General features: G+C 38.6%; 5 protein-coding genes and 1 long non-coding RNA gene across 6 annotated transcripts; 4 read left to right on the top strand and 2 right to left on the bottom strand.

Annotated features, from left to right (window-relative positions):
* Positions 1-29,615: 29,615 nt before the first annotated feature.
* Positions 29,616-38,248, top strand: LOC149389443 (uncharacterized). The gene is made up of 4 exons (XM_089622629.1): positions 29,616-29,728; positions 36,212-36,372; positions 36,457-37,369; positions 37,552-38,248. Exons 1-4 carry the CDS (start codon positions 29,616-29,618, stop codon positions 38,246-38,248), a joined length of 1,884 nt encoding a protein of 627 aa, XP_089478755.1.
* Positions 38,249-42,892: 4,644 nt separating this feature from the next.
* On the bottom strand, positions 42,893-44,402 carry LOC149389442 (uncharacterized). The gene is made up of 3 exons (XM_089622628.1): positions 43,630-44,402; positions 43,086-43,546; positions 42,893-43,034 (listed from the first exon to the last, which is right to left on the bottom strand). Exons 1-3 carry the CDS (start codon positions 44,389-44,391, stop codon positions 42,893-42,895), a joined length of 1,365 nt encoding a protein of 454 aa, XP_089478754.1. The 5' UTR covers positions 44,392-44,402.
* A 114-nt stretch (positions 44,403-44,516) lies between these two features.
* Positions 44,517-47,114, bottom strand: LOC149389441 (uncharacterized). Its single transcript, XR_016300933.1, has 3 exons — positions 46,761-47,114; positions 45,019-45,124; positions 44,517-44,935 (listed from the first exon to the last, which is right to left on the bottom strand). It is a non-coding gene; the product is annotated as an uncharacterized LOC149389441 (long non-coding RNA).
* Positions 47,115-47,122: 8 nt separating this feature from the next.
* On the top strand, positions 47,123-49,641 carry LOC149389440 (uncharacterized). Its single transcript, XM_089622627.1, has 7 exons — positions 47,123-47,142; positions 47,234-47,315; positions 47,395-47,475; positions 47,581-47,709; positions 47,858-47,923; positions 47,996-48,123; positions 49,308-49,641. Exons 1-7 carry the CDS (start codon positions 47,123-47,125, stop codon positions 49,435-49,437), a joined length of 636 nt encoding a protein of 211 aa, XP_089478753.1. The 3' UTR covers positions 49,438-49,641.
* A 6,471-nt stretch (positions 49,642-56,112) lies between these two features.
* LOC149389439 (uncharacterized) lies at positions 56,113-57,846 on the top strand. Its single transcript, XM_089623866.1, has 6 exons — positions 56,113-56,281; positions 56,372-56,452; positions 56,588-56,716; positions 56,805-56,867; positions 56,956-57,083; positions 57,539-57,846. Exons 1-6 carry the CDS (start codon positions 56,186-56,188, stop codon positions 57,723-57,725), a joined length of 684 nt encoding a protein of 227 aa, XP_089479992.1. The 5' UTR covers positions 56,113-56,185; the 3' UTR covers positions 57,726-57,846.
* Positions 57,847-67,002: 9,156 nt separating this feature from the next.
* Positions 67,003-68,984, top strand: LOC149389438 (uncharacterized). Its single transcript, XM_089622625.1, has 6 exons — positions 67,003-67,288; positions 67,367-67,727; positions 67,800-68,359; positions 68,445-68,572; positions 68,647-68,722; positions 68,797-68,984. The coding sequence occupies exons 1-6, from the start codon at positions 67,003-67,005 to the stop codon at positions 68,982-68,984; spliced, it is 1,599 nt and encodes a 532-aa protein (XP_089478751.1).
* Positions 68,985-71,850: the final 2,866 nt, after the last annotated feature.

The raw sequence follows: 71,850 nt of genomic DNA, 5'->3' as shown, positions 1-71,850 counted from the left end.
TTTAATTACTAAATTAACTTATTTAAATTATTAAGAATGCATAACTAAATAAAGTTTGTTTTGAATTTCAGATGGCTACGGCTACAGGAGCTGGAGGCAGCGGAGGCGGGGATGACTACTTATCCCGTCTCCCGAATTATTGCGAGTCGGCGCCCGTACGCGATGGCGTCGAAGAAGAAGACGAGGATATCGAACCGGCCGTGCGTGGGCCGACGCTCGGGATTCGATCTGAGCGTGCACGGCGCCCCGGGGTGAAGGAAGTCGTTATTTATAACGATGAGTTTCAGTCATTCTTGCAGCCAGAGCGAGAGATGGATCCGGATCTCGCGAAGTTCGCGAACACGCTCGGGTTGGTCTTCCGAGACAAGATCTCGCCTACGTTCCCAAGGTGGACGAATGCAAACGTGGGGCCGGCGAAGGAGGCCGAGATCCGATCAGCGATTCGAGACGAGTACGACATTCGAGTCGATGGTGACGCAATCGGGAAGAAGAAGGCGATTATCGATGCGGCAATCATTCGAGATGCGAAGACTCATCTTCGTGATTGGAGGCATACCTTGCGGTCATGGTTCGACATCAACTGCAAGAGCAGCGTACAGGTGGCGCGTTCGCTGAAACTGAGGACCGTTAAGCTCGACACCGAATGGAAGACGCTGATACAATGATATACGAGCGATGAGTTTAAGGTAATCAAATCATTTACGTTAAATATGTGTTTACTCTTTTATTATACAATTTATTATTTACGTGTACGTTTATTTAAATTACAGGCAATACAAGCGAAGAACAAGGCGAATCGCGCGAAAAAGAAGACGAAGACTCGACATGGGACGATTGGGTTCTCGACCTAGCGCATGAAAAATGTAAGTTTTATGTTTATATGATACATCAAATCATTAAAACTATCTAACACTTGAAATTTTGTTTACATGCAGACGAGCGCCGAGACAAGCGCTTTCGAGAGCTTGTTTGCGAACTATAAGCGCCAACATCAGTCCGATGCGTCCAAATGGCTGACTGCTGAAGCCTCTGCTCGTTACATAAGTTTACATTTATTTTGTCTTATTTTTCGATTAATATATACTAACTAGTTAATTATATCAGGATCGACTGGTCGATAGGTTCAACACGTTGCGAGCGGAGGCTGAGCAACAAGGAGCGGACGTTGATATTTCCGTCCTAGAGCAGCAGGCGATCCGCGATATTATGGGTTCGCGGAGTGATCACTTGACCGGCGTCGGACGTTTGGTGCCACAGGGAGCACAGATGGCGGCTGAAATCGCCGAAGTCTACGGTTCGGAGGCTGGGACGTTGCAACCAGGATATATCTCGCAAGAGGTATTCACGTCGACCCTCGCCTCGTTCGCCGAGGCAATACAGAGTCAGGTGTCTGGGCTCAACTTGAGCTCGTTTATGCCCCAATTTCCGCAGAGTTCGCAGCAAGGCTCCGTCGACCCACAGCCAACAGACTCCGACGCCCGACGTCCACACTCCGACGCCCGGCGTCCACACTCCGACGGGCGGCCAGCAGAGGACTCCCGACGCTAGCCAGCAGACGACGCCCGGCGGTCCAAGTCAGTCTGCTGATGAGCACATTGTTCCGCCGCAGCTTGCAGAGTTTCAGCTCCAACAAAATAGCGTTTCACGTCGAGGAGGGGGAAAACGAGCGGCGGGACGATAAAGCAAAGGTCGCGACTAGTGTTTTATTAGATATTTTGTGTATAGTAGATTATTATTGACATATTTCACGATAATCGAAATCGTAATCTGATTTTATATATAAGTTGATTTCGATAATATAATTTTGTTTTTATTTGATTTTTCATTTTAGAATTTCATAAAAGAAAAAAAAAACAAAAAATTAATAATTAACGACGAAAAAAATTAATAATTTCAAAAACGAAAAAATAAAAAATAAAAAATTATTAATTAGCGACGACAAAGTCGTCGCTAATTATTAAAAAAGTGAAGTTATTAGCGACGATTTTATCGTCGCTAATTCGCGTGCGAAATTTTTCCGCGCGAATTAGCGACGATAAAATCGTCTCTAAATATATTTCACAAAATTAAAAAAACTCTTCGTTTAAACATTTAGGGACGACATTTGTTCTCAATGGTGCCCAAAAGAAGAGTTGTAATCTTTATATTGTACATTTGATGTAATAAAGTCTCATGAAGACTCTTAATTGTAATTGCTTATTCATTAATAAAAAGTTGAAACGTTCATTCATTCTTCCTTGTCTGTTTGAAGCTTTATGATAAAACATTAGTCTTTAGTCCATAAACAAACTAAACAACTTACGAAGAGACAAATGTAGATTTGCATGAACAAACTCTTCGTAGTTTGCTTAAAACGATATATTCGCAATCTAAGGGTCAAAGGACTATTGACCTCAGTACGATTGTTAGGAAAATGTATGGTGTCTGGTTATGGGGCATTGAGATTTGGAGACTCTATAGTTCTTCTAGGTATCTTCCGAAGGTACTGAATTGACCGGTGCACTTCTAGAGACAATACAAGAACAAACCATTTAACCTCTTATGTCTCGAAGTCACTACGTATGAATTGCATCGTGCTTACCTTAATCCTGAAAAGAGACATGCCATTTCACAGCTTACGTATTCTCATTTGAGAAAGTCAGAGTTCGGACTCACTATGTGATTCCGAACAGCGCCTATTGGTTAAGTACTAAGTTGTGAGAATGACATGAGTAACTTTGTGAAGTTCTCATATATATGGAATTCATGTACAAGATTGCTGAAATGCAATGTATATCACCTCATGCTTTATTCCTTGGAGAGTGAATAAATGAACAGGCCAGTGTCCAAATTGAATCCTGACTCTTTTGGATGAAACAATGTGACTTGTTAGCTCCTCGTCAATACATTGTTTCTAACTTATTCACAAGCGACAAATGAGTTGAGGAAATAACAGCTAGAAGGGTAAAATGGTAATTTTGTAAATCCCAACTAGCTGATGATATTCATAAAGGGTAAACACTGATAATATTCTGTGGATCCACTCATTACAATTAGGTTGAATTCTTGAGTAGAAAATAAATTCATTTGAACCGAGAGATTTTCAGTGTCAGCTCTTTAGTGGAGTCAGTTGGCATTAAGCTAAACTTGGAAAATGTTTTGTGAACTTTTGAGTCCAAGTGTTTAGCTCAAGCTTTGTTCATTTGGATCCATGAGGTCACTGTCACGAATCACATCGAGTAGGAATAGTTAAACTGAAAGCTAAGTCAAAACAAGAACGAAAATTGTCAAAAGGGTATTTTTGTCTTTTGAGACATAGGATGAAATGAATGTCAATAAATTTTTTGACATGGTCATTTGATGACAACTCGGCCAAAATTAGATTTATTGGGCCTTGTGGATTAATTTCATTTCATAAGAATTTTATTGAAAATTCTCAATGAGCCTTTTTCATGTTGTCATGAACAAATGAATAAGCTTCTAGAAGCTCCTTCTAGAGTGAAATAGGCGCCCAACATACCCAAAGAAAGAGAGAATATTTTGTGCATGAATGTATCAAGATACTTGCCAAAAGAAAAAGAGGAAACAAATTTCCTCTAAGAGGAACAAAGAGAATCGGCCAAGAGGAGTCAAGGGAGAAGCAAACAAAAGAGGAAACAAATCCAAGGACTTACTTGGTAAGTCTTGGCCGTGCACCTCATGAAGGAAAAAGGGAAATTGGCTCATGAATATGTGATATTCTATAGAAGAGGAAACTACCTTATTGAAGGTGAGACCTCTCCTATAAATAGGAGCCTCATTCCACACATTTCATTCATCCAAAGTTTTAGAGATTGAGAACTTCTCTCTCTAGACTTGGCCGCCCCTCTTCTGTCTCTCTCTATTCAATTTTGGTTTTTTGTTTTGGCACCTAGGTCCTCATTTGACCTAGTGTTTAGCTCTGCGACTTCAAGACTCGTTCTTAAGTCGTAGTGTTTAAAAGTGCCCACACACTAATTCATTTTTATCTTGAGTGATTTAGTAATAGAAACTTTCGTGGTTGCTCGAGTTAACGAGGAACGGAAGAGAGACGTGCTGCGAGGGAGACGAACGTTGCAACCTTTTCCAAAAGCTTCTCAACGTTTAAGCTTCTAAAAAGGTTAGTAATCTTCTATGCTCATATTAGTTTTTATTTACATGTGCTTGCTCTTTGTCTATGTTAGTAAAAACTGTTTTACTTGAAAAAGAAATTTTTTAAAATTCCGCCGCTAACCGAAGCGTTAAACTTTTTCTTAAACCCTAGATCAATTCCAACAACATTATCGTCGCTAATCTCGTCGGTAAATATTTAGCGACGACTATTTCGTCGGTAAATATACTTAGGCACGGACATTTAGCAACGATAATTATCGTCGCTATATAGATTTAGCGACGATTATGGGGTTATTACCGACGAAAAAGATCGTCGGTAATGGTTCTATTTGTTGTAGTGACAGTCGAGGCCCGTTGGACGGTTTCCTTGAAGTTTTTTATCGCCCTCCCAAAGATGCTGGAATACTTGAGCGGAAGTGAACTTTGCAATAAAAAGAAAGCCCGAGACCGAGACAATTCCCGAAGCTCGAGCCCGCCCCGCCCCGATCCGGACCGGCTCGGCTCGGCGGCGGCGCGCGCGTGTGCGCGCGCGTGAGGAGTTAAGGGTTAACCCACACATACTCTCCTCTCTTGCACTTGGATATCCACTAATTAAAGAGGATAGTATTTAAACATTACAACAACACACATCATCACCCAATGTGGGACTCTTGGTATTCAACTTCCACAACACAACATAAATGTGTTTCTTTAGCCTACTTTGAGCATCAATTTCTCATTCATCCTAGGTCCGATTTTGGCAAACAAATATTCAATTTTATACCCCTCGTTATGCGGAATCCATATCACTTGGAATTATTCAAATACGATGAGTGGACCTCGCTCAAATTGTTGCCACAAATCAGCCATACACATGTAAATAAATACCATTTATTTACTTATTTCCAACAATTAGTTTCTGTTTTGGCTGTGGAATGGTATTTTGGTTACCAAAGAAGATTATGTTGGTTTTGGTGTAGTTGTGTTTATTCCTCAAAAAAAAAATATGGGAGTGGATTAGCTTTTTGTTAGTCTGGTGATAGGTTTGGTGTCTCTCGTGTTATCGAGAGTGTCTTAGAATTTGAGCTCATACCGGTATCGATAGTGATTCTTGCTCGTATTTGGGAATGGCAAAAAATCTCTGTTGAAGAGACTCAAAGGAGTTCTTGACGGATTTTTTATTCGGCCGAATAGATCATTGTCTTCTTTGTATTTATCTACTTGTTTACTGTGCCCCATGTTGTTACGTTATTTGTTGGCTTTATTTTTTAGTGCAAGTTGTGTGGAAAGATGGCGGTCGTTATGTTTTCACTTCTGGTATGATATCTTTCCTCTTGTGTGCAGACTCTTTTTCTGGCAAGTTTCCAGTTTTTGACAGATTGCTTCGCTGGTGACTTTTTGCTGAGTTATTGCTTCGATGTTGTCTTCATTACGAGATATCTGCCTCGCTGGTGTCTTCATTGCAAGATATCTCTTGCTACTATCTTCATTTCACGATATTCGCCTTGATGGAGTCTTTACTATGTGATATTCGCTTGAGGCCGGGTAAGGAAACCCGGGATAACTTCCAGGATTGTAAAGCTGCTATAAAAGCCATGCGCTCCCCCTTAGCAGCCTCGACACTTTCGATCAAACACTCAGAGCTCTTAGACGTGCAAGACCGGCGGACTGGGAGGTTGTGTGTTTTGGTCATAAGTGGTGTATTCTCTCAAACACTTTTCCACAAAGATTGAGTGTATGTGAGAGTTGGGTTTTGTGGTCTCGTTATTGAAGGTTCACGTATAGCTGAAGACTAAAGGTCATCCGAGCCAGGAGGTTGCTCGAAGGGTGGAATTGAGACGGAGCTCAAATTCAGGGGGAGTCCCTGTCTAGGTGATCACTGGTAGTAATAGTCTCTAGGTTTTATTGATTTGTTGATTGTAATCAGATATAAACCTTGTGTGTACTATTGACTACAAGATAGTGAAAATCCTTTCCACTGGCAGCGTGCCCCCAGATGTAGGTGTGTTTCACCGAACTGGGTAACCATATCGGGTGTACTTTGTTTACTGCACTGTTTTTGTTGTTTATCCATATCTGTGTTCAAGCAAGTTGTCGGACACATTGTCAACACATTGTGTGCGACATCTTGTCTTTCCGACTAATCAGAATTTCATTTGGTATCAGAGCAGGCACCTTGTTCTTTTAGGTGGTTTCCTGTATTTTTTTCTGATTGCCTATTATGGATAGTTCCCGAGAAGGAGGTTCTGTCAATCGCCATCCAGTACTCTACGGAACCAACTATGGTTATTGGAAGGCACGCATGACCGCTTTCTTGAAGTCCCTTGATAGCCGAACATGGAAAGCTGTGATACACGAGTGGGAAGCTCCTATGACGACTGATGACAAAGGAGCTCGACTGGCACAAAACCCAAAAAGGACTGGACCCCCACTGAAGATAAGGCGGCTTTGGTAACTCCCGTGCTCTTAATGCTATATTTAACGGAGTCGATAAAGATGTTTTCAGGTTGATAAATACATGCACTACTGCCAAAGATGCCTGGGAAATCCTCGCTGTTGCCTATGAGGGAACTACAAAGGTCCGTGAGCAGAAGCTTCAATATCTCACAACCAATTTTGAAGCCCTCACGATGCTCGAGGATGAATCAGTTGCTGAGTTCAACGTTCGCATTCGTGATCTTGCCAATGAATCATATTCTCTCAGGAAACCAATGACAGATGAAGATCTTGTTCGAAAAACCCTGAGAGCCTTGAGCTCTAGGTTCAAAATGAAAATCACGGCCATTGAGGAAGTTCATGACCTAAAGACGTTGAAGTTCGACGAGCTCATGGGATCCCTCATGACTTTTGAGCTCTCCCTTCCTAAGTTGGAAAAGAAACACAGAGGGATGGCCCTCAAAAGCTCTGTTCATGAACAAAGGGAACATGTATACTCAGACTCTGACAATGATATTGACGATACTATAGCTATGCTTGCAAAGAACTATGGCAGGGTCATGAAAAGACTCAACCAGATGAATGGAAAAAATTTCCCACAATATGTCAAGGACAATTTCCAACAACGATTCCAGAAAAATACTAATCCTCACAGGAATAGTAAAAGTGGTGAACGATCTGGCAAAGGCAAAGGCATTCAGTGCCACGAATGTGAAGGTTTTGGACATATTCAAAAGGAGTGTCCCAACTTCCTCAAGAAATAGAAAAAGGGATACAACGCTACTCTTTTGGATGAAGAAGATGAAGATAGCGATTCAGATCAGATAAGTAACTTTGTAGCCTTTACTGCCTCTATCCATACTCATGAGTCTACTAATGAATTTGGTGAATGTTCTCAGAAATATGTTCTTGATGAAGAACTATCTGACGATGCTATGAATGAAGCATACAATACCTTGCACACCAAATGGGTTGAGGAGTCCCAGATTCTAGACAAACAGAGTGCTCTTATTATTACCTTGACTGAAGATAAGGCAAGGCTTCTTGAGACGATTGTGGATCTGAAGAAGGAAGTCAGTCGGCTGAATGGAGAACTTGATCAAATGACTAAATCAGTCAGAATGTTGAACTCTGGGACTGACAGCCTTGACAAAATCCTCACCATTGGCAAACCTGCGAAGAACATGAAGGGGCTTGGATATACCCATGGAGCTTCATCATCCCAGACTATGTTCGTTCCCCAAAAGCTGACTAGCCAGATGTCACGAAACATGCCTCAACCATCTGGTAATAACAATTCTCAAAATCTTTATCGGCATCATCTCTCTGGACCAACCAGGTCTCTAGTCAACAGACCTCGTTGGGTATGCCATTATTGTGGTAGAAAGGGACATATTCGACCCTTTTGCTATCGGTTATACGGGAGAAACGTTCTTCAGCAAAAGTCCATTCACAAGAATGTCCTTTCTTGTCAACAACCTTCTACTCGGCTGGAATGAAGAGTAAAAAATACGAACTATCATGCCATTATTGCCTACACATCTCTGAGTGCATCCACCGGAAGTGACTGGTATTTCAATAGTGGCTGCTCTCGTCATATGACAGGTGATCACACATTCCTGACCAACGTGAAACCTTACTCCAACTGCCATGTTACTTTTGGAGATGGAGTAAAAGCCAAAATTGTGGGTAAAGGTCAGTTAAACTATCCTGGTATGTCTTGCTTGACTGAGGCTTTGTTGGTAGAAGGACTTACTGCTAATCTTATCAGTATTAGTCAGCTTTGTGATCTGAACTTACTTGTCAACTTTACTCGTGATAAGTGTGTGGTGATTAATGAGGAACAGGATGAACTTATGCGAGGAACCAGATCACGTGACAACTGCTACATGTGGTCACCCGTATCAAACAAAAATTGCCTCTTGACCAAGGTTGACGTAACCAAGCTGTGGCACCAAAAGTTTGGTCACCTTAATCTCAGAAGCATGCAGAAAATTGTCTCTGAGAAAGCCATCATCGGTGTCCCAAATCTGAAGATAGTTGACGGAAAAATCTGTGGTGAATGCCAGATTGGGAAACAGGTCAAGAAGTCTCACAAGATGGTGCAACATCTTACCACATCTCGTGTTCTGGAACTTCTTCACATGGACCTGATGGGACCGATGCAGGTCGAGAGTCTTGGAGGGAAGAGATACGTGTTCGTGTGTGTGGATGACTATTCCAGGTACACTTGGGTTGATTTTATTCGTGAGAAATCTGACACTTTTGCTGTTTTTGAAGCTCTATGTAAGAAGGTTCAGAGAGAAAAAGGAGAGAGCATCGGCAAAGTGATCAGAATCCGGAGTGATCATGGGAGGGAATTTGAGAACATGAGTTTTGCTAAGTTTTGTACTGAAGAAGGGATAGCCCATGAACTCTCTGCTCCAATCACACCACAACAAAATGGAATTGTTGAAAGAAAAAATCGAACCCTCCAAGAGATGGCTAGAGTGATGATGTTGGCCAAAAATATTCCACCACATTTCTGGGCTGAAGCTCTCAATACTGCCTGCCATATTCACAATAGAGTTACTATTCGTCCAGGTACTTCCAACACTCATTATGAAATATGGAGGGGGAGAAAGCCGAATGTGAAATACTTTCATGTCTTTGGTTCTGTTTGTTATATACTTGCTGACAGAGATCCTCGGCGTAAATTTGACCCAAAAAGTGATGAAGGTATATTTCTTGGATATTCTAGAAATAGTCGTGCCTATCGTGTTTTTAACAAACGCACTAAGACTATGATGGAATCCATAAATATGGTGGTAAAAGATGATCATAATGTTACTAACAGTACTAATGATGAGGACGAAGTTTTTCCTAGTAACACAGATGTCAGGACAGACGCTGAAAACTCTTTGGACGACATCTCTTCTGGAAACCCAAATGTCAGGACTGATGCTGATGACAAAGTTAGCAACATCATTACGGATGAAGAATCTCCTACTGAGACTGAACAAAGAAATCCTTCCAGAAGAATTCAGAAAAACCATCCTGTTCATTAGGTGATTGGGGAAATCAGCGAAGCAATAAAGACTCGACCAAAACCTCCTGTCAACTATCGGGAGATGATTGGTAATCTCTGCTTTGTTTCCAAGATTGAACCTAAGAATGTTAATGAGGCTATTGATGATGAATACTGGGTTAATGCTATGCAAGAGGAACTTGTTCAGTTTGAAAGAAATGAAGTCTGGGAGCTAGTTCCTAAACCTGACAATGTGAATGTCATTGGAACTAAGTGGATTTTTAAGAATAAATCAGATGAACATGGTAATATAACTCGGAACAAAGCTAGACTTGTGGCGCAGGGCTATTCACTGGTGGAAGGCGTAGATTTTGATGAAACCTTTGCCCCTGTGGCGAGACTTGAAGCCATCAGACTCCTTCTTGGAATCTCTTGTCACCTACAATTCAAGCTTTACCAGATGGATGTTAAGAGTACTTTCCTCAATGGGTACCTGAATGAGGAAGTCTATGTAGCTCAACCAAAAGGGTTTACAGATCCTAGCTCACCACAACATGTCTACAAACTCAGAAAAGCTCTCTACGGCCTTAAGCAGGCTCCTCGTGCATGGTATGAAAGACTTACCCAGTTCCTTGTGCAGAATGGTTATATCCGAGATGGAGTTGACAAGACCTTGTTCGTGAAAAAGGAGAATGGCAATCTCATGATAGCTCAGATCTATGTCGACGATATCGTCTTTGGAGGAATGTCAAACAAGATGGTGGATCTTTTTGTTCGACAAATGCAGTCAGAATTTGAGATGAGTATGGTCGGTGAGTTAAACTACTTTCTAGGCTTTCAGATCAAACAAATGAGTGATGGTATCTTCATCTCCCAAAGTAAGTATGCCAAAAACTTGGTGAAGAAGTTTGGCTTGGAAAAATCCTCTCACAAGCGGACCCCTGCCGCTACTCACATCAAACTCACTAAGGATGAGCATCGAGAATCTGTTGATCAAAGCCTCTACATGAGTATTATTGGCAGCCTTCTTTACCTCACTACCAGCCGACCAGACATAGCCTACTCGGTAGGAGTGTGTGCACGATATCAAGCCAATCCCAAAGCTAGCTATCTGGCTCAAGCTAAGCGAATCATAAGAAAAAGTACTTCTGGTGGATGTTTCTATCTTGGAAACAATCTCATCTCTTGGTTCAGGAGAAAGTCACCATGAAGAGGAAAAAATGTCGCGACAAGAAAGCCTGGCGCTGAAAGCAACATGCACGGAGTTAGGGTTTGAGGTCTACGACCAGTGTACGCGCCGATGGTCAGGCCGGAGGTGCGATCGCTGGGTCATCGATTCCTCCTAAGAATCCGTCCTTTTCCGCCGCCAGAAGCGTAATCCTCAAGAAAGCTGCTCTGTCTATCGCCGACATCACAGGAGATGTAAGTTCCAGCAGTTCGTCTGAGGAAGATAGAAAAGATGACGATGCTCCAGAAGAAGAAACCATCACCAGTGGATCCCCCATCGAAAGCCCTCACAAGGTTGTGCTAGGTAATCATGTTGCCTCTGTCTCTCCTATTGTCAATCCTAGGGATAGGGATTCGCTGCCCCATACTCAAGAGCCTACTCCTGAGGATGCCATTGGAGGCATGTTGGGCTTGAGTCAAGATGTCGCGAAAGATGTGCCTACATCCTCTCTGGGGCAAGAAAAGAAGATTGACCATGTCCAGGATGCTGGAGAGGACATTCTTGCTTCTCTGAAGCAGAAGGTTCAGAAAGATGACGACGTATGCCTAGCCACTCTTCTGTCAGAGAAGAGAAAGAAGAAAAGAAAGTTGGTGGAAGAAAGTGTTGTTCCTACTCCCATCCCTGCTAAAAAGAAGATGAAGAAACCGGTGAAGATGGGTCTGAACAAGAAGAAGCTGAAGGGAAAAACTATTGAGGAGCCAATTCCAGATGTTCTGAAGGATATTGAGGAGGAAGAGGAAGATACCCGTCCTGAGTTCGTGTCTCACATCTCCAGGAAGTCTGTTGGAGGTCAAAAGCTTCCCAAGGATGTTCCCGCTGCCCCTCTGGATAATGTCTCCTTTCATGAGGAAGACCGCGTCAGAAAGTGGAGGTATGGCTATCACAGATCTATTTTTCCAGAAAAAGAACTGTCTAAGGATGCCCTGAAGATTGATGTGATCATGGAACTTTTATCCGATGCTCAACTCGGGAAAACTGTCTCTGGTATCGGGCCCTATTACCCTAAACTGGTAAAAGAGTGCATAGTCAATTTGTCCTCTGAAGTTGATCAGCCTCATCACCCTGAGTTTGGGAAAGTCTACGTGCGAGGCCACTTCTTTGATATCTCATCCACTGCCATCAACGAGTTTCTGGGAAGAGGAAAAATTGTCACTGCTGATCGGCTTCCCCCCTTGGATGTGATTGCTAAAGAGCTCACTAACGATGAGAAGAAGACCTGGCGTACTAAGGGTTCTCTGCCTTCCTCAGATCTCTCGGCAAAGTATTCTGTTCTGTACAGAATTGGGATTGCAAATTGGGCCCCTTCCTCTCACGGCTCAAGCATCAAGTCAGACATGGCATGCCTCATTTATCAGATTGGTACTCGAGCGTCCTTCGACTTTGGGGAGTTTGTTTTCAGCCACCTGACAAAACATGCTAAGTCCTATGCGGTGAAGCTTCCTATTGGCTTCCCCTCTCTCCTGTCAAGCATGTTGGTGGCTCAGAAGAGGGATCTGCTCAAGGCTGACGACATTACAGGTAAACCTCCCAGTGAACTCTCCTTCAGTCATAAGTTGTTTGAAGGGAAACATGCCAGGGATCTTGTCATGCCCTCTGTCGCTACATATGTCTCCCTTGGTCGTACCATCAAAGTGGCTCCCTTGTCAGAAAGTACTAAGAGTGATATTCTCAAAGGCTTGTTGGAAGAAGTTGCTGCTCTTAAGGAAGTCATTGATATCTCTACTCGAAGAAAGACAGCTTGTGAGCGTCTTATCTCTGTCATGACTCCCTCCTCTACCACTGATGGTGCTTCTACTTCTCAGCCGAGTCCTTCTGTGTGTCCTGATGAAGAAGAGACAGAAGATGATGACAGCAGCGACTCTCAGAGTTCTCTTGCCAACGATGTTTCTAATCCCTCTGGTTGATGTTTATTTGTTCTGGTCTGTAACATCTAACCTTTTTTTAGACATCTTTTTGTTGGTTTTCTTCGCTACTGTTGCTTGTGTTTCAGACTGATGTGTTCTTCTGGGTGGTTTGTAAGACAGCTTTCTCATACTTTTGTTGGTTTATGATATGTTGTGTATTCAAGTTCTCATCTGTTCAGGTTGTTTGTTCCTCCCTCTGTGTTGGTCTATCCTTGCCTTTGGATTTTTTTTAGGCAATCAGGGGGAGAGGCGTCATGAGGTCATTTATTTTGACTCTCTTCTTTGGTCATGACGCTTGTATGAGAACTGGTCCTGGAAGTGTTTGCCTAAAAAATAGCCAAAGGGGGATATTGTTGTTACGTTATTTGTTGGCTTTATTTTTTAGTGCAAGTTGTGTGGAAAGATGTCGGTCGTTATGTTTTCACTTCTGGTATGACATCTTTCCTCCTGTGTGCAGACTCTTTTTCTGGCAAGTTTCCAGTTTTTGACAGATTGCTTCGCTGGTGACTTTTTGCTGAGTTATTGTTTCGCTGCTGTCTTCATTACGAGATATCTGCCTCGCTGGTGTCTTCATTGCAAGATATCTCTCGCTACTATCTTCATTGCACGATATTCGCCTTGATGGAGTCTTTACTATGTGATATTCGCTTGAGGCCGGGTAAGGAAACCCGAGATAACTTCCAGGATTGTAAAGCTGCTATAAAAGCCATGCGCTCCCCCTTAGCAGCCTCGACACTTTCGATCAAACACTCAGAGCTCTTAGACGTGCAAGACCGGCGGACTGGGAGGTTGTGTGTTTTGGTTATAAGTGGTGTATTCTCTCAAACACTTTTCCACAAAGATTGATTGTATGTGAGAGTTGGGTTTTGTGGTCTCGTGATTGAAGGTTCACGTACAGCTGAAGACTAAAGGTCATCCGAGCCAGGAGGTTGCTCGAAGGGTGGAATTGAGACGGATCTCAAATTCAGGGGGAGTCCCTGTCTAGGTGATCACTGGTAGTAATAGTCTCTAGGTTTTATTGATTTGTTGATTGTAATCAGATATAAATCTTGTGTGTAATATTGACTACAAGATAGTGAAAATCCTTTCCACTGGCAGCGTGCCCCCAGATGTAGGTGTGTTTCACCGAACTGGGTAACCATATCGGGTGTACTTTGTTTACTGCACTGTTTTTGTTGTTTATCCATATATGTGTTCAAGCAAGTTGTCGGACACATTGTCAACACATTGTGTGCGACATCTTGTCTTTGCGACTAATCAGAATTTCACCCCATTTTCATTTCGAGACATTCTTATTGTTTGAATGAGGTATCCGGGATATTTGTACCTGAAAGTCAGTTCTATTTTGGTAATGAGAAAATTTCCTATAAAAAAAAGTAAAAAGTAAATAAAAAAAACGTCATTATAACAACATATATATAAATGGCGTTCTACACTACTTATATTTTTACTCTTAAATTATTTTATATATCCTACTGTTACTCTTCTTTTCACTTACAAAAGCTCAATAATCACATTTAAAATTCATTTTCTTACTATTTTTTCTTCATACTTTCGGATACTTTGTAACATTAAGAAGAACACAGAAATTTTGAAATATCATAGGGTAGCATCGAATTTCATCTGCAAGCAAAACAAGGCAATTATTGCAACCTAGTTAAGTTCTTTTGCGGACCAGCGCACACGAAACCCAGTCCACAAAAGCTTATCCCAATATCTGCTCTTCAAAAACCGACATCGTACTCTTCGTCGTTTCATATATAATGGGGGACGAATTGAGGGGTCCTTTTCACTACTACAAAAATAGGATTCTACAACGCTTAAAAAACGTTGTAGAATGATTCTACAACGCTTCTTAAGCGTTGTAGAAGCTTCTACAACGCTTAAAAATCCGTTGTAGAATCCAACAGCTTTCTACAACGCTTAATTATCCGTTGTAGAAACTAAGCTTCTACAACGGATTCTTAAGCGTTGTAGAAGCTTCTACAACAGTCTAAATCCATTGTGTAATTTTTAAATATTTTCACACATGTCGCCGCGGCGAAGTATATTTTTCGCCGCGGCGACGAGCTTCTACAACGGATTGATTTTCCGTTGTAGAAGCACGTCGCCGCGGCGAGAAATATACGTCGCCACGGCGAGTTATTTGCCGCGGCGAGGTACGTTCCGAGCCGCGGCGAGAACATTCTACAACGGATTTTGAATCCGTTGTAGAAGCATGTCGCCGCGGCGAGAAATATACTTCGCCACGGCGAGAAATTCGCCGCGGCGACGTCAAATCTTAGCCGCGGCGAGATGATTCTACAACGGATATTATGCGTTGTAGGAAGGCGATGAATTTTTTTTTAAAAACTCGCCGCGGCGAAGAAAAAATCTCGCCGCGGCGAGACTAAGATTTCTAATTTGCTTGCTCTCGGTATCTTGCCTCGCCGCGGCGACAAGTATAGTTCGCCGCGGCAAGAATCATTTATTTTCAATCCACAATTTGTTTTTTACACGATACTAGCACCTGAAAATAATCTTCAATACAAAAAATATCTAATATATACATTCATCTCAAATATCCTCATCTTTAAAACATTCAAAATCTAATATATACATCTTCAAAAAAACTAGCTAATCATCACAGTTAATAAATGTTTGTACATAAGTTACCCATTCTTCCCTAACTCTCTCTAAATCCTCTTTTGTATAGGATTTCTTATTTTCTAATTTTCCTACACCTCCTACGACTATATCACGCATATAAGAAATGACAAAATACCCGCATTCCGTGTTTCTCGTTTGTCTCGGAGCGTCCCAAGCCTTGATGTACGTTGATTGCCCGTTACTTTGGGCGTTTTGATGCTCGAGCTTGAAATCAACAAGAACCCTATATAACACGGAGATTATAAGAGAAAAAACCACTAGAACGATTTATAATAAAAATTATTTAAGAAATCAAATTATTACCTTTTTATCAATCGATTTAAATCCGTTGGAATTTTATTTCTCAAAGGGTCAAAGAACATAGCGCTATTTCTCCAAAGGTCGAGGACAACGAGCATCCAATGCGCACCTTTGTTATACGGCATCAAAACTAGTTCACCAAATTTGCAATGTCGTAACACGTTTCCAACGTCCTTGACTCGTTTTGACAAATAAGCCTCCTCGTCGTCATTTTGTATATACGAACTTAAGCTCGGATTTATAAAACAAAAATTTCGAGTCTTCTTCGCCTTTTCTAGCCTCGATCGTAGATAGCTATGACAAACAAATATTTAGTTGATCTAAACACTAAATATTGAATATTGATATTAAAAAACGCATATAAAGAAAACTCTTACTCCATATAAACCGTTATGCTCCCCGCGCCAATTTCCAAGTATTGCAAAAAATCGGAAATGTCTTCAAATGACACCGGAATCGGGATAGCCGCGAGACTTGGACTAACATTGACCATAATCACATCCCCTTCCGGTAACATTACTTTGTTGGCATGTTGAGGGAGCAATCGATACTTGGGATTAATCACCTTGTACGGAATCTTCTTAGCATCATCGATGCTAGCTTCACTCTCAAAACCGAGCTTTGAGAGTTGTTTGACAACCGGACCTCGACTCTCTATTCCCGAGTCCATTTCCATGAGTCTCTTCGGCCACGAGACAAACCCGCCTATAGCATCTTCAACGATTTGAGCTTCTTCGGTGGGAATTGGCAATTTTGCTTTTTTAATCAAAACCCCCAAAACGGCCACGCGTAAATTTCCTTCCTCCAAAGGTGAGAAATGAACTACGCCTCCATTCATGTACGCTCGCCCATTTGCAACATGAATTGTGCCTCCGAACTCGGTGTCATCAATGAAAAGAAGACACTCGACGCTTTCATCCGAACTCGGTGTCACCGGCGTGGTTGGATTCAAAGAGCAACTAGCACGAACACTATTTGGTTTTTCCACAACAATAGGATCGATCTTCGGACGATCATCAACAATGATAGGATCGATCTTCGGACGATCATCAACATCGTCGTGTTCTAAGCAAATCAAGAATTTTATCAATAACTTAATACCAAAACATTTATCTTTAATAAATAGATAAAAAAAAAATTGAACATACCTAAAGAGACCGCTTCATTGACGTGTTCTTCAACATTTGCCATCTCTTTATCATCAACAACCTTCGCGTTGAGATTCTCTTTCACTTGCTCGACACTAGGCGACTCGACATTAATGCTACCATTTCCACCGAATGCCTTCATCACCAAAGACTTTAACTCGCTCATTTCCCGACGCATCTTCATTACTTCTTCGTTGGGCGTTGGAGGAACAAAGTACTTAAAACGCGACGTGTGTTTGGATTGACCGCAAACTCGCGACATTCCCAAAGCTTCTTGCAAAACACTCTTTCCCGATTCCGGCAACCATGTCCCTTGCGATGCTTGTTGTGATAACGTTTTCTACACATAAAATTATTTGAAAATAAAATTACAAGGTTAATTGTTATAACAAAGGTAAAGAACTTACAATTTTTTCTCCCATCAATTTGTCTTTCTCATCCTTGTAGTTATCTACGTCTTTCATTCGCGAGTCAATCCAAAGTTCCTCTTTCATAGGCCATTCCCCCGTTTCTTCATGCTAGTAAGAAGTAATTATATAATAAATTAAAAAATAATTGCAACATTTGAAATAACTAAAAGAAAAAAATGAATCTAACCTTTTCTTGATCAAGCTTTCGATATCCATTTCGGCCCGTTCGAGATTTGTACACACTTTTTCCGATATTTGATTTCCCATGTTCCGATGTTTGTTTGAACATTTCGGTTCGTCTATACTCAACAAATGCTATCCAATCTTCTTCGGTGATACTTGTATAGTATTTCAAAATACAAGCCGGTCTCTTTAAGGCGATTGGTTCGTTGATTATGTCTTTGAGTAGATCGTTGTATATCTCATGACGAAATAACCTTGCGGCTTCTCCGACTCTCATAAGGCAATCATGTTTTTGTTCGATAGGAATCGTAAATCCTTCTTGCATTTCGTTCCAAATCCGTTCTTTAATTTGGGCGTTGTCTTTACATCTCCAATCACGCATCGAAAGTTGAACGTGTTCTCTTGCTAACACGCCAAAGTAACTCGACAACTCATCACCCTCTTTACCGATTGGTTGCCCTTTATCATCAAATTGTACCGGGATTTTTTTACCAAGTGTTTTAGCCTTATTAACCCGACCCATAAGAGTGTTTCTTCGTTTTCCTTGTTCATCGGAGTTAAGCGCTAGTTGTCTTCTAATTTTTCTTTTACCACTACCGCTAGAAGTAGTAGTAGTGGACGACATTGAATCTAATAAACAAAATTCAAATCATAATTTCAATTTTCAACTCAAATGTTATCACAATTTCAACTCAAATGTAACAAAAATCAAATATAAACTCAACTCTAATCACAATATAAACTCAAATCCAATCCGATTCTAAACAAAAACACAATTTCAATCCCAATTCAATCTACTATCAAATATATTTCTCAAATCAAATCAATATCAAACTTCAATTCAATAAACTCAAATCCAATACAATATCTCCTAATTTCAAATCAATATCGAATTCACACTAAATAAGTCCATGTAAAAATGTTCAAAAACATTACCCGGAGTTGGACGAGCACAAGGGCGGCGAAGAAAAAAGGTGGTGAGGCGAGGTGAGGGCGCGCGGCGAGGGAGGGCGGCGTGGGCGCACAGCGAGGTGAGGGAGGGGGCTCAGCGAGAGGGCGGCGTGGGCGCGGCGCACGGCGAGGAGATGAGGGTCGGAGAGAGGGAGAGAACGCGCGGGGCGAGGGCGCGGTGGCTCAGCGAGGTGAGGGACGGAGAGAGAGAGTGGTGGCCGGAGAGAGGGGCAGGGCGGCAAGAGAGTGGCGGAGAGAGAGAGGGGCGAGAGAGATGTGAGTAATGGAGATGAGAAGAAATGAGAATGAGAAATGAGAGGGAAAAAAACGCTAAGTATAGATATGAATGGGCGCGGGTAGTTAAAAAAATTTGAAACTTTCAGATTTTTTAACGCTCCTACAATGCTTATTCTAAGCGTTGTAGGAGCTCGCCGCGGCGAAGTGTATTTCTCGCCGCGGCGAGATGATTCTACAACGCTTAGAATAAGCGTTGTAGGAGCCTCGCCGCGGCGAAACCAAATTCTCGCTGCGGCGAGAGTTACCCAGAAACGTCTCGCTGCGGCGAAAATGTGCCATCGCCGCGGCGAGGTAACCCTAGATGTCCTCGCTGCGGCAGTATACAATTTCCGCCGCGGCGAGACCTTTCTACAACGCTTAAGTAAGCGTTGTAGAAGCGTCGCCGCGGCGAAGGAGAATTCCCGCCGCGGCGAGGAATACATTCGCCGCGGCAGGAATTGTATGATGCCGCGGCGAGAGTATATGTCTGGAACATGGTGCTCTCGGTAAGTTTTTCGCCGCGGCGACGACTTGTTCCCGCCGCGGCGCAGGACTCCTGCCGCGGCGGGATTTGTACCTCGCCGCGGCGTGATTTGTCGCCGCGGCGAACGCATATTTTTGCCGCGGCGAGGACATTCTACAACGCTTATGATAAGCGTTGTAGAATGTCTCGCCGCGGCGAAGTAGAAATGTCGCCGCGGCGAGTGACACGAGACTGGTGATATAAATTCTCATTTCTGGTCTTTTTCACTTTGAACTCTCTCATAACCTCACTCGAAAAAATTAGGGTAACCTCATTCTAGAGCGTCCTCGTTTACTAGTCTCATCTACACATTCAAATCTTGTAAGTTCTTCTTTAACTTGTTCTAATTGTTTTTCTCTTGATAGTTTACTAATTAGAATTGGGAATTTTTTGTATAATTAGGGTTTTTCTATGAATATGAGAAAGTGGATGTGGGAGAATAGATTGAATGAGATATATCGAAAAGGTGTAGATGAGTTTTGTGATTTTCCTAGAGAGAACATGGTAGATTTGAAATCTATTCGTTGTCCTTGTATTAAATGTGGAAATCATAGACATTTTTCGATTGATGTCGTTCGGACCCATTTGTTTGCATATGGAATAATGACCTCGTATCAAAGATGGTTCTACCATGGTGAGGTTTTTCGTTCTACGGCAAATGAGGATGATGTTGAAGATGATATTGATGATATGTGCGGAATGATGAATGATTTGGAGGACGATTTTGTTGAGCGACCGGAATTGTTTGAGTCCATGATGAATGATGCGGAGACACCATTATATGAAGGGTGTACAAGCTATTCGAAGTTGTCATTTTTAGTTACATTATTTCATTTGAAGGCGTCGGGGGGTTGGACTAACACTAGTTTTACTCTATTGTTGGAAACACTGAAAGAAGCATTTCCGAAAGACAATAAAGTACCTTTAAGTATGTAGAAGCAAGGAAGACTTTGGGTACATTAGGCATGAAGTACGAGAAATTCCATGCGTGCCCAAATGATTGTTTTTTATATAGACACAAGTATGAAGATCTAGATGAATGTCCGACGTGCAAAGAGTCACGGTGGAAGAAGGGTAAAATTCCATGTAACGGGGTTAAAGGAGTTCCAGTTAAGGTACATACATTTTCATCACTTGATTAGGAAATACATGTAGCTCATATTCATTATTTATTACTGATTTTCGTTAAATATATTTCAGTCGTTATGGTACATTCCTCCAATGCCGCGCTTTCGTCGAATGTTTAATAGTGTCAAACACGCGAAGAACATGGTTTGGCACTCCGAAAAGCGTATCGATGATGGTATGTTGAGACATCCTGCTGATGCTGCACAGTGGAAATCATTTGATTTAGAGTATAAGGATTTCAGTGTTGATACTCGAAATTTGCGCCTTGGTCTAGCTTCTGATGGAATGAACCCGTTCAGCATGATGAGCAGTAAATACAGTGTTTGGCCGGTTATACTTGTGAACTACAATCTCCCTCCAAAGCTATGTATGAAGAGAAAGTTCTTGATGTTAACGCTTTTGATTTCAGGACCGAATCAACCAGGAAATGATATTGATGTCTATTTGGCACCGTTGGTCGATGATTTGAAGATGTTATGGGAGAAAGGGATGGAAGTTAAAGACGCTTACCGTGGAGATTCGTTCAACTTAAGGGCAATGTTAATGTGGACTATTAACGATTTTCCGGCCTATGGAAACTTGTCAGGATACTCTGTGAAATGCTCGATTGGTTGTCCGATTTGCATGAAAGACACATCTTCCATCCGTTTGAAGCATGGTAAGAAAACTGTTTTTCTGGGTCATAGAAGATTCTTACCAAGAGATCACTCGTATAGAAGATTGAAACAAGCGTTTGATGGAAATTCAGAAGAACGACCCCCTCCTAGAATTTTGTCTGGTGAAGATGTCTATGAGATGGTTAAAAACGTCAATGAAGTGCTTGGGAAAAGAAAGCGGAGTGCTAGTACTAAAGAATCGTTCAAAGAGAATCCTTGGAAGAAGAAATCGATTTTCTACGACCTTCCTTATTGGAAGACACACTACGTCCGGCATTGTCTGGATGTTATGCACATCGAGAAAAATGTTTGCGAATCGCTTATTGGTACACTTCTTGATGATCCAAATAAATCGAAAGACGGAATACAATCTCGATTGGATCTCAAAGAGATGAATATAAGAAGCATTTTGCATCCCGAGGAGGGGGGTGGGCAAAAAACAAAATTACCACCGGTAAAGTACACTCTAGATCGAAAGGAGAAAAAGAAATTGTGTAACTGGTTTGCTTCTATTAAAGTCCCCGAAGGTCATTCGTCAAACTATAAGAGGTTCGTGTCTTTGAAAGATTTGAGACTTACTGGAATGAAGACGCACGACTGTCATGTGCTGCTACAACAAATGTTGCCTCTTGCTTTGCGAGGAATTGTGCCAAAAGATGTGAGGTTTGCAATATCAAAGATATGTGTATTCTTTAACTCCATTTGCTCGAAGGTCATCGATCCAACTCGATTGGATTTAATGCAGTCAGAATTGGTGAAAACTCTGTGCTTGCTCGAAAAGATCTTTCCACCTTCGTTTTTCGACATAATGATCCACTTAACCGTCCACTTGGTACATGAAGTGAAATTAGGAGGGCCCGTGTTTTTACGGTGGATGTATCCAATCGAACGTTATATGAAAGTGTTGAAAAGCTACGTGAAGAACTACAATAGGCCGGAAGGGAGCATAGTTGAAAATTACATAGCAGAAGAGTCGGTTGAGTTTTGTTCTGAGTATTTAGCTAAAACAGACGAAATTGGGTTACCCAAGAATACCAATTTTGATTCAAAAGCTCTATCTAAAGGTATTTTTTTAACACTTTATTTGTTTATTTAAATTATATATGAACATTATTTTTAAGTATTTGTTTCATTATATATAGGTACTTATTCGATCGTCAACCGAAAAGAATGGGAGCAAGCAAGTCTCCATGTGCTACACAACGTTTCCGAGGTCAAGCCATTTGTGGATATTCATTTGAATGAGTTGAGAGTGAATAATCCAAAGAAGGGTAGAAATGAAAAATGGTTGCAAGAAGAGCACAACCGTTTGTTTCAGAACTGGCTTGGAAAACGCATATTTATAGAGGCAGGACATTCATCTACGTTGAGTAAACTATCTGGCGGGCCGTCCTCAATGGTTACAAGGTACACTGCTTGGTCTGTTAATGGTTTTACATTTTACACAAGGGAACGAGACAACAAGCATCCCGTACAAAATAGCGGTGTTACATTGTTTGCTGAAGCTTTACATGTTTCGTTGGCAAAAGATAAGAATCCAAAACATGCTTTTATGAAGTATTACGGATACATTGAAGATATTTGGGAACTTGATTATTGCGGGTTGCGAGTCGCATTATTCAAGTGCAAATGGGCAGACAATAATCACGTTAAAGTTGATAATGAAGGAGTTACAATTGTCGACTTTAGACGGATTGGCTACGAGAATGATTCATTTATTTTGGCTTCGCAAGCAAGTCAAGTGTTTTATGTTTCAGATCCAGCAAATCCTGAGTTATCGTTAGTGGTTCATATGAAAGCGAGAAACGGTAACGAAGAAGAAGACGAAGACATGTCTAGCATTCCTCCGTTCACATCAGGATTACCGCCAATTGATCAAGAGGTGGATGATTTTAATGATGACGATGTTTCACATCTATTTCGTAAGGATATAGATCCTATTTTTGTTTGATATTGAACATTTAGATAATGTATTTTCATTTTGGATTTTATGTTATTCTCCTGTGGACAACGTTATTTTTCATTCAAAATTTCTCTATACAATGTCATTTACATTTCTCCAACATCGCCGCGGCTGAGTACATCTCTCGCGGTGGCAGGATAATCTCGCCGCGGCGGAATACAAATCCTGCCGCGGCGAGGGACCTTCTACAACGCTTTAACAAGCGTTGTAGAAACCTCGCCGCGGCAACGTATATTCCATGCCGCGGCGAGGTCATTACGCCGTAGCTGGAATATCACCACGCCGCGGCGAGACAAGTTCTTAAAAAACACAGACTCTCGGTATAAAAATATCAAACTCTCGCCGCGGCAAGATACAAATCCTGCCACGGCGAGGACCCTTCTACAACGCTTAAAAAAGCGTTGTAGAAACCTCGCCGCGGCAACGTAGAGTCCATGCCGCGGCGAGGTCATTACGCCGCGGCGGGAATATCAACTCGCCGCGGCGAGGATATGTTCTCAAATATGAAGGCTCTCGGTAAGTTTCTCGCCGCGGCTATGTTGTATTTGCGCCGCGGCGACACGTTTTCGCCGCAGCGAGAAGACTACGCCGCCGCGGCGAGATTATGTTTTCAAAAATGCATGCTCTCGGTAAGTTTCACGCCGCGGCGAGGTGTAAGTTTCGCCGCGGCGAAGACTTTCTACAACGCTTTGGAAAGCGTTGTAGAATATCTCGCCGTGGCGAGGTAGAAAACACGTCGCGGCGAGAGTTATACGCCGCGGCAAACTTTCTAAGTCGCCGCGGCGAGATTAGAATAGAATCACCTCACCCTACACATTTTTACTGTCTTTCCCATTTTAAACTTGGTTTTCAACAGAAAAATTATCATTCAAATAAAAAACCATCACACATTCAGATTTCACAATTTTTAAATATTAATCAAGTCTCAAACACACATTAACTAAAACACGAGTCTTAAACATAAACAAACCATGCGAGTCTTAATTTAAATTTAAAATGAAGCTTAAACAAACCAAACGAGTCTTGAATTTAAAATTTAAAGTTGGTGTTGTTGGTTTAGTCGGCATTCGGTGGTGGTGATGGTGGTGAGTGCGCCGGATATTGAGGAGGTGCCATATGCGGTGGCCACTGTGGTGGTGGGTACGGATAATCGGAGTATTGAGGATATGGAGGAAATAACACCTGGTTCTCTTGGTTGATGTCCCACCGAGAGTAGAGATCGTTCAGTTGGTTGATGTGAGAGGCGACATACTCCGCTTGTTGGTGCATGTACTGTTGCGTGTGTTGGAACCCGCCGACGAGATAGTTGGAGCATTGAGCTATGTAGTCGATGGTGGCGGGGTCGACTACCGGAGGTGCTGGTAAGAACAATCGAGGCTCGTTGACTGGTGGTCCCTCTTCCCCTTCCTCCTCCTCATCCTCCGCTTCCTCCTCTTGTGGTTCCTCCCTAATCTTGTAGCGATCGATGATGTTATTCGTAATAGGCCCCATAGGACCCTTGATCGTATCCCTTTTCGAGCGTCCTACCCCCGCATTTGTACAAAGGCCGGTAATGATCGACGGATATGGCAAACCGTGGCGTTCATTAGTATAGTCTAGACTCTTCATCCAATTGTAGATGAATCGACCGACGTTGATAGAATGACCTTTTATGATGCAGAACAACACCTGGATACGGCCCTCGTCAAGAGTGGTGAAGTGCTTGATCGGATAGAGGCGAGCGCAAACAAAGTAAATCCAAGCTTTAGCAATCCTGGTGAGTTGGTCACGCTTGAGTACCCTTTTCCCTTTTTCAAGGACCCAATCCTCTCCTGGAATGCACAGCAACCTCGCCATCTCCTCGTGGCTGCAAGTTCTCAACCATTCCCGATAGCCTTCATTCTCGAAAGGCACATCTGGTGTCCCAAGCAAATCGTTGATCGCTTCGATGCTCACATCGACCTTTTTACCTCGGACCGTCACAACATCTCCATTGTGATCCGGTAAGTTTGCGTAGAATTCGTACACGAAGTTTAAGTTCGTCTCGAACTCGGGAACGGCACAATACTTCACCCATTCATGACCAAGAATACTGTTGCGGATTGACACTCCTATCTCGGTGTTAGAGCTCACATTGAATCCCCGCTCAGGGATCACACTGCGCGACGAGATTTTGTCGTAACGATCCTCCGCGGCCTTGCTGGTGAAGATATTCGTGTTATAATCTGCTTCAGGGGACGATTGACGAGCTCGCTTACTTTTACTTTTACTAGGACCTTTGGAAGTGCTCGGAGCCGTGGCGCCCGCCGGATTTTTTGTTCGAACCATTTTTCACCTTCACAAAGCATAATCATAAAAAATTCAATCTCGACATCTACAATCAACATAACCATTTTAAATACTAACAATGTCACAACAATCACAAATTCTATATCAATTCCAACTTCATTTAAACATAACAATATCAAATTCATAAACAATTCCATTCTAACACAAATTCTAACTCAAATTCATTCTAACACAAATTCTAACTCTAACTCTAATTCATTCTAACACAAATTCTAACGTCTCAAATTCATTCTAACACAAATTCTAACTCAAATTCATTCTAACACAAATTCTAACTCAAATTCATTCATAATAAAATAACAAACCCTAATTTTGTTAAATCAATAACCACCTTAAATCAATAACCCTAATTTTGTTAAATCAATAACCACAACATGCAACTCGGGGAAATAACATGAAATCCATATTCAAAAACACGAAATCCATATCAACAACACGAAATTAAATCAATAACCAACTTAAAAACTTAGAAAATCATACCTTTAAAAAGAGAGTGAGAGGCGGTGAGAGAGAGAGTGGCGCGAGAGAGTTGGGCGGCGAGGACGTGGCGAGCGAGAATGGCGGCGAGGACAAGGCGACGGCGAGAAATCGGGGCGGCGAGGACGTGGTGAGGGAATTTGGAAGAAAAAATGAAGACAGAGTCGGCCGAAATAGTTTGTCTCGCGTTTCTATTTTGAGGAAAATGAGAAAAAAAACTGAAAACTGGTTTATATAGTGAAAACCTAAAAACCTCGCCGCGGCGAGAATATGTCTTCGCCGCGGCGAGAAGATCCTACAACGGATATTCTAACCGTTGTAGGATCATCTCGCCGCGGCGGGAGTCCTACATCGCCGCGGCGAGGCAGTTTCATAGAAAACTGCTAGGCCACGGTATCCTTCTCGCCGCGGCGGAGTATATTTCCAGCCGCGGCGACATAATCTCGCCGCGGCGAGGGAGGACCATCGCCGCGGCGACTCTATTCTACAACCCTTTAAAAAAACCGTTGTAGAATTTGTCGCCGCGGCGAGGTTTAAATCGTGCCGCGGCGAGGTCCATCCTTCTACAACGCTTTGAACTTGCGTTGTAGAAAGTTTTCGCCGCGGCGAAAATCACATGGTGCCGCGGCGAAGGTTCTACAACGGGTTGTTTTAACGTTGTGGGAAATCTGAAATTTAAGTTCTTCTACAACGCTTTACAAAAGCGTTGTAGAATCACCCAGATTCTACAACGCTTATCCATAAGCGTTGTAGAAACACCCAGATTCTACAACGCTTATCCATAAGCGTTGTAGAATCACCCAGATTCTACAACGCTTATGTTAAGCGTTGTAGAATCCCTAGTTTCTACAACGCTTATGTTAAGCGTTGTAGAAAGTCCGTTGTAGAATCTCATATTTGTAGTAGTGTTTGTTTTTTGACCTTAAAATTGATTTTTTTTTTTAATCAATGACTCTTTCTTAACAAAATTTAAGTCCATGACCTCCTCTTTAAATGAAAGTTATAATATCACACAAATGCTCTTTTCTATTGTAAGAAGTTAATAATATTTTATTTTAAAAAAGCTTGATAAAAAAACGAAAAAAAAAACGCAACCCTATTTCCCAAGCTCCAACGTCGCCGTCGCCATCTCCGACAACCTTTACCGTCAACTTCTTCAGCAACCTCCATCGTAACCGATTCCGGCGACCTCCGCCGCCAACATCTCCGGTAAGAAATTTATGGCAGTGTTAAATTAAAGATGCTTACGGATACCCGATGCTTACACTACAAAATATTTAAAATAGTAACAATACTCTCTAAATCAATAATCAATAATAAATTAGAAATTATGAAAATTTTCAAGTTTTCATGGTTTTCGCGATTCCTAAGTTATGAACACGAACAGTAGTCAACTGGTCCAACTGGGTCGACTGGAGCTAGTTCAGTTGGGCCAGTCGGACCGGTCGGACCAATTGGACCGGTCTGCGAGGCCACTAACCCATAAAAATTTATCATTTTAAATTTTTTTAGTAACCAATAATTTTATCACAGTTTTTTGATTGGTGAATGTGTCAGTTATCTAATCATGACATAAATTAATTATTTTAGTATTTGAATTTATATTATGAATCTAATGTTATTCTTTTATATGATGCAATTCATCTTTTATAACTCGTTCCATTTTTATAGGTACGATGGTTGAGGTTGTTATTTATTTTTTATACAACGGGGAGTGGAAAAAGAAAGATGAAGGCTCATATGAATGGTTCTCAAAGAATGAAGATATTAAGAGCATATCACTAGACGATGAAAAGTGTGCGACAATTTCGTATCTACTCGATAGGGTATCCGCAAGACTTCATATTGATAAATAAGTTACGGACTTGAAATTGAGTTACAAGTGTCCAATGTCAAAAAAGATAGCGCCTAAATTTATTTTGGATGACATTGATGTCAAATGTTATCTTGTTGATCGACGTGGCATGTCCCAATGCAAAATGATGCTGCATGTTGAGCTAATTACGAAAGACCACGACAAAGGTTAGACAAAATATCATACTTATAAGTCGTGTATTCACTTTAAATACGATACTCACACTCATACTCATCCTCGTGAACTTGCAGGTTGCAATCAAAACGAAGATATAATTCGAGATGAACATTTTGATGTTGACATAGAGCCCTTGAGCCCTTTCGGCGCTGCCTCTACACCAAGTTGTGCGCATGACTCTATTTCATCTCCGGATCAACAAGATGTGTTTCAAGCTGAGGATATCCTTCTTGATGAACATGAGGATTCTTGGTAAGTCATCACTCGCATCGATTCTACGATCAACAATGTGTGGTAAAAACTTCGATATGCACTCAAACGGTAGCAACTGCACATAAATGTCAAGTAAATACAAAATATTAGACAATTGCTATATTTAACAATTAATTAATATTTACCATCTAAACAAACAAAACTTACCATCAAAGGTAGAACAAACCCACAAAAACTCCATGTAGCACAATCTACCCCTTTGTCATGAACAAGTGATGACCTATTCACTAAATCAGATTTTCTAATATTCGTCATGAGATAATCGAAAGAATTTCTTCCCCAAGGGAAGTTGCGGCACGCCTCCAAGTCATCAACGATTCTCAACTCCACATCTCCTACATGAGTGGTATTCTTATCTCGGTGAAGCAATACCGAGGACAAAATAAATAACACCGTCATCTTCAATTTATTTGTTTTCATTTTTTCATTGAGAAAAATGTTTTTTTTTACTTCTCTTTTGACCTCCTTGACAATCGATCTTCATTCGCAGCAGCTTGTCTTTGATATCCACCAAACCGACATTCTTCATACTTGAAAGTAAAATTCTCTAAACGCTCCGCTTCCAAAATCTTTTCAACCATCGGGATAATCTGACACTTCAAGCCGGATATTAAAGCGTACTCCACCAAAGAGAATCGGATAGGTATGCTATTTACGACAAACCAATTCTCATGTTCTTTTTTTGTTTCCACCTTTCGACATAACATCATCCACATCGCCGCCAAATTGGTTTTCAAATGATTTGGGACATCGAACAAGCGGCCGAATTGAGAATCCTTAAACCATTGCAAACCTTCAGGATAGTCTTTCAACACTTCTGTTAGGAAATCCACAGTTTCGGCCAATCGACATTTTACTCCAATTTTACATTTGAAGTTTCTTTTATCGACATCCGATTTGAATATTGGACAAGCGGCATCCGGAACCTGTAATTTATATACTTTTATTTGAGTATTTATTCATATTATATCAAGCAAGGAAAAAGTATAAAAAAAAGTCGTACATGCTCGACATTATTATGTAAATTTGGTGGCGTTGAACCTATTGTTTCCGAGTCATCTTCAAATTCTGGTATCGACATATTTTTTTTGTGATCTACATTCAAATAGACGAAATTTCAATGCTTATGAGATTTAAATAACGAGTTAGAGAAAAAAAAAATATAAAACTGGAGCGACTAGTCCTACTGTTATATTGCAAACACTGATAAATAGGCTTTTTTTCACCCAAATTCATCCACTAATTTGGAATTCAACTACATGGAAACCTTTAAATTACCAATAGTTACGGCATAATCAAGAGACTGTGGCTTTTTAGAGTTTGTATTGTTCAGCTCCAATAAAAGCAAAATCGTGTAAAAAAAACAAAGAGAGCAGAACATCACTTGTTCATTCAATATTCATTTGGCTTGTTGTGAGAAGCCAAAAACTAAAAACATTGATAACCATATCCAATCCCATCATCAGATAAAAAAAATAAAAATAAAAATCCAATCCCATCAGTATGATAAAATTCAAAACCTTAGAGCAGAGGAGATACAGGTTTAAGATCATCAATTGTCAAACATCATGTTCCAATCTAAAAGTATATACCCACTTGTTGGTGGAGGAGATGCCGTACTTTTCCTGGAGCTTGGCGAGGTCTTCTTGGAGGGATGTTAGTAGAGGACGATGAGGTAGCGGTTGGCGACGTTGAAGCCGGAAAGGTGGTCGACGGTGGTCTTGGCGTCCTCAGGGATGTGGTTTCAGACCTTGTGCTTTCACATGTGTTTTTTTTGGGGGGGGGGGGGGGGGGGGGGGGGTTCATAAATTCGAAAAAACAAATAAGAAAAAAAAATAAATAAATATTATTTCTTATACTTTTCAAAGGTTATGAATTAAAAACTGACATTTCTGAAGGTTACCAGATTAAAAAAAATCCCGAATGGAGTTTCTATATGAAATTTCTTTTCTATTTCTTATACTTTTTTTAAGAACGAATTGAGTTGAGTAGTACTTTTTTTATGCGAGAATTTTTTTTTGCTCCAAACTTTTTTATTCAAGAGTCGATTAGTAGAACTGTACTGAATACCGATGGGAGGCTTTGTATAAATAACCTTATAATGAATTTTTTTTACATCATTAGCCTTTTAGGTAAACAATTTGCAAGGCTAACTCTCCCCTTTAATGAAATAAATCAAATACCTATCATACCCTTTTTTAAAAAAAATGTAAAATAAAAATAACAATCAGATCTCTTTATTATATTATTTTTTATATTTAAAAAAAACGAATTTGACCTAAAAAAAATATTTAGGTCATAAGCATTTCATCCTCTCTAATGGAAACTACTCACCATAATCTAATCCAACTTTTTTTTCCTTAGTCTTTCTTCTTCTTTAATGGAAATCTCACCCTAATCATCATTTCCAACTTCAAAATTCGTGAGAAAGAACGAAGGCTTCCATTGTTGAGTTCAACAAAAAGAAAAAATCAAACATTTGTAAGTTTATCTCAAATTTCTTACTTTAAATCTCTTATTTACGGAATATTTATATTACTAAGTAAGTATTTTGTAGTTGAGAGTTTAAAAATACTAAAAATGTATCAAGTATGTGATTTATATTTTTTTTGGACTGAAAGCCTGAAAGTTTCGGAAGTTTTCGAGGAAAAACAAAGAGGTACGACCAGGTCAACTATTCTGGAAAATTTCTCAGTCGACTTGGTTGAACCGGTTGATTTGGTCGACCTAGTCGATCCAAGAACTTATATTGTGAATTTTTTTTATATTTTATTTGTAAAATCCATAATTTTTTTTATTGATCTTGTTGATATTTTTTGTACTCGGGTAGTGAAATTTTATATATTCTAGTTGCTAATAATTTTTGTTTTTGAAGGTTATGGCGGAGAGTGTTGTGTATTTTCAATATGATGGTGAATGGAGAAAAAAAGACGGAGAGTCATACGAATGGAGTTCAATGAATGAAGACTTAATGTTGAAGTTTAGAGAGAGAAGATAAAGAAAGAGAATCGGAGAAGAGAGAGAGTGTTCTGAGACTTTGAATATTTCTTATATTTAATATTAATTTGTATCACCTATTTATACATAAGGTGGGTACAAGAGAGAGTGTAATAAATACATGTGTAAAAACTACTTCTAGGAAAAAGAGAATAATAAATATACACAGAGAGCAAGACATCGGAAATAACATGAAAAATAAATGCGATGATTTCCCATGAGGAATGAGTTCCAAGGAGAGGACTTCCGAGGCAAGCTCGACGCGGAAGGGCGAGCTGACGAGTTCGACGCGGAAGGGCGAGCTGACGAGCTCGATTTCAACACTCCCCCTCAAGCTTGACTGTATATGTTGAGGAGGTCAAGCTTGCTACATAGCTCGGAAAAGGATGCTCGCGGAAGGGCTTTGGTGAGAATGTCGGCGAGCTGATGACCTGACGGAATGTATTCCATATCGATTATTTTTTCTTCAATCTTTTCACTGATGAAGTATCGGTCGATCTCGATATGTTTTGTTCTGTCATGATGGACTGGATTTTTGGCTATGCTGAGAGCAGCTTGATTATCGCAAAAGAGCTTGATTGGACATTCGGTGATGATCTTGAGGTCGTCGAGAACTTTCTTCAGCCAGATGCCTTCACATACTCCACTTGCTAAGGACCTAAGCTCGGCTTCAGCACTACTTCTTGAGACAACGGACTGCTTCTTGCTTCTCCAGGTAACAAGATTTCCCCAGACGTATGTGCACATGCCTGATGTTGATCGTCTGTCTGGAACATATCCGGCCCAGTCTGCATCTGTGAATACTTCGACACCTCGACTTCGTCTTTTCTTGAAGGAGAGACCAGTCCCTGGGGCAGATTTGAGGTATTGGAGAATCCTCATGACTGCGTCCATGTGAGTTTCTGAGGGATTACTCATGAATCGACTTACCATACTCACTGCAAATCCAATATCTGGTCTCGTGTGAGTTAGGTAGATGAGTTTTCCTACGAGCTGCTGAAATCTTTCTTTGTCGGTGGCGGCCTCGTTGGTGCGAGCTAGAAGTTTCACATTGGCATCCATCGGAGTGTCAACTGATTTGCAGCCAAGCATGCCGGTTTCTTTGAGGAGATCCAACGTGTACTTGCGCTGGGAAACAGAGATGCCCTTTTCTGATCGAGCTACCTCCATGCCGAGGAAGTATCGTAGGCTGCCGAGGTCCTTGACTTCGAACTCAGATGACAAAGTTTGCTTCAGCCTCCTGATCTCTTCCAGGTCGTCTCCGGTGATGACTATATCTTCCACATACACACTAAGAATGGTGTGCTTACCTTGTGTGGAGATTTTTGAAAAGAGTGTTGGATCAGCTTGACTCTGCTCGTAGTCACAACGTTTGAGCACATTGGTGAATTTTCCGAACCATGCTCGAGGGGACTGTTTTAGTCCATATAGTGACTTCTTGAGTTTGCAAACTTTGTTGGCTCCTTGATCTTTGTCAAATCCTGGTGGGAGTTGCATGTAGACTTCCTCTTCCAGTTCGCCGTTTAGAAAAGCATTCTTTACATCGAGCTGGATGAGAGGCCAATCTAAGTTGGCTGCTAGTGAAAGGAGGATTCTGATGGTATTGAACTTTGCAACTGGAGCGAATGTTTCTTGATAGTCAATGCCATACGCCTGCGTGTACCCTTTTGCGACAAGTCGGGCTTTGTATCTCTCCATTGTCCCATCTGGATTGTGTTTGATGGTGAAGAGCCATCTATATCCAACAGTTCGCTTGCCTGGTGGTAGCTCGACGATATCCCACGTATCATTCTTTTCGAGGGCTTGGATCTCAGCATGACTTGCGTCTCGCCACTCGGAACTTTGAAGGGCTTCCTCGATGGAGTTTGGCACTTTTCCTTCATCTAACTTCGCCACATAGGCTTGGTAGCTCGTAGATAAATTCCCATAGTACACGTAATCTGCCATCCTGTATTGAGCACACGACCGAGGAGGTTTTCTCAATGCAATGGGTAAGTCTGGAGATTCGATGTTACCTTGTTCAATAGTGTCGTGGTTCAGGTTCGGAGAGACATCTTGGTCGCGAGCTTGTACCGGACTCTGGGTGATATTCAGTTCGCATGGAGAGGGTTCAGAGGCTTGCGAGCTGGGAATTTCTTGAACATGTGAGGTCGGCGAGCTAGGAATTTCTGGAACATGTGAGGTCGGATTTTGAGGCGAGCTGGGCGGGTTGGGAATTTCTGGAACAGGTGAGGTCGGATTTTGAGGCGAGCTGAATTCTGGGTTTATGATGAGCCAATTTGGGAAGTCATTTTCGTCATTCTCCCCCTGACGAGCTGAATTGGCGAAGTAAGGACTGAACTCATGAAAAGATACATCCATTGAGACTATGAATTTTTGTGATCGGGGTTCATAGCATTTGTAGCCTTTCTGGGTTGCTGAATAGCCAAGGAAGATGCATTTAAGCGATTTTGGTTCAAGTTTACCTTGGCCATAAGAATGGGTGAAGACTGAACAGCCGAACACTTTCGCAAGTAGGGTTGAGATGAGTCGACAGTGAGGGTATGTCTCTAGAAGGACTTGAGATGGGATTTTATAGCCAAGGACACGAGATGGCATTCTGTTTATGAGGTAGGTGGCTGTGAGGACAGCTTCTCCCCAAAAATGGGATGGGACGTTTGAGGAGAACATGATGGCTCGGGCGACCTCGAGAATGTGTCGATTTTTCTGCTCGGCTACCCCATTTTGTTGCGGGGTATGAACGCACGAGCTGGAGTGAATTATGCCATGTGCTTTGAAGAAATCGCCGAGCTCAGAATTAAAGTAATCTCGAGCGTTGTCAGTGTGGATAATTTGAATGGATGTGTCGAACTGTGTTTGGATCATTTTGTGAAAGGTTTTGAATAGATTGGATGTTTCATATTTTTGTTTCATCATGTATATCCAACTGAGTCTAGTGTGGTCGTCAACAAATAGAAGGAACCATCGAACTCCAGTGATATTGGGAACTTTTGAGGGCCCCCATATATCACTGTGAATTGTGGCAAAAGGACGAGATGGTTTGTACGAGGTGGGGTGATATGAGCTTCGAGAATGTTTGGCGAACTCACTCATGTCACATTGAATGGAATTGATATTTTTTATTGATAAACAAAGAAGGAAACATTCTTTTGAGATACATGAAATTTGGATGCCCTAGTCTAAGGTGATTGAGCATGATCTCTTTGTACTAGGGTGAATGTTGGGCGAGCTGACACATGGCGGGCTGATCTGGCTTGATGACATAGAGTCCGGTACTCAGCTCGGCATTACCAATCTATCTCCCCGTGACCTGTTCCTGAAACACACATGAACTTCCATCAAAAATAGTTCGGCACTTAGAGTCTTGGTTGATCTTATGCACAGATAAGAGATTGCATTGTAGTTGAGGCACAAAGAACACCGAGTCTAGCCTCATGGACTTCGTCAAGACAACGGTGCCAATACAAGTGACTTGAGTTTTGGCTCCGTTGGCGATGGTGACTGATATGCTTTTATTGCAAGCGGAGTAAGTTGTGAACAGATTTCGATTACCAGTCATGTGATCAGTGGCACCGGAGTCGACAATCCATGCTGTGGGATTCTCTGAGCTTACGTTGAGGGCTCTAGGAGAGTTACCTAGAGGGCCAATGCCCGAGTGTTCTCCACTGAGTTGGACTTGTTGAAGAAGCTTCTGGAGAATAGCGAGCTGGTCGTTGCTGAAGGGGGAGGAGTCTGAGGTCGAGGTCGAGGCAGCGGACGAGGTGGATACTAAGTTTCCGACTGAGTTAGGATCCTTAGTATCTTGGGTTGACTTCGAGCTCGGTGGTTTCCCATGCAGCTTCCAGCAGGTTTCTCAGAGGTGTCCAGGTCGTCTGCAATGATCGCAGTAGGGGCGAGGTTTGCGAGGTTTCTCTGTTGAGACGCGGGCTGCAAGAACTTCGTCTCCATGTGTGGTGAGGGCGGACGAGTCTGAGGATGAGCCCGGAAGTGAGCTCGGTTTTATAACTCCCAGCATGATTTTCCTCTTGCTTTCCTCGTGTCTGACCGCGGAGAAGGCTTCACGGAGAGATGGTAGTGGTTTTGTACTAAGTATCCGACCTCTGACCTCATCAAGGTCTTGGTTGAGGCCGGATAGTAGTTTAAACACACGTTTGGTCTCCACTATCCTGCGGTAGATTTTTTAGTCTTCGGAGCTGGTCCACTGGTGCTGTTCGTAGAGGTCGATCTTCTGCCATAGATGTGTGAGCGAGCTGAAGAACTGAGTAACAGACATCTCTCCTTGACGTAGGTCGTGGAGAGTGTTCTCAGTTTCAAACAGCTCGGACATATCTTCTGAGTTGGAGAAGATTTCTCTAGCTGCTTGCCAGATTTCTGCTGCCGTTCGGTAAAGGAGGAAGGTTTCTCCGATTTCGGGGAGCATAGAGTTTATGAGCCATGACATCACCATGCTGTTTTCGGCCTTCCAACTCTTGAACGTCGGATCTTCGATCACAGGAGATATGGCCACACCGGTGAGGTAGTCATCTTTACCTCGTCTCGATATGAACATGAGCACAGATTGGGACCACTGTAGGAAGTTGTGGCCATTGAGTTTGTGGCTCGTGATATGTTGGGAGAAGGATTCAGATTGCGACTGAGTGGGCGTGGTCTGAGTGGTGTTCATGATGGTTGATTTTCCCTGCTCTGATACCATGTTGAAGTTTAGAGAGAGAAGATAAAGAAAGAGAATCGGAGAAGATAGAGAGTGTTCCGAGACTTTGAATATTTCTTATATTTAATATTAATTTGTATCACCTATTTATACATAAGGTGGGTACAAGAGAGAGTGTAATAAATACATGTGTAAAAACTACTTCTAGGAAAAAGAGAATAATAAATATACACAGAGAGCAAGACATCGGAAATAACATGAGAAATAAATGCGACGATTTCCCATGAGGAATGAGTTCCAAGGAGAGGACTTCCGAGGCAAGCTCGACGCGGAAAGGCGAGTTGACGAGTTCGACGCGGAAGGGCGAGCTGACGAGCTCGATTTCAACACTTAAAAAGTATGATACTAGACGACGTAAATAATGTTACATTCTCTTGTTTTGTTGAAAGAATACGTGAAAGGCTTCTTGTGAACACATCAACAAGGTTGAAGTTGAGCTATATATCTTTGATCTCAAAACCGGCGAGACCTAAGTATATTTTGGATGATATTGACGTCAAGTGTTATCTTTTAGACCGTTGTGCCGTATCTCATTGTCGAAGTGTGTTGTATGTCGAGCTTATTGAAGAGAGCGAACGTAACGAGGATGAAGCAAATGAAATGCACGAGAAGGAGATAGAAGAAGAAATTCGAGATGACTATTTTGATGTTCACATTGAGGCTCCGATATCGTCCGATGTTCCTTTAACATCCATCCAAAAAGGTAATCTTCCAAGTGAGCCTACTTTTGAGCACACATTTGATCGAGATGATATGACCATACGTTCAAATATGGGTATTGAAATAGATCATTGTGAGATATTAGAAACCAATGATTGTTGTACGGCATACAACTATGAAGATGGTCTAAATGTTTTCGTCGGAGAAGAATTCAAGAGCAAAGAAGACGTTAAGAATTTGGTCATCGATGCCTCGCTAAAAGCTTGTTTCGATTTCAAAATTATAAAGTCGACGAAGACATTATTTGTGGTGAAGTGTGTAGTTGAGGATTGCGAATGGAAGTTGCGAGCGGCGATCGTCCCAAACTCTGGTAATTTCTCTATCCGAACATACAATAATATACATTCATGTTCTTCTAATGCCGTGGATAAGAGAAACCGACAAGCGACTGCGAGTTTAGTAGCCGACATGTTGAGAAAAGAATACCCGGGCCAACTTGATACGCCGGTTCCGAAGGCGATCATGAATACTATGAAGAATCGCGGGGTGACAATATCGTACCACAAAGCTTGGAGGGCTAAACAAATGGCAGCAAGTGGTATTAGAGGTGCACCACACATGAGCTTTACGTTACTTCCACGTTACTTGCACATGTTGAAAAAATTAAACCCCGGAACGGTCACACATTTGGTTGTAGACGATAATCAAGTGTTCAAGTATTTTTTCATGGCGTTGGGGGCATGCATTGAGGGTTTCAAGGCAATGATGAAGGTGATTTCCGTGGATGGTACTTTTTTGAAGACTAAGTATAGAGGTACAATGATTGTTGCCACAGCTCAAGATGGTAACTACCACCAATATCCTCTCGCATTCGCGGTTGTTGACTCGGAGAATAATGATTCATGGAGGTGGTTTATGACAAAACTACAAGAGATAATACCTGATGATGATGAGTTGGTCTTCATCTCAGATCGACATCAAAGTATACTCAAAGCAGTGGCCGAGGTCTACAAAAAGTCAACACATGGATTCTGCGCATGGCATCTTTCTCAAAATATCAAGACACGGGTTAAGAGTAAAGCACGTGACGACCCTGAAGTTGATAAGGAAAAAAGAAAAAAAAAGGTAAGACATATCGTTCTGTAGCAACTAAGTTCATGGATATTGCTGAGTCATACACAATATCATAATTCAACCAACTCTACGGTGACTATAAAAGTAGGTATCCAAAAGCAACGGAATACCTTGAAAATAGTGTTGAAGCTGGAAAATGGGCTAGATGTTATTTTCCGGGTTCTCGTTACAACATCTTAACTACAAATGGCACCGAGTGCATCAATGGGGGGTTGAAGAAAGCAAGAGCGTATCCTTTGATACCTTTGGCCGATGCAATTGTGGAAAAAATTTCTGAATGGTTTAATAGGCATCGGAAGGAGTCATGTTTAGGATCTTCCTCTCAACTCTTAACTCCAGCGATTGAGAAGAAATTACATTCAAGATACAAGAATTCGACGTTCTATGAAGTTCGAGAGTTGAACATGAGTACTCTTGAGTTCCACGTAACAGGAGAAGATGGTAGTTTTTTAGTGGATTTGGAGAAGAAAACTTGTACTTGTAAAGTTTTTGATATTGACAAAATTCCATGTGCACATGCCCTAGCTGTTTTCCCCGGTGGTCCAAACAACATGTATACGCTATGCTCGAAGTATTACTTGAAAGAGTTATGGTCATTGGCTTATGTTCAGACAATCTACCCTGTTCCAGAATTGTCAGAGTGGATAGTCCCAGATGATGTGCAAGACGTAAAAGTCTACGCTCCAGAGTTCAAAGCCAAGCGTGGAAGACTCCAACAAACGAGATTTCCTTCAGTTGGAGAATACCGAAAGCGTAAGATTAGAAGTTTTGGTCAATCTAGTTGAAATTTGACATGATATTGCGTATTTCTTAACATTATGTTATTTATACTATTTTGTTTTATTTGAATGTTGAACTTAATTAACTATTTTCATGATATTATATTTTCTACTTATTTATTTATTGTTTAGTCTTTAGTTTTAAATTTTGAAAATATTTGATTAACCAGGTCGACTAGTGTTGAGTTGAACCTGTTTTCTAAATTTTGAATGAAAAAGAAAGACAACCACAACCTAGTTTACGTGGTCGTCCAAACAGAGAGCACACTAATCTAAATATTTGTTCGACCGGAACTACCAAAGACCGGTTGAATCAGTCGCCTAATAATGAACAAAAACTGGTTCATAATTACTAGTTCGACTGAGATGACTAAATATACGTCGAACTAGTCGTCCTATTAATGAACAAAAACTGGAGTATTTTTCATGCCAACGAGTTCAACTAGTTCGACATGTACAAGTGGTTAGGTTAGTAATAGAGTGGTTCAACTAGTTCAACGCATCATAAATGGTTGTTCTGGTCGAACTTCAACTAGTTGAGAGTCGTCCTAATTGGCTTGTTCATTAGTCATATTTAATTTCTCAATTAACATAAAATTGATATTTCATCATGTAAGTATAACTTGAGAACTTGGCTAACTAGAGAATAGTCGACTAGTTGTTATAGACGGTCTTTCTGGTCGTACTAGTAGTCTATTGACAACTTGATGAAAGTTGTTCTAGTTGGCTGGTTCAAAATTAGACGACTAGTAATAGTTGAACTAGTTGCCTCGGTCTACTTGTGAAACTACTAGTGAGTCTTTATAGTCAAACTTAATTAACCATTTATTGGTTTATAACTTGTCATTTTAAACAATTATTGAAGGTCTAAGATCTTATAAAAATAAGTAATATAACTTGAACGATGATATTTGAAAAACATATGATCATTTATTTACATTATTGAAGTTCAATTTTTCAAACACTTATAATTTACTATAACAACTAGTAATATAACATAGTCTTCATTTCAACGTGGGTGTAACTTCATGACGATGAAAAAAACTCATTAGTCATATTTAATTTCTCAATTAACATAAAATTGATATTTCATCATGTAAATTAATCAAAATATAGGTGTGATCATCTTAAAATATACAAGTATAAGTTGAGAACTTGGATAACTAGAGAATAGTCGACTAGTTGTTATAGACGGTCTTTCTAGTCGTACTATTCGTCTATTGACAACTTGATGAAAGTCGTTCTAGTTGGCTAGTTCAAAATTAGACAACTAGTAATAGTTGAACTAGTTGCCTCGGTCGACTTATGAAACTATTAGTAAATTAATCAAAATATAGGTGTGATCATCTTAAAATATGCAAGTATAACTTGAGAACTTGGATAACTAGAGAATAATCGACTAGTTGTTATAGACGGTTTTACTGGTCGTACTAGTCGTCTATTGACAACTTGATGAAAGTCGTTCTAGTTGGCTAGTTCAAAATTAGACAACTAGTAATAGTTGAACTAGTTGCCTCTGTCGACTTATGAAACTACTAGTAAATTAATCAAAATATAGGTGTGATCATCTTAAAATACGTAAGTATAACTTGAGAACTTGGATAACTAGAGAATAGTCGACTAGTTGTTATAGACGGTCTTTCTGGTCGTACTGTTGGGAATATTGCCCACTTGAAGATAATGAATAAATGATTACTAAATTCGATAAAAAAATTACTTTATTAGTATTATATGATTAGTGGGTTGAGTTCTAAACAATTAGAATCAATAACAACTATCTTCCATAGCCTCCGTATCTAACTGGGTCACGTGCTGGGCACCTGAGTTCGGGCGGTGTGCTAAAACATGGTCGATGACTGATATACGCCTGGAAAACTATATCTAAAGTCATATATGTGGAACACATGGGTGAAGGCTGATCACTATGTGGGGGCATTCTACACTTGTGGTAAGTGTACGACCTGGACAGGTCTTGGTGTAGATGTGTCGTTTAAGGACCGTTACGACACACTAACCGAGGTCACTATGATGGTCACAGTGAGACTTGATCTAAATCCTGAAGTGATAATGGACACTGGGTTATGTTACTGAGCTCTTTGACTCATTCGCTAAAAGGCTATTCATGCTAATCACAGCTTATGTCTTGGAAGTTTTCTCAGAGCATGATTCGAGTGGGAAGTGATTTACAGATACGGAATCCAGCCTTCCTGAAAGAAGGTTAATGTTCACTCACCTAAGGGTTGATTCCAGAACCGATAGATTGCTAGCACTTTCGAAGTAAGTAACGTTCGAAAGTATCTTTCGCTGGGGAAGCAACAATGCTTAGGGCTGATATGTATCAAGAGAAGTATAACGGATAAATTGACTTCTCTTGACACGGGTTGAACCTGGAGGATCTTGATCACGAACTGACTATATCAGTGGACACTCGTCACGATGAGTAAATATAATTCTAGTATAAAGGAGAGTTCAGTCTTGGCTTACAAGGTGGAGTATTTGACCAAGATTAGACGAATCGATGGACAAAAGAGAAAGGACTATTTCGTCTTTTTCATCGGATTTGTTAAGCTCCTATTACTAGGTCCATAGTCCCCGATTCGGCTCTGATAAAGGCGGATAAGAACTTTCGTATAATAATGTTTATCATTATTAATCTCACTTGCTGTAATTGTGATTGACAGCATTAATTTTGGAAAACGGGTATTCGCATAATTAAATAAATATTTATAGTAGAATTGTTTATTTATTGTTTGATCAAGTAAATAAACAATTATTAATTATTTGTTTATTGTTGGACCAAGTAAATAAATAATTAATTGGGTTTTAAACAATTGGGCCTTGCACACATGAAAAGTCGAATTTGGGAATTTTGGCATTAGGGTTTGCGCAAATCCCCTTGGCCGTGTGCCTAAAATTCGAATTTCATAATATTGGTATTTACCAATATTTTCTCTTTAGTTGTTTAAATAAAGGAGAGAGAAAAATATAAGATATTGTCCTATATTTTCTCCTTGTTTAAAGGAAAGTATTTAGGAGAATATTTAGGAGAATAATATATTCTCCTTTATTATCTCACCAAATAAATTATTCTCTATTTAAATAAAAGAATAATATCCCATAGATATTGATCTGATTGATGAGAGAAAAAGTAGGATTCACTTGTTGAGATCCAATGGCCTAGATTTAATCCACTAGTGTGAACACAATAAAAGGAAATAAAATATTCTGGAAGATTCCATGAATATCTCCTTTTACTACTATAAATAGGGGTTCATGAGAAGGCAAAAAGAAAGATTTTTTTGAAGCAATTTTTGGTGAAAATTTCGTGCTCCCTAGCCTACCTTGGCCGAGCACTTCTGCCTCTCTTCCCCTCGGAAATTCGTTTCCATTCTTAGTAAAATAAGAGCGAGATCTCGAAACACCTAGTTTCGTGATCTAGTGAGATAAAGACTGTGCCCACTCATCTTTCTTATTCGCCTCGGAGATTACGTTTCGGAAGACTAAGGTGTCATCCTCGAGTCCTTCATCAAGACGACTCAAGACGAAGACGGATTGTGAAAGCTTTCAGTTCGTGAGCCAAAAACTGTAAGTATTCGTTTTTCGTTCAAATCGGTTGCTTGACTTATATGCTCTCGTGAATTAAATTAATTAAACATAACTAGATCTTGTTAATTATAACCATAATTTAATTAGCTTATGATCAGCGTAATTAATTATTTTTCCGCATTAATATGGTTATATGGTGGAATAATCTCAAAAGAGGCGCATCGGAGCGATTGTTCGTGTCTGATGCGTGCTCGATCCACCAACACGTACTAGTCGTCTATTGACAACTTGATGAAAGTCGTTCTAGTTGGCTAGTTCAAAATTAGACAACTAGTAATAGTTGAACTAGTTGCCTCGGTCGACTTATGAAACTACTAGTAAATTAATCAAAATATAGGTGTGATCATCTTAAAATATACAAGTATAACTTGAGAACTTGGATAACTAGAGAATAGTCGACTAGTTGTTATAGACGGTCTTTCTGGTCGTACTAGTCGTCTATTGACAACTTGATGAAAGTCGTTCTAGTTGGCTAGTTCAAAATTAGACAACTAGTAATAGTTGAACTAGTTGCCTTGGTCGACTTATGAAACTATTAGTGTGTCTTTATAGTCAAACTTAATCAACCATTAATTGGTGTAATCATTAAATTTCAATTTTGGTCGACCGGTCCAACTAGATAATAGTTGTACTAGTCGAATCGGTTCATTTAGATCACTTTGACTTTGTCTGGGCAACTAGTTATACTAAATCTTGGTTGTTTCAGTTGGCAAAAAAATATTTGGTCGACCGGTCCAACTAGCTGATAGTTGTACTAGTCGTACATGTTTATATAGTTTACTTTTGCCTATGTCTAACTAATTAGTTAGATTATATCTTGATTGTTTCAGTTGTACCTGTTGATAAATAAAATAAGAAGTGTAGAAAAGAGTCAATAAAAATTTAGATACTTGTTGCAAAGTTCATACATCTTCAACTCTAATATTTAGTAGAAAAGTTCACGGATCATCAAGTCTAATTCTCAACCCAAAAGTCATACATCTTAAACTCTAATATTCAATAGAAAAATTCACAAATTTTGAAGACAAAACAATACAAACAACTTTACGGGAGCCAATGATCATGAAAAATCTCAACCGCCATCTTCTCTCGATAAAACATCATAAGTGAGTCATCCAATGCGTTATAGCCACACCATTGCATGTCGAACTCGATGAACTTGATTGTATAGACGCCACAATCTCCACTGCAATAATATACAATTAGTTATTACGTAAAAAAAAAATTATACACATACCGTGTATTATGAGGAAGGTTGCAAGGGCGCCGATATTGCCATGGAGCATTAAGAGAATCCGCAATATGCCCAAAAAAATTTGAGTGCCATAGGATCAAATGAATCATCGTCCTAATTGGCAACATAAATTTCTCCATTTCACTTTCGGAGAAACATTCTAAATTACAATCGAACACAACAAGCTCGGTGTTTATGATATCAATCTTGATAGCAACCCAATGTTTCTCACCAACATTCAAAGGAAAGTATATGGAATTTGCTCCACGCCACGATCTCCCAAATTTGTGAGATGTTCCATCGAAATACTTCATGAATGCGACATCGATTACGTCTTTGTTACTTCCATGGTTGATTCTTATAAATTGGCCAAAGATCTCATCCAATACAACACAATCTTGCTTGATGATATCATGATATTTGTTTTGCCTTTTCCTAATTCCATACATCGCTTCCTCTAAGTGCTAGAATATTAAAAGAAATTCTACGTCAGATTATATTGTATAATAACAAAAAATTTCCAAATGAATTTTACATAAACACATACCTCACTCTGAAGCCAATCGCGCGTTAAAATTTTATCGAAGAATATCCACGGTCGACTTTCGAGACCACAAGAACGTGGTAATTTAGATGGAGAGTCGTAGTATTCCTTGAAAGAGCTTCGCATATCATCCGGTAAACGCATCGGATCATATACCTTTATTGCGCCTTTTGCGAAACGTTTTTTTTTTTTGCAAGGATCGGTATATGGATCTTCCATATATCTAGATCTCTTACTTTGCCTTTGTGGTCTTTCATTCCCATCAACATGTAGACGTTTGTCCACCCCATCACCGTCACTCTCATTTCCATTATTCGCGTTATCCATCGAACAAGTTGGAGTAATATAAAATCCATCATTTTCTTTATCGGAGTAATGATTTAAAGAATTACCTTCGTGCTCATCCTGAATGTCAACCGCAACATTAGACGAAATGGAACTTCTACACGCTCCTAGAACTTCATTCATTTTGGCCTCCATTCGTCCCTCCAATTGCTCAAAACGAGAAATGACCTCTAGTCTCAGCACTTCAATCGCTTGATCTACTTTTGCCTCCAATGCTACCTTCAATTGATCAACTTGAGAAGTAACATGCAACTCTAGTTGTCTAGTTGCTTGAGTAGATGACTCAACGCCCACACCGACTTGTTCTTCTTGTTCATTTGTACCATCTCGCTCGTTACTTTCAGTTTGAAGAAACGTGCATCTTCCAACAATATCATCCGGGTGCGCCAAAAATGAAGAGATGAAAAGCAAGACCGTCATCTTCTTTTTTTCCAATTGTAGTGTCGCGGCCCTCTTTTTTCTTGCAGCAGCACTTAGCTTCTTTTTTGGACTTCGACCTTCTTCAGAAAAATCACTCAACTCTAACAATCTATCCCTCATATCCCTATACGAAATCACCTTATTTTTCTCAAAATGCTTATCCCTAAACGAGTTAGTACCGATCTTTTTCCATCATTCGGGATATTTTGAACACGGTAAACCCGATATCAACGCATACTCGATCATAGAAAATCGAATTAGTTTACCGTTCACAAGAAACCATACTTCCATTTCCTTTTTTTGATTGTATTCGACGACATAACATCATCCACAATGGCGTCAAATTCATGTCCAAGTATGTGGGGACTTCAATCAAGTGCCCAAATTGAGTCTCTTTTAACCAATCTCCTTCATTCTTCTCTTTATCATAAACTGTTTCGAAAACTTTAACGAACTCCTTCAATCGACATTTAGTTGATAATTTACACTTGAAGTTCATCCTCTCTGGAATCAATCTCCATTTGGGCCGAGGAGTATCAAAAACCTTCAAAAATACACCTAATGTTTTTTATTTGCAAAAAAAAAAAAAAAAAAAATTAGTACAATAAAATTGGATGAAAAAGTTACCAAATTTGTATCGTCACGAGTGCCATCTCCTTCTCCATCTTGCAATGTTCGATCATTTTGCGGAACTAAATCCGTTTCTTCTGATCTATCTCCATATTCCATATTGCTTCTAGCAAAAAAAAAATAATGATAAACTTGTTTTTTAGTCTACTAGGTCGGCATAATTTGTGGAAATGGGACTAATAACTGAAGCTCACAAAAAGCAAGTATTTAGCCTAAGTGTTCATTATGTTTCATCTCACAAAAGGAGCTAAAAAGCAACAGATGAAACAACAATAACAGATGCTTCTAGCAAGTATTTGCTTTTTAGTCTGAGTTCTAGGGATTGGATTATGAAATTCAGCTACCTAACTTGTTATAAGTCAGTAACAGATGCTTATTTGATTAAAGAATTGTGATTACTTGATTAGCAAAACAAATGATTCAAGCTTTATGACCTTTCATCTACGAGATATCCTGCCAAATGGTTCCTTTCACTTTCAAATAGAAGCTTCTTTATTTTCTGAAGTGGAGTATTTTGGTAAAATTTTTCAGAAGCCACATTGTAATCTAATTCGTTGTGCAACATATAAAAATGACAGGCTGTCACTGAAGGAAGACAAATGATTTTGGAAACAGTAGAAGCTAAGACAAGTTCTGATACAAGTAAGAAAAAGAATGGTCGTGTTAGAGGCAATTCAGCTTCAGGCCGAGGGCGTGGTTCAAGGGTTAATGAGCAAACAAAATCACAAGTATGTACTCCAGCAGTAGTACCTTCAAATGGCCATCTTGAAAACTCATATCACAAGGTACCCTTTTGTCCCTCTTATATGTTTAAGTTGTAAGCAATATTAAGGGGAATTTAATGTTTCATCATTTGGGTTGTTTAAAAAAAAATGTTTCATCATTTGGGTCAGGATTATGTTGTAAGACAAGACTATGTATTTCAGCTATTATTTTTATGTCATTGATTTTGAAATTTTGAGGCGCTTACTTAAGGACTGAACATTCATTTGATTTTTATAGGTGATTTTGTCAGAGGAAGTTACTACATTACGGGCAAAAGTTGCATCTTTAGAGGAAGAGCTTCGTAAATCACGTCAAGAGGCATCCGAGTATGAAACACTATGCAGACAGTTAGATAAGGTACCTTGAAAAATCATAGAATTGTCTAAGTGCAAAATGTGTTCCTTGAAGCTATCTATTTATGTTATCTTCAAGCATATATACATGTAAGAAATGAACCTCTGTCCTTAACTTTCTTCTACCATTTTTTGGTGCAGGAATTCAAAGAATAGAAAGACAAAGAACAACAAGTGAATCTCAAGGTGTGCATTTTTAAACAGCTCAACTACTTGTGTTTTTTTTATTTATTTATTTTTTATTTATCGTGTTTCAGATCGAAAGTTACTTTTTTTCAATTTTAGTTGAATTTTTGTGGCACGAAAACAATTTTGATTTATTATTTGATATATCTAGGCTGCAAGCTTTTTCATTCATAGTCCTATTGGTTTTGACTCTGCTACATGTACTTCAATTGATTGTATGTGAAAAAGGATTTCCATCATCAAAACGTTTTTGTTCATCACGGACTCCCACTTCTAAAAAGCAAGTATTTAGCCTAAGCATTTTCACTTCTCAAACAACAATAACTGCAGGAGAAATAGAAACAACATCAACCATCAAAACCGACCCAAATTTCATAATCCAATCCCTAGAACTCAGACTCAGATTTTAATAGAGGAAAATTTTGAATCCCGGACCTTATTATTGAAGAACTTGATCGTCCGACGACGACCACCCAATCCTTTCCGACACTCGAGACAGACAGTCGTCCTCCGTGCGTCCAACTTCCGGCCGCTACTTGCGCTGCTCCCTCTTCCTTGTTCTTCGCCCGACCGCGCGCCTCTCCTCGTCAAAACCTCGCTCTTCTTCTTCCTCGGCCGCCCCTTCTTCCTCTGCACGACTTCGCGACCACGCTCAAGCTCGGTGTTTCTCTCTCTCCGTCTTTTTGGTTTTCCGGCCTCCCTTTCCCCTCTCTTCGCTTCTTCTCTCTTTCTCTCTTTTTTTTTTCTTTTTTTTTCGCGTGTTCTTGGGTTCCTGGAATAATGAGAACTACAGCGGGATGGAAGGGAGAGGAACGCTGTACTAAAAAACCAGGTTTTTAAAAAAGGATAATTTAGTCTTTTTATGTTTTTTGGAATTTAAATTGAATAAATTTAATTGTAAAAGGAAGTGAGGTTTATAACCGGTCCTTATACGCAAAGAGTAGTAAGGAGGAGGTTATTGGTGCAAAAAGCCTCATCGTTTCATCTATGGTTTTTTTTTTCTTTTCAAAATCATGATTCGGTTGTAATGTGCTTACTTTTGATCCTTATACCCTGGTTTTATCGACAGAAAAACGGGATTTTTCCGGAGTATGAATTGGGGCTAGAAGGCGTGAACCAGGCAAAATTGGCTGGTGAATTATTTCAAAAGGTTCTTTTTCTTTTTTGAAGAATAATCTTTGAGTAAATTTCTGAGGGGATTTGGTTTTTTTTTTTTTTTTTTTTTTCTTTTGGTTAAAGTTTATTGAATGTGTAGGAATTGAAGGAAAACAACGTTCCACATGAAAATGTTCGAATCTGCTACTCGCCATTTTCAAGAACCTCCCACACTGCCAAAGTCGTTGCGTCTGTGCTCAACATTCCATTCGAGGGCTTTGAATGCAAGGTAAAAGCCCTTTTCAATTTTTTTTTTTTTTTTCCAAACAAAATACCCAAAGCCTTTCTATTGGAAGCATGTATAATACTTGTACTCTCACACATGTAGGTATGCTTAGCCAATGCATGTGATATGATTCTAAGACTGTGTAACACAGATCATAGAAGATCTTAGAGAGCGTTACTTTGGGCCTTCGTATGAGCTTCAGTTACACAATGACAAGGTTGGCTAATAGTTGAGATTTGTTGACACAGTTGCTGAGGTTGAACCTCTTCAATAATTATTTAGTGAATAGTATGCAGATATATGTGCTCTTCATGAGAAAGACCCTTTCATGAGGGCAGAAGAAGGTGGAGAAAGTGTTGATGATATTGTTTCAAGGCTCACCAAGGCTATGGCAACCATGGAGGCTCAGTTTAAGAGGTAAATTCTTCCTTTTCTTGTGATTATTGAGCAAACAAAAGGATGTTCGAAAGATAATATGAGATGACATAATTAATATTTGTAGCCATCTAAAAAGAAAATATGAGATGTTCGAAAAACCATCTAAAATAACATCAAGTGAAGAGGAAGAAGAGATGGTGGAGTTTTTATTTTTATTTTTAAAAAAACCCTTTTAAAAAATGAAGCTTATGAGTTTTGTTGTTATAAGATATAACACATATTACGAAAAATAAAAATCTTCAATTGAGAGTTCGAAAAGAAAATATGTAAAGAAAACAATAATTGACGAAAAACTCCGATGGTGAGAGCAGAGGTTTGAGGCATTTGTGAAGAAAGACTCACGTTCCCAAATCTAAACACTATCTATATATATGCTGCTCTATGACCATAGCTGCTCTTGTGTGATGATGATCCTGCACCTGAAAACAATCATGAAAAAAGACAACAAGGATATCAATAGTGGCACACAAAGTGGATACCAAGAGAAAATCCATCACTAAGCGATTAAGTTGTTGTAGTGAAACTTAAAGACCTAAGTCGTTGATAATTTTCACGCTGTCAAATACATAATACAATTGATGGAGTGATAGGTTTTTGAGGTCTGCTGTGAGATGGTGCTAGGCGCCGGAGTCAACAACCCAGTAATCACACAATGAGAAGCAAGTTCAACCAATTGGATAGAGAAAGCATTGATCATTGTCGTGTGGTGTGACTTTGGATACCACAAGCTTGCCTTTTCCCAAGTAGCCACGAAGGTGTGATGGGTCGATAGTTGGTGAAGTAGTTTGAGGACTCGACAACAATTTGACGATAAAACGGGTTCGGTCGTGAGAACAACAAAGGCCATAGATGACTATGGAGATAACACGTGTTTGGTCGGAACTGCTTGTTGCACGTCTTGATCAAGTAGCTTTTTGAAAAGCTCATCAAACTCGATGAGTTCTTCTTGGCGAGCAAACTTTTGTTTTGATATTCTTGGTATTTGTATATCAAATAAGACTGTCTACGTGTTGTACGATTTCGTTTCGTTAATAATATTTTATTTCTAATATACGTAAATTCTCTATATATATTATACAAATATTATTTATTAAATATGCTAATTTATTGGCCACCAGCATTTTTAATCTTTATCATTGATGAAATGTGTACTTTGATTGCAGGCTAACAATATTGATCGTTAGCCACGGCGATCCGCTTCAAATTCTTCAAGCGATACTCATTTCATTGCAGGAAAAGAATGAACTCGATCACAACGGAAACTTTGAAACAACAATTCAAGCAGTGAGTTAGTCCCATCTTGTCGCAACACTGAAAATTCGCATTGCGCACCGGAGCTACGAGCACTTACATAAGAATAAAAACAATATATGAATTAAAATTTGGAGTGATTGTTTAACATATTGTTCACTAGATATTCCTGGGAAATATAATGACAATTGATCAATGCCTTTGGCGTTGCAATAAAATATTGAAAAAACAATAATATATTTTTAATTTGGTTGATATTCACTTTTCTCTCTTTGTAATTTTGACATTTTAACACAAGTCTATCTCATATATTTATTTTCTTCTTCAAGTTTTAAAATAATTTATATTTTGAATTACATATGTTAAATTATATTCAACACATATTAAACTTAGCAAATTATATATGTTAAATTATATTCGAACATGCAACTTAATTGGGATTACATATACGAGTGGGAATAGGTTATTTAGGCCAGTAGCCACCTGTCCACCAATGAGAATAATTCATCTTCATTTTAAATATATATATATATATATATATATATATATATATAGTCCACCTGTCCACTACAAATAAAATAAAATAAAGAGTAAATTAAATTAGTTAATTTAATTTAGGTTTTTTTTTAATACAAAGTAGTCAATTCAAACTAAGTGTTTAACTAAATAGCTAAGGTTTCATAAGTTAGTGTATTTTAGCTACTTATAGTGTAAAAATAATAATACATCCTTAATTTATGGGTGAAATCGTTTTTCCAAGATTTTCAAAATAAGTAATCTAGGTGTCAAAAATTTTAATCCACTATTTTTTTAAGGGTCCATTAGATATATAGCCATATTTACATGTATGATTTTCTATTTAGCCAACATTTAGTAAATATTTGATAAATATTAAATAGCCATAAGACAATATTTACCAAATATTTACTAAAGATTATTTACAAAATCATAAGGGCAAACTTGGATACCGTAAATCATTCATATGCTACCACGTAATCATTGTGGCTATTTACCAAATATTTACTAAAAGTAGGCTATATAGCAATCTAAAAGTGTAAATATGACTAGTTTGCCAATTATTTGTTTTTTTAATGCACTTTTTATATATACCAATAATTTCAAAACTAATCCCATCGTCAAAATTAGGCAACAAATTTTCAAAATATTTAATCATGCTTTCAGTTTCAAAACACACAAACAAGTTACATGATTTCAAAAATAATTATCGTGTCTTCAAAATATCTAATTGATACGAACCACGCCAATAATGTGATGGTGACCCGGAATCAATGTTGGTGCCTTCGCAAACCAGGATCTCAAGTTCGATGATTCCGCGAATCAACGGCTAGAGAGATGCGAACCTTGGAATAATGAGGACGCCACGAACGAATATGTAAGTTCGCTTGATAAGTCGGGAATGAACGCTACAAGGAATATGTGAAACCCTCAAAACTAACTTATAAAGAAATTTAGATATTTCATAGTAATATATGAAATTTATAGTTCAAAGTTTATGTTAGTACAATATATGTGAATTTTTGTTTGGATTAATTATTAGTTTATGGTACAAGTCAGGGCCGGCCTAACCCTTAAGCGGGTTAGGCAATTGCCTAAGGCCCCCAAAATATTGAGTAGAAAATAAGCCCAAAATTTGAGTGAATATAGATTCACTTTGCTCCAGTTGATGCCAAAGTTTTAAACAAATAAAGGCCGAAATATTATTATTTGTCTGACGAAAAGTTTTCTCATATACCGAGACAATGTTGCTTTTGACTGATTTGATAGTCTAAGCTAATAATGAGTATTCTTTCCCTAAAAAAGGCCCTTGTACAGTTAAACACTCGTGAAAACACTTAATAATATAAATATAAAGATAAATCACAAACATGTACAATAGTATATTGGGAGTTGGGACTATTAATCTACAATTCTACATCAATACCTAAACAATATTTTACACGCCAATGCATCATTGTATGTGCATTTTTCTTCAAAAAAAAGTCAATGAGAGCTAGAGACAAAAACAATTTAGGAATTTCCTAATAATTACATATTATAATCTTGAAACCAAAACAATTTAGGAAATCTCAAATAATTATATATTATATTTTAAAAAACGTTATCAAGCTATCTTCTAATATCAACTTAAGTTTTCCTATGATGAATTTTTAAATATGTATGTTACTTAAGATTTTAGGGTTGAATGATGAAAATAAAATGAGATGCGAAAAAACACGTACATTTAGAAAGCGCGAAAGACTATAAAACAACACTTTGGGGATCGCATAGCTTTATAAAGTGCAAGAATCAAACGGAAAATATAACGACAGATTTAATTAAAGACGGTGTATTATTTAGATTATTATGATTGAATATTATTATTATTATTTTAACATTTTTTTTTGTTTTTTAAAAAAGGCCTAATTATTTTTTTTCGCTTAAGGCCCCCGTATACGTTGGGCCGGCCCTGGTACAGGTTGTGTACTTTATTGATTTATTGTGTAAGCATGTTAGATGTTACGTTTTGTATATATGTGATGTTTGTGTAAATATGTGTAGAAATATATATATATATATATATATATATATATATATATATATATATATAACTTTTGAACTTATGCGTATATTAAAAAAAAATTTATTCTTAACAGATTTTATATATACGGGTACGTACTAAGTTAGCTAGTTATTAAAGGACTTGTTAATATTTGATATATATATATATATATATATATATATATATATATATATATATATATATACTAATGATATACATATATATCAAATTAAGCGTGCATATGTATACATACGTGTGTGTTTATGTATATATATTCGGTTACTTTTGTTTGGTATGAGATATTGTCGATTCTCAAGAGAATATATTATATAAATATATAATTTTTTTTTTTCGTTCGACGTTGGAATAAAAAAAAATCACGTTCAAATCTTACTCTTATAAATAGCGTTAGCAAATTAGGGTTAAAAATAATAAAAATCAAAATAAATAAAAAATTAAAAAAAAAGTCTACACTCTCAGCCCCTCTCATTTTTCATCTTTTTCCTAAGAGAAATTGCCTCATTTGTCACTAATTTCATAACACTTTCTCACTTTCCACCAAAACACTAATTTATCCCAAAATGCCGCCGATATGTCAACATTGTTGACATCTCATAGTGAATGGCAAAAATAGATGTCAACATTGTTGACATAGATGGTGACATTTTGGGACAAATTATTGTTTTGGTGGAAAGTGGGAAAATGTTATGAAATTGGTGACAAATGGGGCAATTTCTCTTTTCCTTATCTCTTATCCCAAAAACCATAACCACCAAATAGATAAATATTTTTACTCTTTATTCTTGATTTTAATGTGCGTTAAACACTAATTCTTTTACAACTGTATGATAAATTAGGTATGTACTTCATATTCCTTCTCAAATTAATTTCTATTTTGTTTGTGGTTTTATTTTTAAAAGAGTTTATAGATCAAAAGAAGGTTTTTTGTTCGGATTCAATTAAAATCAATTTTAATACGCTTACCGTGGCTTCAAAAATAATTATTTTTTGTCGATTCTTTTTTGAAAAAGTTAGATTTAAAGGTTTTCTATTTAAATGTTATGTCGAATAATATGTTTATCAAATACAAAATATTTTCCGATTATTCTCTAATCAGTGCTCAGACCTAATTCGCTAGTCTGGCCTTATTCTAATTTTCAGACCTTATAACGTTTATATTGGCTATACAAAAATTATTATTTTGCGTTGATTCTTTTTTAAAATGCTAGGTTTACATGTTTTCTAACTAAAAGTTTAATGGGAAAATAACAAGATCGTGTTTAATCGAAATACGAGATTTATCTCTTCGATTTGTAGAAATCTCAGACATGTCCCTTCAATTTAATATAAATAGCATATACCTCCCCTAAAAAAATGTTATATTATAAATATCACTCTTTTCGTTTATTTTTTACAAAAAAAAATAATTTGAACTCCCCAAAATACCCTTAAAAGAATAAATATTTATTTACTATTTTATTAAAAAAATCAAAATCTCTCTTTATAATATTTATATCATGTTTTTATTTCTAGTCATGTTATCATGTATATTTATGTCATATGTCATTCATGCATGTAACGAAAATAACAAAGTGAAAAGATAAAGATAAGGAAAGGAGTCGTACTGCCTCGAGCTACAGAGATCTTAAGGAGAATTTCTCGAGGCAACTTACAGGCCCAAATGGAGAAATTTCTCGGGCCGAGGCCCTAATGAGATCATTATCTCACTCTGTCATTATCTCACTCCGGTATCTCGCTTATCTCACTGCGTTAGAGTTTTTCTCAAAAGTTATAAGTTTAAAAAGATGGAACGAAACTATGGGAAGCTCGCACCCTCGTAGCTCGTTTCCAAAGTGTGCACTGAAATAGGTACAACTATCCTAAGGACACCCCGAACTAAAAGTTGAATCAAGAAAAGAAAGATCACGTCATCAACTAGTTTTAAAATACTAATAACCGGTTCATGCATTGCATTACTATTTTTATTTTGTGAGCTTTATATTATTCTCATTGAGCGTAAGCTCATTCCTTCGAGACAAAAATATACATATGTGTTGTAGGTAAACAACTTGCAAGGAACTGAGCAGGGCGGACTAGCGGCGTCGATAGCAAGAGGGTTGAGTTATGGTTATCAAATACAAAATAAGTCTTACGTTACAAGTCTTTAAAAAATAAATTTTAATGTTTTTATTTTCAATTATTTCAAATTTATGAAGTTTCAAAGAGTTTTCTAATTTGGTTGAGATTTAGAATATGGATTATGTTTTAGTATATTTGTCGTTATGTTTGGTTTTAAATTCGTATTTTCAATTTTGTTTAAGTACTTCTCATGAAATGTTTGATATGCAATCTTCGTATTTTTCGTAATTGCTTTTGTTTCTTTTTAGGATCTTTAAAATTTTGGTTCGCCTTTATATGATGTGTTATAAAAAAAAATTCCTCCATGTTTTCTAAAGAATTTTCTAAAGTTTAAAAAGTAAAATAAGTAAGATGGTCAGAAAAGTTAGGTCATCATAGAATACCTTTATAAGTTCAGAAGTTTCTTCAAGAAACAAAGAGAATACCTTGATAAGTCGGGTCGTCTCTCTCTCTTCAAAAAGTCGTCTTCGAAGGTGACCACAAGTCACTAATGGACTCCCTTTCAAAGGGACTAAGTTGTCCACAGTGGAAACTATCTCCAGTTTTTTCTAGCATATAATTTCCATGTCTATTTTTCCTTGTTTTTCCTTTGTTTGGGCTCCTCGTGAGCTGAATGGTCTGGCTCACTCGTTCTGGCTAGAATGGGATGGAGCCACTTGAGGACGCTCCTCCCTCTGTGAGGAGTTTTTTCCCGGTCGTTGTGGCTAAATGAAAAGTACTTCTTTTAAAAAAAAAAATTGACTATGGCCAGAATGTCATAAACTTTTAAAAATTATAAGAGAGAAAAAAAGTAAAAATAAAAAATGTAAATAATTCTAACTAATACAAACACATCTTAAAAAAAATTACATCTTTTGTTGGTATGGGGTCTGTCATTATACATTTATGAGCATTGTAATTTGATAGCCAACAAAAATATTCATGTTTTGGAAATAGTCAACGTTTGCAAACTTTTAGAAAAATAGTCAAACAGCCTATATGGCATAAATGATAGCTAATAAAAATTATTTTTATGACCTTAGTTTTTTTAATTCGTCACTTTCTCTCTCCTATTTTGAATTCGTCATTTTCTCTCTCTTGTTTTGAATTCGTCACTTTCTCTCTCATACTTTCTTTCATACGTTTTTTTTCATAAAAACTTCAAAAATCCATATATATCTCATATGAACTCGAAATTGAGTGATTTCAAATCCTACGGATTCGTGGCGCCGAGATCTTCAAAAATAGATCTATTCTGTTTGATGAAAAATCATGTTTAATGCGTTATATTTACGTGTGTTTGTAATGACTTTTCCATAAATATTCAATAAATTTCCATTTATTTTCAGATGATTTCCGAAAATTTTCAGTTATTTTCATATCTAAGGCAGTAACGTGATTTTTTTACATCTATGGCATTAAAAATTATTTTTCATCCAACACAATGGTTCTATTTTTTTTTAAGATCTCGGTGACACAAATCCGTAGGATTTGGAATCATTCAATTTTCGAGTTCATATGAGATAGATATGGATTTTTGAAGTTTGGATGAAAAAAAAAATGTTTGTAGAAAAGTATGAAAGAGAAAGTAACGAATTCAAAACCAAAAGAAAGAGAAAATGACGAAAAAATAAATCGCTAAATTGATTTAATGACACTTTTGGAATTTTAACTCATTATCTTAACTGGCACTTAATACATTCAACTATTTTCATATAACTTTTTAAACGTTTGCTAAATCTCAAACATTAAGATTAAGATGACTTAATTAGTTACAAATTTCTACATTTATAAAGTTTTAAAGGCATAATTTGGCTTTTTGAAGATTGTCGGGCAAGTCTGTTCGATTCTTATAGTTTAGGTTTAGAAAGAATTTAAAATAAAATAAAATAAAATAAAAAGCTAACACACGCGAAGCCAGTCTACAAAACCGAATCAGAATCTCCCACGTCAGAAAAAAAGATTTCATGAAGAAACGACACTTCATGCTTGGTCGTTTCCGATATAACGGGGGACGATGAGTTTTTATTATATATTTTTGCATCAAAGACACGAAGTCTGGTTTCACTTCCGAGAGAGAGAGAGAGAGAGAGAGAGAGAGAGAGAGAGAGAATGGAATCGACGGCGTCGTTTTTGGAGAACAGATATTGGATTCTGAGGCACGGAAAGAGCATTCCCAACGAGAGAGGCCTCATCGTTTCATCTATGGTTTCTTTTCTTCTTTTTTTTTCTTTTCAAAATCATGTTTTGGTTCTTATGTGTTTAATTTTAATCCTTATACCGTGATTTTGCGGACAGAAAAATGGGATTTTTCCGGAGTATGAATTGGCCTCAGAAGGCGTGAACCAGGCACAATTGGCTGGTGAATTATTTCAAAAGGTTCGCTTTTTTTTTCTTTTTTTTTTTTTTTTTTTTTTTTTTTTTTTAAAGAAGAAGACTATATGGGCAAATTTCTGGTAAATTTAGTTTTTTCGAATTATTTCAATTGGCTGATACTGTTTATTGAATGTGTAGGAATTGAATGAAAACAACATTCCACTTGAAAATGTTCGAATCTGTTACTCGCCATTTTCAAGAACAAGTCACACTGCCAAGGTCGTTGCGTCTGTGCTCAACATTCCGTTTGAGGGCTCTCAATGCAAGGTAAAAGCCATTTTGCTTTTATTTTATTTAATTTTTGGTATTAAAAAACATTCCAAAGCCTTTCACATATTGAGACTTTATTGCACAGATCATAGAAGATCTTAGAGAGCGTTACTTTGGACCTTCGTTTGAGCTTCAATCACATGACAAGGTTGGCTGATGTTTGAGATCTGAGCAATGAAGCTAATATGGCAATGAATCTCTACTCTTTTTTTTTTAAATAATAATTCTGTGAATAGTATGCAGAGATATGGGATCTTGATGTGGAAGACCCTTTCATGAGAGCAGAAGAAGGCGGAGAAAGTGTTGATGATGTTGTGTCTAGGCTTGCCAAGGCTATTGCAACCATTGAGGCTGAGTTTCAGGGGTAAATTAGTCCATCTCTCTTAATTGATGGAAAACTCATGGTCGATAGATACGAATGACTACAAAAATTTAATAGTGACGATTACAAGAATTCGGTGGATTTTGGAAACTTCAAAGATTTTCTACATAATTTTGTTATTTGAAAGAAGAAGAAAAAAAAAATCTTTGGAATTTTGGATTTTTAATAACGGAACAAATATTTGCACATTTGGGCGCCGATGAACGGTGAAACACGAAATTTTAGTGATCATTTGCCGAAATTTCGGATTTATTAAAGCATTGGCAAAATCCGTGGTGTTGCCAGAAATAATTTTCATTATAGACCATTTAAAGGAATTTGAAGGTAACCCATCATTCAAATGATTCTATTGTATAGCTCTTATTGCGGAGCAAAGAAATCTTTGGATTTGATCTTCATCAGAGTGGTCGGTTGTTGTGTACTTTGATTTTTTGCAGGCTAACAATATTGATCGTTAGCCATGGCGATCCGCTTCAAATCCTTCAGACGATACTCAATGCAGCAAAGGAAACGAAAGAAGCCGAAGACTTTGAAACAAGAATTAAAGCGGTTAGAGTCGGTCCCGTGTTGTCGCAGCACCGGAAATTTGCGCTGCTCACCGGAGAACTCCGGGCAGTTATTTGATAAAAATTGAGCTCTGGAGTGATTCTTTCTAACATTGTTACTAGCTTTTCATGGAACTATGCTTTTGTTGTCTCAATTAAATTTTGAATAAACAATAATATATTCCTAGAGTTTTGGTTGATAGTCACTTTTTTTTTTTAATGAGTTTACCAATTTGATATGAATATAACTCGTGATTTTATTTTCGTCCCGGTTTAAATAACTAAAAACCAAATCACCAGTGTTCGATTCTCATCCAACCACAAATCATTAAATTATGCATTTACAGAAGTTCTTGATTTGGTAACTAGTTTTTATACATTTGGCACGTTAAAATCATATTAAAAAAAATGTAGAAAAATGTATATTTGAATCAATCCAATAAACTCGCAAACTCCGGATTATATATTTAATACAAAAAAAAGAAAAAAAAAAAAAAAACGGTGGAATGCAATGACCCTTGAAGATGTATCAATAATTGACGTTAAAGATGCAATCAAAAACTGTTGACTTCCATTATAAGCTTCTAAGAAACAAAGAAAGGGTGAAAAGAAACTGTTAATGCCTGAAAATGGATCAACACGAAAACCGGTCCGCGGTTCGGTCTAGGGCCGGACCCTATGACCGCGCAGTGGTCGAACGGGGAAGTTGTCCCAACACATGTACCTCCGCCGTGCCGGAAAATGATTTCCGACGACTCGTCACCTGAGAAAAGAGTGAAGAATGAGCTAAAGGACCGCGGAGGGGTTTCCTCCGGCGGGCACTCCGACGCTCAACATTAGTCTAGGTGTCGTGCTTCAAGTTCTAGAGAGAGAAGCTCTGATGAGAGAGAAGCAGAGGTTTTGTAAGTGTGAGCAAACTTACCTCCAAATGAGGAATCTGGAGGTATTTATAGAAGTATGATGAGTCGGGGTAGGATGGTCATTTCATTTTTTCCTTGATCTTTGTAGGGGACGGCCCTGCACAATGCTTGGACCTCCCTTGCCCTTGGTCGCGTTGGAGTTTACCTCGCCTTTGGATGGATCGGGACTTTCCCTTGGTGAGACCGGGACGTCGTCCCCCTTGTCCCTAATAAGGCCGAGACATTTCCCTCCTTGCCATCGACGGGGCTGGGTCCTTCCTTCCTTGCCCTTGGCAGGGTTGGGCCCTTCCTTCCTTGCCCTTGGCAGGGCTGGGTCCTCCCCTCCCAAGGCTGGGACCTTCCCTCCTTGCCCTTGGCAGGGTTGGGTCCTTCCTTCATTGCCCTTGGCAGGGCTGGGTCCTTCCCTCCTTGCCCTCGGCGGGGCTGGGGTTTTTCTTCCTCGTCCTTGGCAGGGCTGGGTCCTTCCCTCCCAGGGTTGGGTCCTTCCCTCCTTGCCCTCGGCGGGGCTGGGTCTTTCCTTCCTTGTCCTTGGCAGGGCTGGGCCCTTCCTTCCTTGCCCTTTGGCAGGGCTGGGTCCTCACCTCCCAGGGCTGGGACCTTCCCTCCTTGTCCTTGGCAGGGCTGGGTCCTTCCTTCCTTGCCCTTGGCAGGGAAGTGTCCTTCCCTCCTTGCCCTCGGCGGGGCTGGGGTTTTTCTTCCTCGCCCTTGGCAGGGCTGGGTCCTTCCCTCCCAGGGCTGGGTCCTTCCTTCCTTGCCCTTGGCAGGGCTGGGTCCTTCCCTCCCTGCCCTTGGCAGGGCTGGGTTCCTCAATTTTTGGGTTGGGCTTGATGTTTCTTTTGGGTGAGGGAAAATCTCTCATAACAGAAACTCTATTACGTTTAAATTTTCAAAAGATAACCCAGATCCTTGAGATCACCCCAAATTACACAGGAACTATATAAGATCTTTTCAATACAAGAAGAAGAAACTCTGGAAGATACCAGGAGAGTGCAGAAGCAGTAAAGTACCAAGGGGGAAGAAGCTTCGAACCACATACCGTAAGTATCCCGAGCCTCTATCTTTTTACTATTGATTAAAAAAAATGTATGAAGAAATCATGAAAGTAATACAAAAAATTTGTGAGATAGACTTTGAATCAAACATGAACACCAATAGGATGTTCAAATCCGAATTACACTTAGTTAAACAACCCTTAGTAAGTAACTTAAAAGAACTCATTAAGACATATAAATTAACAAGAATCATTAGAGAAAAAGAAGAAGAAAAACTTAGCATGGAAAATATACTTCATAACCAAAATGATGAAAGCTTTGGATAGAATTAAAGAAAATCATTTGGAACAAAACTAATTATATTTTCAAAAAAAAAAATACAAGAGAATACCTTTGAGAATAAGACTTCTAGTTTCATAACTACAAAGACTGTCTCAGGTATATAATACGAACCTCATAATGGAAACTGTTTTTGATAAATTAAACGACGTAGATTTTGAGGATGACCTTGAAATAAATAAAGAATTTGAACAGGTTTTGAGAAAAAGAATTGAAACCATAGAAAATAAATACAAAGAATTTGAAGAAGAAGTCCAACACATTTGGACAAAAGAAGAACTAAGGTATCAAAAGATGTTAACACAAAGGAAAATTGAATTTTTCAGAAAAATGATACATAACATTCTACAGATAAGAAGAGAGATTATTTTAGATAAACAATAATTTTCATCCGCAGCATTTTCCCTAGGAGATTTGGAAATTTTCGGTATCATGGAAAAAGAATTAATACATACAACAAAGAATAATGATAATCAATTCACAGAAGAAAATGATGATCAAAACGAATACTCTTTAAGTATGGTCTTCACTGAAGATAAATTTAAAGAGATAACAAAACATAAGTTCGAAAAGAAAGAACTTATTTTTCAACCTGGAGTTTTCACAAAACTAAGTAAAACTCTACATTTGAGACAAAAGCATGTTTATTATAACATCATCACAAAGGAATATGCTACTAGAATAGACGAATCTCATAGCATTAAGTTGATTACTAAGAAAGAAATCAACGAGGTGTTTAACCAAATTGACAAAAAGAAAAGAAATAGTATAAAATTCCTATACGTAGGCGGAGTAGAAATACTTATAGAAGCCTTGTTTAGGAATGGACTAAACACACCCATGGGAGTGACTGTCAGAGATGGAAGAATAAGGAATTATGAGGAGAGTATACTTGGAAAAATATCAGGAAACCTATGCTACAAGAGAATAGGATTTACCGTATACCCAGGATACTCGATAGCTATCACAGATAGAAACATACAAGATGTCTTAACCCTGGACTATAACTTCCAGAAGAAAAACCTCATGAAAGAAGGAAATTCACCCATAACTATCAAATACGTCATGGGAATAACACTAAGTAACCAATCAGGTCTAGACATTAAGAAGGACCACGACCATTTAGAAATAAATAATATCTTTAAGGATGTCACGGAAAAAACCCTACCGAATAGAACTTTCATAGAGGAGGAACAAATAAGAGAAACCAACAGGGAACTCTTAGAAGAACTTAGACAAAGAAACACTAGACGGCCAACACTAGAAAGAGCCAGTTCTAGCAGACAAATCAGGTATAATCCTAGAGATCATGCATTAGAAAGCCAACCAACTAGATTCTCTACCTCAACCAGGACACCTGAAAGTCACATAGAGAGAAACCTAGAAATGGAACTCTTTAGGTCAGAAGACCTTAGGAGGAATATTGAAAGAATAAACAGAAACGTAGAAGTAATTAGATCCTCGATAGGGTTGGAAGAGTAATGGAGGATATAACTAAACCCCATTACTATCAAGACAACATACAAAAATATATCCCAAGAAGAGATAATAAAAATGATAGGAAATTCCTTTTTATTAGACAATGGGAAGGAAAAACTATAAATGAAAATATAGTTCATATAGGCTATGCTCTTAACAACGCAAACGCCTTGTTGGGAGAAAACTATATTAGAACTATAAACAAATTAAAAAACAAAATTGATTTATCACCACTGGAACGGTCGATAAACAATAATAATAATAATAAGATCGATTCCCTTACCAAGGAAATCGAAAAAACTAGTGGGAGTGAGAACAACTCACAAACGCTAAAAGAAATAAAAAAATACGCTAGAGAGCATTCTAGGAAAGAATGACTCTGGGAAGTTCAAGGATTTGGAGAAACAAATCAAAGAACTAACTAACACAGTGAACGACATACAAAGGACAGTTAAAACCTTAAACGACAAGGTTTAATATGTCACTCTCCGAGGTTAACAAGGAGATCCAAGGAACTGTAAACGAAGTCAAGAAACTCTTGATGGACTTACAAGAACTTGAGAAAAGGATCACCAGACAAGTGGCAGATCTACGAAGTAATTTTGCCAAAGACATGAAGAATATCCTAAACAAACACGAAATGGAAATGAAGAACTATATCGAAACAGCGGCAACTAAGGTCATCAAAGAAGGAGAAGACTGTAAATGCCAAGAAGAATTTAAAAAACTTTTAGACCCATTTAATGGAAGAGCTGTCAAAACAGCACCAGATCAATACACGCAAAGGGAAAGCATACCGGAACCATCTTCCCTACCAAGAAGGAAAGAAAAGGTATCATTCCCAGAAGAAGACCCGGAAGAAGAACCAAGAACGAGGTATATAGGTCAGAAACAACCCATAAGAGAAACAGTACAACCATTTATATTCGGTTATACTAGATACCCACAAAGATAAATAGGGAATTATGAATTTCTCTATAGAAGAAACAGACAGCCAACAACCACTAGATGAAGATTTACTCAAGGAAATAGAGGAACATTTCAATGAGCTAAATATAGAGTCATCAGCTTCTGATATAGGATCAGAACCAGAAGATATCCCCGAAACATCCATAGGACACCAAATGTTCATGGACAGAACGGCGGAATCAGGAACAACAAGCGCAAATTTTTCAGAAGAAATTCCACGAAAATCCGCGGCTACTTCAGGACCTACCAGGACGCAAAATGTCCCAGTAGGAAAGATACCCGAAGGAATAACTAACACTAGAGCCTTGAATCTTGATTGTGGAACGGATCAAGAACAAAACATCAGAATCCAGAAATGGTACAATGAGATGAAGGTACTAGTATACGCGAATGAATATCTAAGCATGGTTACGAATGACCCAAGGGCAATTAGGGAAGCCATTCTGGTAACATTAACAGGAAATGTTGCTAAATGGGCAAAATACCTAATTTTTCTCGTAGACTTAGACAGAAGCGGAATTGAATACTTAGAAGCATTCGTTCATGCTTTATATCAAGAGTTCTTAGGAAAAGATTATAACGCTTTCCTAGAAGAAACGAATAACATTGAACAGCAAGAAGCAATTTTCAGGCTAGATAACATGAGACTTTGCAATCTCTGTGATCTAGAAGCATTCATATGCGAATACCTGAAGAATTATTACAAAGTAAGCGATCGAACGCTACAACCTAGATATAGGAATCTTATATTTGATAAAATACCACATGGGTTTGGAATAGATCTAAAGACAAGTTTCCCAAACTCAACTTACCCCCAAACAATTGGAGGAGCCATAAGATCGATAAGAGGAAAACTTCTCTTGACCTGTAAAGACATATCAGAGAAGAAGAAGGTCAGGAAAGCGTTAAGGAAAGGATATTGTTGTGAAAAATAGGAATTCACAATAAAAGATTTCGGATGTAAAGGGCAGAAGGATAGAAGAACATCCAAGGCCTATTACTACAAAAAAAGCTTAAAACAAATACAGGAACAAGAAGTACCGAAGTTTCAAAAGATACTCCACCAAAAGGTACAAAAAAGATTTTAATAATTCATACAAAAAACCACAGTTCAGGAAGAAATTTTTCAAAAGAAAACCTGAATGGAAGAAAAAAAAACCCCATGCCCAAAAGGAAAGGGAAAAGATTGCAGATGTTGGCTCTGTAATGAGCAAGGACATTATGCAAACGAATGCCCGGTAAGAGCAACCCGGCATGACAATCAAAACTGGAAAAATAGGGTAAAATATCTAGAAGACTTAAGAATACTAGACATATACCCTATAGAAGATAATCTAATAAAGGATAAAGAAGAAATTCTCTACGTAGATTATTCCGAATCAGAAGAAGAAACTACAGATGAGGATATTGAATTCATTCAAGGATCTACATCGAAGGAAATCGAAGAAGATGAATAGAATTCATAGTATACACAACATTACGAACCCAAACTCAATCTACATACCAGTAGGATTAAAGCACAAAGGGCACAAGAAATTTCATGTGCATGCCCTGATAGATATAGGAGCATCTTTATGCATAGCATCAAAACACATATTCCCGGAGTCAGCCTGGCAAGACACTAAAAAGACTTTAGTGGCAAAAATTGCTAATGGAGAAAGCATAGCAATCACAAAATGTATCGAAAACCAAAAGGTTGAGATACAAGGAATGGAATTCATAATTGATATCATTTATCAATTTGAATCAGGTCTAGATTTCATAATAGGAAACAATTTCTTATTAAAACAACAACCGACCATTCAGAAGAATGACCATTTCATCTTGACAAAGGACAAGTCAAGAATATGCATACCAAAGGTGAGAGAAGCGAAGAAAATAGGACAACAAGATTTTCTCGCAAACTACAGAAAAAACAAAAATATAAAAATGGAAAATATTGCCGTATTAGAAGAAAACAACAATAGCTTTTTAGATATTTTCAACGAAGAATGTCATTTGTTCCTTAACAAATGCCAGGAAGAAAATGAGATTGAGAAATTATTTGAAAAACTTTGTTCAGAAAACCCTCAGGATCAAACAATCAAACGAAAAAAGTTCCAAGCTAAAATAGAGCTCAAGGACGAAGAAGACACGATTGACCAACCACCAAGACGAGTCAATCAAGAAGACACGCAAATATTCAAAAAAGAAATAGACAAACTTCTATCACAAGGATTAATTGAAGTTTCCAAAGGACGACACAGTTCACCAGCTTTTTATGTCGCAAAAAAGGATACGACAGATAAAAGGTTAGTCATTGACTATAGAGAAGTAAACGAGAAAACCAAAATGGATGCTTATAAAATCCCACATAAGGAGGATTTGCTTAGCTTCATAGGAGGAAAACAACATTTCTCATCAATCGATTGCAAGTCAGGATTCTGGCAAATACAACTGCACCCCGATTCAAGAGAAGTCACAGCATTCAGCTGTCCATAAGGATTATTCCAATGGAATGTATTACCATTTGGATTAAAGCAAGCACCAGGTATTTTCCAAAGGTTCATGGACGAAACCTTTAAACCTTACACCCAATTCTGTTGTGTGTATATAGATGATGTATTAATCTATTCTGATACATTAGATCAACATTACAAAGACGTAAAATTCATTTTACACCTTTTTGAAAAGGATGGAATTATCCTTAGTAAGAAAAAATCAGTTTTCATCAAACAGGAAATTGATTACTTAGGACTAACCATCAAACAGGGAAATTACACCTTACAACCACACATTCTTATAAAGATATCTGAATTTCCAAGTAAGATTAGTGATAAGAAACAATTACAAAAAATTTTAGGAATTCTTACGTACGCTGAGGGATATATCAAAAATCTTTCGGAAATAAGAAAACCTTTACAAACAATGTTGAAAGAAGACTACAAATGGAATTGGAAAGAATCCGATACCAAGTATGTTGACGGAGTCAAATTAAAGATTCTAAAAAACATACCAAATTTACATTTTCCTAAGCTCAATGACATCATGATCATTGAAACAGACGCATCGGACCAATACTGGGCCGGATGTCTAAAGGCTTACACAGGAGAAAAAACTTTTGAAGAATTAAAAAATTCAAAGGGAAAAATACACAAAGAAGAACAGTTGTGTAAATACACAAGTGGATCCTTTTCAGGAGCTACCTTAAATTATCACTCTAACGAAAAAGAATTATTGGCAATTCTCAAAACAGTCAAAAAATTTGAGATACACATAATTCAACAACCTTTCTTAATTAGGACCACGGATTGAAATCTCGCGTGAGATGGGGGTATCTCGCGCGAGTTCTCGTTTCTTGCCTAGGTGCGAGAGCGAGATGTTAATAACTCGCAAAATTGTCCGTTTCTCGCGATATCTCGCAATATATCTCACGTTTTGAAATTAAAACGAAGTTACCTCATTTTTTCGTTCAAACGAAGTTAAAAAATGAAAAAAAAAATCACCCAAAGCAAGATCTGCAAAAGCAGCAAAACCGTCGTTAAGAAAAAGCTCTGCAAATCTCTCATTTTCCATCGCGAGATCTGTTGAAATCTCTCGTCTTCCCGCGCCGGACCTTCGTTTTCCTTCACGTAGCTGTCCAACTCCAACTTCGCCCAAGCATGGTAACTGTAGATCTGGGTTTTGAATTTTTTTTTATGCAATCTGGTGAACTTCCGTGTGTGACTTGCTCAAAAATCAAAGCTGGAAACTTTCTTTTTGGTAGCTTAGGGGAAGAGAAGAAGTTTGCACTTAATTTGCAGATCTGAAAAAAAAAATGAAAAAAATGAAATGAGGAAGAAGATGGCAACGTTATTCCGATTCATAAAAGCAAGTTTGGTTGCATTTTGTAATGATTTTTTTTTTGAAGCAAGTGATATCATTTTTTAATTACTTTTTTTAACAATTTTTGGGAAGTGGAAAGGAATGGAAAACGTGGGCTTGGTCTTGGTCTTTATAATTGAATATATCATTATCACATACCTTGCATTAATTAGGCAAGATTCATGCACGGAACCAAATCAATAACATTGACTTTTCAACAAATAATAATAATAATAATAATATTAATAACCCATTAAATATGCAATCTTTAAAATGTTTTTTTTTTAATTCGAATTTAAATCTTTATGTTGTTGATTTAGAATTAGATGTAATTAATAATTAATTTGATCTAAATGTAATTAAATTTTTTTATTATTTATTGCTTGTTTGATCTAATTCTTAGTTAGTTGTTATTGTCACGTTGTTCATTATTGTTAATGTTGATATATTTTGTTAATTCAGATTTAATAGTTGAAGAATGAGTTCAGATCCGGCCCGGAAATATTGTACGCCCATTGAGGGAAAGACGAACGGTTTCGTATGCAACTTTTGTGGCCATGAGATGAAAGGCGGAGGTGTTACTGGGGTGAAGAATCACCTTGCCGCTACAGATAATCGAAGAAGTACGACGGTGTGTGATAAGTGTCCTCCAGAAGTAAGGGAGGAGATGAGATAGTGTCTTTTCGCCGTATCCGATAAGAAGAAGTCCAAAAGTAGTTTTGGAGCATATCTTCGATCTAAAACCACCAAAGGACTTCGTAGATACGAGTCAGATAAAGAGAACGATGGCGAGGAGGTCTTAGTCCGATCAACTATGAAGAGGGTGAGACAGCAAGAAGCAGCTGAGCAATGGAGGGCAGAACGAGAGGGACCCGGTGGATCTTCAGCGGAACCTCGTTTGCAACGATCATCATCTCTAGCTCCATCCTTATACAAATCCCCCAGTTCTCGGCAACAAAGGGTTGATGTGATGTCCATACCAGGATACGCGATGAAAATCGGACGGAACATTTGCAAGTTCTTTGTTCACGAGCACATTCCGGCATCTAAGGCGGACTCACATCATTTTCGAAACATGATCCAGTCCGCTCAGGAGTTTGGTAAGTGAATTAAAAGTTGTTATATTTAATTTCGTATTTATCATATTTAGTTTATTTATTAAGTATTTTGTTTTGTAGGTCCTAACGTTCCGTTGCCGTCTCCGTATGATATTCACAACAAGTATCTTGATGCCGAGGTTACTGATATGCAAAAATATGTCGATGACCAAAGGCCGAACTGGGAGAAGTTTGGATGTACGATCTTGTCTGATGGTTGGACGGGCCCCACCAGGCTAAGCATCATAAATATAATGGTGTATTGTGCTGGAACGACGGTGTTCTTAAAGTCGATTGACGCGTCCAACAACAGTAAGAATGGAGACTATATTGATGGCATCCTCAAAGATGCCATGAATGAAGTTGGGAAGCACAATGTTATACAAATCGTGACGGATAATGGATCTAACTACAAAAAGGCTGGGCAAAAGTTGATGAAGAGGTACAACTTGTATTTTAAATTTGTTATTTTAATTTCAAATTTATCATATTGATTAAGTACTAAGTTTTATAGGTTCAATGTGTATTGGACTCCATGCGCCGCTCATTGCATGGACTTGATGTTTGAAGATATCGGGAAGAGAGGGAACGTTGAAGCCGTCGTTAAGGCAGCTAGAATGATATCAAAGTTCATCTACAATCATGGTCAACTATTATCCAATCTAAGAGACATTTCCCCAGGTGAAATTGTGCGTCCTGGGACAACAAGGTTCGCTACGAACTATTTGGCTCTTAGAAGTCTTCGCGAAAAAAGAGCTGCGCTGAAACAAATGTTTACGAGTCAATGGTGGGACGATCACAAGCTAGCTCGTACGCAGACAGGTAGATCTGTTTCGGAGAATGTTTTGTCCCAACGATTTTGGCACGGAGTTGACGACGTATGTGGTATCTTTGAGCCGATGTACAGTTGTCTACGATTGGTCGACACCGAAGTTCATCCAACCATGGGATTATTATACTACGTATTCCATGAGATGAAAAAAAGATTGGAGGGACTTCACGGGAAAAAATGGGTTGTTGATATTGTCGAGAACAGGTGGACCAGCCAACTTTGTCATCCATTACATGAAGCAGGTAACCGTTACGTTTAACATTTTTAATGAGGTTAACTATTTTAGACGTTATAGTTATTAACAATTATCTGTTCTTTTTAATGTAGCTTACTACCTTAATCCAAAGTTACAGTACAACAGAGAGGTTCATATGGATAGTACACACATGGCATCGGTGACAAAGGTCTTTGACGTTTTGCACCCACACGATGATTCATCTAGGCTAGGACACGAGGTATTTATATTCTTGGTATTTATGCACATGTCTTTGATATTAATTTCTAATGATTTATATTTTCAAATATACAGTTGTTAGCATTTCGAGACGCTAAAGGAGACTTTTGTCAAAAAAGTGCGATATCAGCGATGGGTACTCTAGCAGCAGGTAATAATTTCACGTAATGATTTAAGATGGTTTATAGTTTGACTTTTAAGGTTGATAATGTGTATGTATTTTAGCAAATTGGTGGGAGCTTTATGGAAATGCTACTCCGACATTGCAAAAATTAGCTATGCGAATCCTTTCCCAAACTGCGTCTTCATCAGCATGCGAAAAGGAATTGGAGCACATTTGCATTAGTGCACACAAAGCAACGGAACCGCCTAGCATACAAGAGGTTGGAGAAACTTGTATTTTGCAGTTATAACATGAAGCTGAACATGAGAGACATGAAGTACAAGTTCGATAATTCAGTGGTGCCTTTAGATCCTTTGGACATCATCGAACGGGCTTTTGAAAGGTCGGGAGCCCAAAATGAAGGAGATGATGAGATGCTTCACTGGATTGATCATGTTCACCTAGATGACGAAAATCAGAACCCAGATATGCACATTGCTGAAGAGGCTGCAAATCTTGGAGTTGATGTCAACCAAGTTTTGAACGAAAACGTCCCCCCCCCCTCCCTCCCATCGACAGACTCAAGACGTTTCAAGTTCTTCGGATGATACTGGTCATGCCTCGGATGATAACGCAGGTAAGATTGCTCTCATAATTTAATAAAACAAGTTTTTATTTTCTAATTCCGTTTTTATTATAATCATAGGAGGTGGTGGTGGTGGTGGTGAAGAACGTGGCGAGCAATACAACAGCGGTGGTGAATACGATCCTCAATTCGGCAGCGGTGGTGGATATAGCGTACCACAAATGGACGATGAATACGACCGCATGAATCCAGCCTTTTTTGAGTCAGGATATGGAGGCAATACGTACGGAGGTTTGTCTGATGCAATGTCATTCTCTTCTACTAGCAAAGATGTTGATCAATTGTCACAGTTTTTCGGTGGGTTCTCGATTACACCGGAGGACTCAAAATCCTCGCATCCAATTGAGCCGCATGACGGGTCTTATAGTTATCCTGAGTATCCGATGATAGTCCCCGTGACTGTGCATGTCCCCGTCATCCCTGTCTCTCCCCCCATTTTAAGGGAATTTTACCAACCACATGAGCCACAACCTCGTATTCGTTACCGACCAGGTTTCCCAAAATACTCCATTTATGTTGCATTAGATCAGTATAATTACGATCGTCACGTGGAGACTTATATGACTACATATGCTCACATGATGACTTGGTACGAGTATTGTCTGATGCAAGACCAACAACCTCATACATTTCAGGGCCCCCGACACTCTACCTACGAGTAGCAACAATGACTGTGAACTCTACTTTTTTTGTGTGAGAAATCTCTATTATGTGTATAATTATTTGTTTTCTTTATTTAGTGTGACTTTGCTTGAGAACTCTATATTACATGTGTATTGATTTGTACTCTACATAGAATTTCATGTTTGGAATTTTGAAAACTTTATTTTAAAAATTTATATAGATTGTGTATCCTAAACTTATACAAATCATAATTAAAAAGTTGTTCAAATACCCCGCGGAATACCCTTTTTTTTGCGGTATATCCCACGAAATGCGGTATACCACACGGTACGAGATACCCCGAACGTTCATCAAATACCACGAGATACCACGGTACGAGACGAGATACCCCCCAAAAAAAAAGTGCGGTACGGCCGCGAGATGCGAGATTTTAATCCTTGATTAGGACAGATAATAATAATCTGGCTTACTTTAAGAAAATGAAATTCGACAAAAGATCTGCAAGATCAAGATCTAGATGGATACGATGGCAACTCGAACTAGCCGAGTATCAATACGAAATTAACCACATTGCATGTATTGACAATGCTTTACCAGATTGTCTAACACGCGAATGGAGACCAAGGGGCTAGGTTTATAATGACCAACAATGTCCGAATAATTATGGGTATTAATAAACTCAAATATACATATAAAAAGAGATCATATACAATCCACCGAGAAAACGGTATAAAACCGGACAAGGATAAGTCTATAAAAACCCTCGATACAAATGAAAATTGGTCGAGAATCATCTCACGCTATGATGAGAAGGAGATTAACACAGGTACAATTGCTAAACGCAGGAAACAGACGATGAACATGGACGAACTTAAACAAAAGCTGGAACGAGCCATAGAAGAATATGAAGAATTCATGATAGATGCAAACAGCAAAAGACAAGCGTTGATCCAGAAGGTTCACCACCTAGAACAAAAGGTGGGGATTACCCCAACAGTTTTTAGGATGTTTGAAATTCCCCAGGAAGGAGGAGGATCAAGCACTACCTCAAACATAACACAAACCACCTCAGATCAGAAAAAGCCAGTAGACCAGAAAGAGCCTACCCCAACACCCGTAAGACCAATAACACTACTTACCCTAAATGATTTCCAGAAACATGTAAATCAAGTTAGGCAGATTACCAACCTCTCAAAAATCATAGAAGAAGAACGAGACTACAAACAGGCACTAGAAAAGCCTAAACCCAGGGAAGAAAAAAGCCTTAGACCTAGACTAAGCCTTAGGCCAGGAAATCGAAACAAACAACTCATTGACCTTCACAGGATGAACCTAGAAGAGAAAAGAGAACCAAAAATCCAAATAACCAAACCAACAATCCACAGTTTCTTTGAAGATGCCAACAGCATTAGGAAACTTGCAAACGGAGAAACAGCCATCGTACAAATAACCGACGGTGCAGAGATATCACGAATAAAGACCCGCAAAGGAGTCGACCCATCAATAGTAAGGAGGTTCTTTGACATCGGTCTTATCACGATGATCCAAGTCTCAGAAAATGCAAAAGAAATCTAACTTCTGCCGGAAGACATAATTAGAAATGTCCAGAAGTATCTCAGAGTCACACGAAGAAAAGAGTGCGTACTAGACATCATGTCTACCATCGCAGATTGGAGCGAACAACAGGTGGAATATATCGAACCCATATTCTACATCAAGATCCGGCCAGCAACGCCCCTAATCACATCCAACGAACCAAAGGAAGACGTTTTTCCGGAGAAGGTAACCGAGCTCGGAACCACGGCTGCCATCAACATATTGAAAGCTATATCCAGGATCAACCTCGACACAAAGCTCAAAGCAGAACTGGTTTCAGGAAACATTCTGATAACCATAGGGAGCAAAG

Source organism: Urtica dioica, chromosome 8, assembly GCF_054948205.1.
Source record: "Urtica dioica subsp. dioica isolate 48M chromosome 8, U.dioica_male_clone48M_v1_H2, whole genome shotgun sequence".
Lineage (NCBI taxonomy): Eukaryota > Viridiplantae > Streptophyta > Magnoliopsida > Rosales > Urticaceae > Urtica > Urtica dioica.
The sequence above is the reverse complement of the archived record's forward strand: the minus strand, read 5'-3'. Positions and strand labels throughout refer to the sequence as shown.

Coding starts and splice junctions, on each gene's coding strand:
- LOC149389443 (XM_089622629.1), top strand. CDS start 29,616: ATGTTAGTAGAGGACGATGAGGTAGCGGTTGGCGACGTTGAAGCCGGA. Junction 29,729..36,211: donor GACCTTGTGCTTTCACATGT/GTTTTTTTTGGG, acceptor TCATTGTCGAAG/TGTGTTGTATGTCGAGCTTA. Junction 37,370..37,551: donor ACACATGGATTCTGCGCATG/GCATCTTTCTCA, acceptor CTATAAAAGTAG/GTATCCAAAAGCAACGGAAT.
- LOC149389438 (XM_089622625.1), top strand. CDS start 67,003: ATGAAGAGGGTGAGACAGCAAGAAGCAGCTGAGCAATGGAGGGCAGAA. Junction 67,289..67,366: donor CCAGTCCGCTCAGGAGTTTG/GTAAGTGAATTA, acceptor TTTGTTTTGTAG/GTCCTAACGTTCCGTTGCCG. Junction 68,723..68,796: donor GATGGGTACTCTAGCAGCAG/GTAATAATTTCA, acceptor TATGTATTTTAG/CAAATTGGTGGGAGCTTTAT.
- LOC149389442 (XM_089622628.1), bottom strand. CDS start 44,391: ATGACGGTCTTGCTTTTCATCTCTTCATTTTTGGCGCACCCGGATGAT. Junction 43,547..43,629: donor GCGATTGGCTTCAGAGTGAG/GTATGTGTTTAT, acceptor TTAATATTCTAG/CACTTAGAGGAAGCGATGTA. Junction 43,035..43,085: donor AACCTTCCTCATAATACACG/GTATGTGTATAA, acceptor ATATTATTGCAG/TGGAGATTGTGGCGTCTATA.
- LOC149389439 (XM_089623866.1), top strand. CDS start 56,186: ATGGAATCGACGGCGTCGTTTTTGGAGAACAGATATTGGATTCTGAGG. Junction 56,282..56,371: donor GCCTCATCGTTTCATCTATG/GTTTCTTTTCTT, acceptor TTTTGCGGACAG/AAAAATGGGATTTTTCCGGA. Junction 56,717..56,804: donor TTGAGGGCTCTCAATGCAAG/GTAAAAGCCATT, acceptor TTTATTGCACAG/ATCATAGAAGATCTTAGAGA.
- LOC149389440 (XM_089622627.1), top strand. CDS start 47,123: ATGGAAGGGAGAGGAACGCT. Junction 47,710..47,857: donor TCGAGGGCTTTGAATGCAAG/GTAAAAGCCCTT, acceptor TGTGTAACACAG/ATCATAGAAGATCTTAGAGA. Junction 47,924..47,995: donor TTCAGTTACACAATGACAAG/GTTGGCTAATAG, acceptor TTTAGTGAATAG/TATGCAGATATATGTGCTCT.